General features: G+C 41.2%; 4 protein-coding genes and 1 long non-coding RNA gene across 8 annotated transcripts; 2 read left to right on the forward strand and 3 right to left on the reverse strand.

Annotated features, from left to right (window-relative positions):
• The first annotated feature begins 4,685 nt into the window (after positions 1-4,685).
• Positions 4,686-11,296, forward strand: LOC139209357 (uncharacterized). Its single transcript, XR_011585209.1, has 3 exons — positions 4,686-4,761; positions 6,304-6,349; positions 11,210-11,296. It is a non-coding gene; the product is annotated as an uncharacterized lncRNA (long non-coding RNA).
• Positions 11,297-13,917: 2,621 nt separating this feature from the next.
• On the reverse strand, positions 13,918-22,702 carry LOC139209371 (membrane cofactor protein-like). Of its 4 annotated transcripts, XM_070839040.1 has the most exons (13): positions 22,629-22,702; positions 21,718-21,816; positions 21,407-21,592; positions 21,161-21,260; positions 20,839-20,912; positions 20,571-20,753; positions 20,254-20,433; positions 19,727-19,795; positions 19,130-19,306; positions 18,482-18,523; positions 17,981-18,056; positions 15,388-15,448; positions 13,918-15,053 (listed from the first exon to the last, which is right to left on the reverse strand). In XM_070839040.1, the coding sequence occupies exons 2-13, from the start codon at positions 21,773-21,775 to the stop codon at positions 15,051-15,053; spliced, it is 1,209 nt and encodes a 402-aa protein (XP_070695141.1). In that variant the 5' UTR covers positions 21,776-21,816; positions 22,629-22,702; the 3' UTR covers positions 13,918-15,050. The 4 variants fall into 4 exon arrangements, with proteins under 4 accessions (XP_070695141.1, XP_070695142.1, XP_070695143.1 ...); XM_070839041.1 differs by lacking the exon at positions 15,388-15,448; XM_070839039.1 differs by lacking the exon at positions 13,918-15,053 and having other exon boundaries at positions 15,060-15,448.
• A 1,315-nt stretch (positions 22,703-24,017) lies between these two features.
• LOC139209208 (uncharacterized) lies at positions 24,018-27,243 on the reverse strand. The gene is made up of 6 exons (XM_070838841.1): positions 27,219-27,243; positions 26,220-26,577; positions 25,783-26,066; positions 24,852-25,002; positions 24,726-24,749; positions 24,018-24,030 (listed from the first exon to the last, which is right to left on the reverse strand). The coding sequence occupies exons 1-6, from the start codon at positions 27,241-27,243 to the stop codon at positions 24,018-24,020; spliced, it is 855 nt and encodes a 284-aa protein (XP_070694942.1).
• Positions 27,244-29,287: 2,044 nt separating this feature from the next.
• Positions 29,288-42,312, forward strand: ptpn22 (protein tyrosine phosphatase non-receptor type 22). Its single transcript, XM_070839935.1, has 26 exons — positions 29,288-29,575; positions 31,160-31,268; positions 31,780-31,856; positions 31,983-32,078; positions 32,299-32,337; positions 32,626-32,697; positions 32,904-32,963; positions 33,318-33,460; positions 35,742-35,808; positions 35,915-35,992; positions 36,177-36,263; positions 36,729-37,275; positions 37,369-37,455; positions 37,721-37,798; positions 37,876-37,971; positions 38,073-38,209; positions 38,532-38,559; positions 38,785-38,871; positions 39,025-39,093; positions 39,197-39,333; positions 39,465-39,492; positions 40,333-40,395; positions 40,643-40,746; positions 40,840-40,870; positions 40,960-41,043; positions 41,138-42,312. The coding sequence occupies exons 1-26, from the start codon at positions 29,474-29,476 to the stop codon at positions 41,197-41,199; spliced, it is 2,568 nt and encodes an 855-aa protein (XP_070696036.1). The 5' UTR covers positions 29,288-29,473; the 3' UTR covers positions 41,200-42,312.
• A 2,223-nt stretch (positions 42,313-44,535) lies between these two features.
• LOC139210023 (lysine-specific demethylase 9) lies at positions 44,536-50,911 on the reverse strand. The gene is made up of 7 exons (XM_070839974.1): positions 50,308-50,911; positions 49,202-49,848; positions 47,082-47,219; positions 45,843-45,985; positions 45,563-45,730; positions 45,336-45,444; positions 44,536-45,239 (listed from the first exon to the last, which is right to left on the reverse strand). Exons 1-7 carry the CDS (start codon positions 50,891-50,893, stop codon positions 44,700-44,702), a joined length of 2,331 nt encoding a protein of 776 aa, XP_070696075.1. The 5' UTR covers positions 50,894-50,911; the 3' UTR covers positions 44,536-44,699.
• Between the last annotated feature and the right edge of the window lie 622 nt (positions 50,912-51,533).

Below are 51,533 nucleotides of genomic sequence, written 5' to 3' on the forward strand. Positions count from 1 at the left end.
TAATCTAAACTTAAGGTGGAGCGAAGCCTACAGAGTAAGTGAAGTTTGAATGTGATATTGTTGGGTTAGGATGCCCCCTGCTGTGGCCTTAGGAGCAGTTAGGGTTAGGGGAGTCCACGTGCTGCTTTTTCTCAAGCGCCTTGTGTGAACTACACTAGCCTTAATAAAGCTGTTTGGTAAATGTGTTAAAATGATAGTCATCACTGCTAATTACACGCTTTTTGGATCTGTTAAAGTCTATTAAAGCTCTGCTGGTTCACGGAGACATTGTCTACATACAAATGACACCATGGTCCAGGTCCTTCGTTGGCAGACACAGCCTATTCCTTGCTGAATACCGAGGCCTTGGCACTGAATCCAAAGGAGCTGAATGGTCTACCCTCCGTGTATGTGGGCAACTGAAAAAAGCCATAAAGTCAGAAAACTGAACGTCAGTATGATAATATCAGATAAAGATGAGACAAACTAGACTTCATTGATCCCATGCCAGGAAAGTGCAAGAGTGCAAGAGTAGATCCACAATACATTTGACATTCTGAGCACGTATTATGTACAAAATTAAGCAGTGAAATTACTAAATAGCTGGCACACCATACATAAATAGTAATTACAAAGTGTATTAAGACGCAAGTAGTCAGAATTCAGTTTTGAACAACAATTGCAAGCGTATCTAAATAACTTTTACATACTTCCAGATTTACTAAATTTGGCTATTTTATTCACCAGAAGCTGAACATGAGGTAGCAAGAGCTTGAGATGACGCATTTCCAGTTACATCCACAACATCCAGTTCACATTAAATTGTTTTCCACAGAATAGCTAGTCATCCTGTTGGGGGGTGGGTGGGGAAGCATATCATTGCTGTTACACTGGAATCTTTCAAAGGCCCTAAAAAGATGTTCTCCATCAGCATCTTTATATCACTGATCAACACCCTCATGAATATGCAATTTCCTGTCAAACTGTTTTGGTCATTTCACATGACAGATGTCTGTAGGCTGTTTGTGTTTTTGTCTTTTCTTGCATTGCTGTTTCGATGTGGGCAGAGCTGGAAAAAAAAGTCACGTGTCCCTGTGCCAATTACAATTGATCAAAATTTGAATCAAAATGCGATGACATCTGTGAAGTTGTTTGCCAATGTTATGCCACAGTTAGTCTAATGTGATCAATCGACACTCAAAAGATTTCCAAGTGCTTTGTCTCATCACAGTGTGGGTAGTATGAACAGTGTTAATTTTACTCCGTGTTGCCTTCACTGAGAGCTTCTCACTCGCCATCCAGCTCGGCGTCCGCCAGATGACTCGTTTCCAACAATAGAGATGTTTTTTGGTTGAATAACTGACTTAATGATGTTATTAGTCATTTTACTGTAAAGTCAGTTATTCCTAATTTCATTGTACACACGCAATGGCAATAAAGGCTATTCTATTCAGTCGAACAGCATACAGCTCCTGTATGACGAGTAGGGGAGCTCTGCAGGAAACATGGAGGAAAGTTCAACATTTCATTAGCATTTTCTACCCTCATTGTTGTGATACAAAGTCTGCAGAAAAACAGCAAAGTATCCCTCTAATAAATTATGATTAAGGATGCCCCCACCCCCAAACTTTACCTTTGATTATCACTAATTTAGTAATAACATCAAACGTCACAAAGACATACTGCGAAGAGTAGATTTGAAACCAGGTTTAAACCGGTTTAAATTGTGGTGGCTATGCAAAAGTGCTATGAAATGAGTATAATTTATCTGATATAACTGTTATTTGTTAGTTTTGTGACTCATGTAGCCTTAGAGCAAGGGGTACACTCTATGTGGGACTGATCTTTTTTTAGTTCCTTTATTTTTCAGTTATTTATATGTTAATAATATATTAGCTATGAGATCATCGTGAACTATCTAACTAGATAATATTCTCAGGAAGCGGTAGCCAGGTGAGTTTTTAAAACATGCGAAAACCAAGTTTATTTAAGTTTGAGAAGTCCGACATCCGAGAGATTTTACTGCGGTGTACTTCCGCATCAAGATGGTAATCTGTCAGATTTTACTTTCACGTTGACGTGAACAACTCAGGAGCACTAACTCACCTGCAACAGTCTTCCTGGTGATCTGCCTGTCGATTGAAAGGTGAATGTAATTCAGCACGACAGTGAGCTGGTATAGGCTCGATCAATAACTGATCATATACTCAGATTTCATTAAATACAGGTGGGCTGTATTGCAAAATGAGTCAAATTCACCGTTAAAACACTTAAAATCGCCTATTAATTATCAGTTAAATACCTGTGTTGACTGAATGTGTTGTACTTAAGCATACAACATGGAAACCTGTGTCATAGCATTCCCGCTCCCCAAAAGAGGGGAAAAAAGGGGGGATTTCAGCGGAAACCGGAAGTCCACATGGGTGCATCCTCTCGTTTCGCCTGTCCTCTCTCTCATGCTGCGCCTGTTTGTAAACATGCGTCAAAAGCACGTGATCCCACTGACGCCTTTTGGGGCGACGTCCAATCAGAAAACGGGGGTGTGTGCGAGTGGGTGTGGCTTGGTTGTGTTGCTGTGAAAATGTCGATGCACAAGCGTTTTCTTGAATGCAGGGGACCTCTCTGGACCCGACAGGAACCAGGAGGCTGGAGGGGGGCAGTGGCAGCGGTGACGGAGTAGTAACAGTGAAAGGGACCGGACGTGTTGCGAAATAGTCGGTAAGTCACGATCTCTTCTTCCAACAGAAACAGTTTATTGACATCCAGCGCCTGCTCCAGTGGATCATACACCATCACCTACATGGATACAGGGCACAGTGCAGCGGGTTTTTAATAACGTGATTTATCTGTTTACATTATGTTCCAATTTTCATCCTCTGTTTGTTCCATTTGTAATTGTTTTTTTAATTAAAGACCCAAAGAATTACGCATGCCCGTGATTTGACTATTACGATTTAGTGCGCATCGTTTCCCAACGTTACCCGGAAATAAGCGAGGTATTTGCTCTCAGCTGTTTCCTTAAAAAACATGTCTCTGCGGATTTGCTGCTCGTTTTCTTCGGAGCCAGCGAGAGGGCAGAGGGGCAGGGTGGGATGGAGAGGTGTGCTGGATGCTTGCTGCAGGAGGATGTTGCGCACTTGAATTTACCTCAGGAGTAAGTGGTCTTGTGCATCCATGCGGTACTGCGTAATGATTTAATTTATGAGGTAGATGTTGTTATTGTCCGTGTCTACGTTGATGTTTGCTTGTTAGACTTAACTAGAATTGATTTAAAGTGTGATATCCCTTAATTATAAATGTACACGTAGCATGATACTAAGTTTAATTTAAAGTTATAGAGGAGGGGGAAACATTGGGAAAACTATATTACTGTTTCAAGATTTGCAGGAAATTTATATTATAGACCAGTAACTTTGAATTTATTCATGTATTGCACCTGTCTGAGTGTCATCCCGTGTGTCGTACCTGTTTCAGTTGAGCATACTGTATTTAAATTTTACCTTGTGTAAAGACATGTAAAATGAGTTACCACTTAATTCAATATACTTTAGCTGTGTATAGGCCTGAGGTTTAAATTATATCAGATTGTTTTGTTTTTTTTCCCCTTTGTTCATTTGCAGAAATAGATTTCCCTCAAAGAGTTCTTTTTTCTTTTTTTTTAAACATGTCATTTGTTCTTTCTAAAAATAAATTTTTGTTGTGTTGTAAACCTGGAGTGCGTGCCTCTGCTGTGCCACTACCTTGACTCTGCTCCATCCATCCAGAGGTTTCTATGTCATACGCACTTTTTATTCCTGATGTAAACAAACCCCCCAAGAGCAATACTCTGTGCTAACACAGGGTGGCGTATTTCTGCAGGCTTAGATCGTGTATTGAGCAGAAAGTTGTCAGAAAGTATTCTTGGAATGAATCGGATATTATATTGGGATGTATTGATGCAGCATTACAGTGTTTGCCCATATAAATGAGAGTTAGTGATTACAAGTATTTATTCTTTTTGTTGCCTCATTACTTTTTTTTGACAGAAGGACGAATCCATGCATTTGTTGCGATTTGGGAAAAAAATGCCCCAAGAACTCTTCAAAACCTCAAACTGGCAGTAGTCAGCTGACCAGTTGCTCTGCTGACTGCCCCAGACGCACAATAAGAGAAAATGTTCAGTTTAGTGGGGGGACAGAAAGGGCTCTAAAGAAATAAATATATTGGAGGATTGAACTAAACAACAAAGTTAAGCCTAGAAATTGAAATTGCTTGCCTTCCGGATAAATAATGTTATTCCTCTTTTCACAGAAGGAAATGAGGTATTACTTCAGTGCAAGGTAAGAGCTGATACACTTCACAGCCGGCAACATCTAGGATGAATGGCAGCAGCTCAGTGTTTGTATCAATTGTTGTCAAAAAGTCATAGCTGAATTGGCCAGTTGCATATTTGCAGGGTGTGGCTCCTGGTCAGCAGTCTTATACATACATACAAACAGTGCAGTTTTATACAAACTTACATTTGAACAGTATCAAAGTGTAATATTTGTACAAAGGTCACTTTTCTCTGACTTTCTCCAACACGGCGACGCCAGAAACTGCTGAGCTGCGTGGAAATGTTTTAATTCACTGTGTTGTATGTTTGACATGTTTCAAAATAATGCCCCGGATTTTCTCAGGACCTGCGGAGGGCAAAGCTCTCCGAGACGCCTTTTTCATCATACAGTTCGTGATGCTGGGACGCATGCTGGCATCCCCAGAGACGGCCTGCTTGCATTCTCCTGAGTGGTAACCGCAAAGCAGGTAATAACAGAAAAAAGATTACATTGTTTTACTTTCAATAAAACACTGTAAAAACACAACACTTTTTTTTTTTTTTGCCTAAATGTATGTGTGGGTGCATTTAGGAGCTATGCCCATTGTTCACAATACAGCCAAAAACAATATCAATGGAGCTCACTGGGCACCTTTCCAAGGGAGAGATTAAGGTTTAGGAAGTGGAACAGGCATGGCTGATAGATGACATGGCTAAAATTAACACACTGCCCGCTGGATGAGGAGCATAAATAGCAGACAGGAAGGACCGGGGCTTGGATGTATCTTTAAAGCTGTCGCGCGTCTCTGTCAGCATAAACACAAACCACTGTCACAGTAAAAACCTCCTATTCTCATTAGAGGCTATTGGCTGCAGTGTGTTGGGGAAAAGCAAGAATGTCAAGTTATCAGAAACCAGTGTCTTTCATGATTGAGCGTGGATTTAGTGGAACCGCCGCAGGCATATGGCGCATTATTCATCAGTTATTTGATAGAGCGTGAGTAATACATTTCAAAATGTAAATCTCATATCCCATCTTCTTAGCAGGGAATGTAAGCGCCAAACACAGCCAAGTGCTAAAGCTTGAATTCACATTTCTTGGTGTCATTGCAGTCGTCTTGAATAGGATGCACATATAGACTGAGGACGTCTTTATCCTAGATGAGCAGGTGGGCCTCCGTCCTCGGATCGATACCCTCAGCATCTACCAGCCTGCTCAGAGCAAACATGCTCTGATCCCTCAGATCCCTTACATTTCCCATATAGCTTCAGGGTGAAAGCTGATTCTTTTACCAATGCTCTCCTTTCTCGGCCCTGTAAGGTGAAGCTGTGGGCTCCATATCCTCCAGCTCCGCTGGGGAATTAGGACATTGCGAGCTACAAGTGCTTTAGGGAAGAAAAATTTACAGCCACATTTAATGTCAGAGGAAAATCTACACTTGTAACTGGAGGATAATGGAAAATTTAAGACATCAAAATAGATTGATGGTTTGTGCGGTAATAGCTCAGCCGAGCCTTTGAAATGTTGTAAAACTAGAAGGTAGCAGCATAGAACATGTAACCATTCAAAACATGACTGAATTATACATTAAGGCATTTGTTGAATGCTTACATTGTCATCTCTAAATAGGTGTGGTGTTGAGCGGACAAAGACAGCAACTTTGTTTACCATTTGTTGACTGAGACAAAGCTTTTATTTCAGTTTAGCATATAAAGGAGACTTTATGCCACAGACAGACCTACTAGCCACAGCCTTGTTGAGAACTGACGAGCTCATAAAAGAGACAAAACCAAGCCTGTTCCTCATCATCGCCCTGCTGGACACTGATTGCAGTCCCGCAGCCATAGCGGTACACAGCCAATACAGTAACACAAATTGGACATATTCAAGACCCACAACCATCATTGTTAATTGGACATTTGTATTGACTCATATCCATGTGATACATCCATTTCAATAATGATTTTCGCAGCGTCATTGTTCGACTTTGCTCTCTAAAAAGTGTTGTTCTTTTCTTTTCTTCCCACAGCTCCAATGTCCGACTTCCACTGCTAATGTAGAATCATCTGATCAAGGTATGTGAACAATCAAATAAAACTGCAAAGAGCCTAATTCTTAAAATAAACTCAGCCAGTGTTTGACTGAACCAAAACTATTTATAAGACAGGAACACAGTCCTTTTAAAGGAGCAGCTACACCCCTGGTTTACATTTACTACAGTCTGCTTGCATAATTATTATACTAGCATGGATGTAGAGTAAAGATTTCACATCATTTTCTAAGGTCCATGATTAGTTTAACTGGATGACTGTATCATTCTGAGTAGGACTAAAGGATAAATGGTGCTCTGCATTTCACTTAGCTGTGGTCGGAAGCACCTAGCACTGAATGAGGAAGTACGCATGTGTAAAAGGCCATCTCATGTTTAAAGTGTCAGAGTGTGGTTGTGACGGTCACCTCATACGTTTTTTTCAATGCCTGCTCCACTCACTGAGTAAGGAACAGCATGTATTCAAGCAAGTCAGAAATCACTACATTAACCAACATATGGCTATTATAGAAGGATCACAAAACAATTTTAAGCAGAGCACTATGAAAATATTTCCTTTGGTGCAGATTTAGAGCTAAGTGGAATCCCTCATTAGACTACTTAAAAAGCCAAAAGACCATCTGAGCGCTTATGCAACTGATACAAAAGCTGGTGATGTGCCTTTAAAACCAGTGGGTTGTCAGGTGATCGAGGAGACTCAGTCAGCTCAGCCTCACAGACATAGGAGCCAGAGTGCGTCTCTAGCCGAGAGCAGAGAGGAGAGCGCCAGAGAGGAGGGCAGCGGAGAGACCCAATTATAAGGGGACGTGGGGGGGGAATGGGGACACAGCAACGTCACAGAGAGGGGGACAGGGAGCCGTGGTGGTAGGGTTCCTTTAACTGCAGTCTGCTCTGCTCACTTGCCTTGTGTGGCAGCTAGCAAGTGTGTTTCTGGCTCAGCTTTAACAAGAAGTTGCGTTGTATAGCCACAACAGTGTTATAAAAGCACAGAGAATTAAGTGCTGCGTCACACTCGGGAAGAGGAATAGCGTGATCATGCGCGCATGTGCACGGCTATGCGTGCGTGTGCGTGCATGCGGGTCTGCTCTGTTCCTGTGTATATGTGTGAGTTCGAAGTAGCAGTCTAATAGCAGTTCTGCTGTTGCAACAAGATGAAAATAAAGAGTGCGTGTGTTTGAGAGGCAAGCAGAAAGGGAGAGAGAGGGAGATACAGAGAGGGAGGGAGAGCAAGTCAGAGAGTGAGAGAGAGAGAGAGAGAGAGAGAGATTTTGGATTAGTTGCTACGTCACTTTTTCATGTCAGGAGAAACAGAAGCTGAGATAACAGAAGCCCAGAGTCATCGAGTTTTCCACCTGAAGTGGACACAATGGTTTCGGACAACCTCGGCTTTCTCCTCTTCCTCTTCCTCCTTGGTAGTTGTGATCTGCTCTGCCTGTCGTTACTATATATATGTGTGTGTGTGTGTGTGTGTGTGTCCGTGTGTGCTGTGTAGTTCCTGCGAGCTGATATCGGGACTTTCAACATGGATGCTGAAGATGTGACACAGTTTCTCTAGGTCTTATTTTGATTGCATGGTAAGGTGTGTGTTTGGTGGGCAGAGGCGCGGCGAAGGGGTTAACAAAGGAATATTCTGGAGGCTTCTTAATATCACATCGAAGCTCAGTCAGGAATGTTTTGCAGAGAATTATCGAGGTATTCGAACATCGCTTTTTTTTTTGGTTGCCATCATCACCTTAAGGAATATGGACGGTTGTGTTTGTGCAAATGGGTGAATACAGTCGTGCATGGTGCCGTCTGACATATTGTGAAACAGTGTTATACATTTAATACACCATTATACGGGAGAGTGTACGGACGCAGCGGCTGGACGTTACAGCTTCATTCGAAAATCACAGTTCGTAGTTGAATTGAACCAAGAGGGTGATGTTTTATGCCACTACATATGAACATATATGTGTCTGCGTTCGAGCTGTTGACTGCTGGCCTACTTGTTGTGGTAACTCTAGATGGAGTTGAAGGAAAGCGTGAGCATGGAGAGAGAGAGGCAGGCATGTATGAAGGCAGAGCCTGGTTGGGATCCAGCTGTATGTTGCCATCTGACAACAGATCAGCTCAGTGTCTGTGGTTAGTGGCACTTTTGTCATATGATTTGTTTTCGCCCTCCGGGGGCCACTGGGATTTGGCAAAACCCTTCCCAAGACACATTTGTTTCTGCGTAGTTAGGAGAGACAGAGATGGTGACGCAGTCATTTCTGGGCTGGACTTCTCCTCAACCAGTACACAGCTTGTATCGCTCCCTCTTTCTCTCTCTCCCCTCTCTCTGTCTATCTGTTTATCTCTCTATCTGACTCTCTCTCTCTCTCAGAGAAAGGGAGCACCAGAAGGGGCTAAATGTCATGGCTCAGGATCAGAGAGAGAGAGAAAGGGAGCAAAGGAGGAGAGAGAAATTGAGATGGTGAAAGAGAGAGAAGTTGTTTACCTTGCTCTCTTGGTGACTCTGCTTTGGCTTCTCTCCAGTTCACATGCACTGGACTTCCTAAAGCTGCTGCATCACGGGCCATCGTGCCAAAAGCTGGGTTCTCATTGGATGGGAGGAGCTCCCCTGGCTCCACACGCTGCACAGCAATGCTTTATTGGCTCAGTACAAGCAAACAGCTGGAGTCTAACATCTGATTGGTTGAGAAGCACTGTTCTCTTACACAAAAGGTTTTGCAGTTGCAGAAAGACTTTTCCATGGATACATGAGTGCCATGTATGTTCACATAGGCTAATATGTTAATTGCTAATTGCTTGTTAGCCAGGAAGTTTTTTTCTTAAAATAGTGACTGTGTGGGGTTAGAAAGCTTGTAGGTGATGAATCCATATCGTTTAGTAATAGAACATCACAGCCTGTGAATCTTTTGTGAAGTGATTATCATATATTTATCGTCTAGCCATTGCTCACATATCTGCTGTACATTTCTATCTTCTATTGCAGCCTAAGGCCTTGGTGCCAGAGATTCCTCATAGTTTTCTGAAAAGAGCTATGAAACGTGTGCGGAAAGCAGAGACAGCGGTCTGTACTTAACTGAGCAGGTGCTGACGAATTCTACGGAAAAGAGCTGCTGAAGTCGGACAGAGTCGAATACATATTTGTTTATTTGATGGCCAATATGCCCCATGTGCTTACCTGTAGACAAATTTCACTTTTTTTCGCATATAACTTGCTGTGCACTGACCAAAAGAGTCTCTAGGTTGCACCAGCAGTGAATCATATTTGGACGTGAACCATTCAAACATTGTCTCCATTTGTCTTAAGTGTTCATACTGGATTACACAGTCCCTTACAGGAACCTCCCTAAACTATCGACAGTGGAAGGGTATAGCAAACAATGGGGCCCGTAAAATAAAGTGTTACCCAGCCCTTCCCGTTCACTCTGAACTGTCAATAAAGGCAAGCTGCATAGCGTGCATGCCCGACACACTCTATGATTAGAGTGCCAGCCGTAGGAGAGATTTAAATCCCTAAATAAGGGAGGTTCTCTCTTTCTCCTGGCTGGAAGTCCAATGTCCAAAAGATGCCACATTTCTGCGATGATGCAAGAGCGTGTGTGGCTGCCCGCGGTCTGCATTGCAGCTCCTGCTCCTACAGTCAGCGTCTTTCTCTCTCACTCTCCCTCTTCTAAATGTGCTGATGGTATAACATACTGTATACTATCGCTGCCTATTTGTTTTTCCTTTGTAAAGATGATTGTAAAGAGGAAGATGATTGTCAGCAAAAAAGCGCTGGAGCCCGAACTCTCGCAGACGCTTCACCACTATTGGGGGGGGGGTCATTCCTTATGAATGAGTTAACACAACAGTAAGTTAGTCTACCAGTTGTTGTAGGCTACACATCAAGGAGAAATAGTTTTTTTGGTTTCGACGATAAGCTGTATTGTAACTTGGGAGTATTTGTTTGATTTGTTGAAAAGTACAACTGCATGCCAACATATTGCTTGTCATGCATGTTTCAGTGCAGTTTACTCATTCAGCGATTTTGCTGTGAACATTATATTCCTATTTCTCTGAAGATCAGGACCGCTGTGAGGATATTCACCCCCCACGGTTTCCCCAGGGTGCTTCACAGTTCCTTCCTGATTCTGTCGGTGACCACTCTCCGTAAGGCCTCCTGTCCCTTTAAATCTTTTATAAGCATTACACAACAGGTCCAGTGGCACACAAGCAACAAACAACCCGAAAAAGAAAACTGACAGGGTTGGGTTGAGCCGGCCAGGCGAAGGAACCAGACACCTACAGACAGACAGGCCGCCTCATCAGATCCGTCACTGTGGCTACAGTGAAAACACACACACACACATACGTAGTGAAGCCTTATACACCGTCACACGCAAAAACAGCCCAAACAACAACAACAGAAAAATGGCTTAGCCTGGTCCATCTGAAGTCTGATAAAGACTTGAGGACGGTGGGGATTTTGTCCTTCCTCTTACTGCGAAAATCAAAGTAAATCGCATCTGATGTTTTGTGGCTATGCTTCCCTGATATGGCTTTAATCAGTTTCAAGACAAGTAGTATTTGTGGGAGTTGTCACTGTAAACACAGAGAAATGAAGGCAGACTGTGTGTGGGTGTGGGTTCTGGAGGGACAAGAGTGTTTGAGGCAAGACAATGAATCGCCAGTGGTCCCTCTCACCTGCACGCAAAGAGTAACAGACAGCAGGAAGACAAGAAGGCTTATTCACATTTGGGTAGTTTTGTACTTTGGAGCACTTGGCAACAAGTCAGTGGACTGGCCACTACCTGTCCTTCTGCCCCACCCTCTCAGTGTATTGTAGCTGCACGTCTGCGTCATGGCTCTCTCTGCCAGCGGCTGACTGCCACTTCCTTGCTTTTTCCCCTCGTAGCGGCTGGAGAGCAGCGCGCCATCACCCTCGCCATTCTACCGAGCACCAGAGGGGCGAGGACTCACCGAGGTCTGTCCACACACAGAGCTGCAGGTGAGCCTGTATGTGAAAGACATACAGTGGCAGTGCTTTGTGTCTGTTCTTGTTTGGCCCTTCACACATCCGCGAAAGCTTGGATCAAATATCAGATCAGCCGTGTGGGCGTGCTAGAGAGAAATAGATTGAGAGAGAGAGAGAGAGAGAGAGAGAGAGAGAGGTGTTCTGGTGTTTTCTCAGTGGTTTTCCATTACATCTCACTCTCTCCCTCTCCCTCTCCCTCTCCCTCTCCCTCTCCCTCTCCCTCTCCCTTCATCTGCTCCCCTCCTCTCTCCTTTCTGGCCTGAAACAGGGCAGTGAACCAAACTTCTTTGCGAGTGCGAGCATGAGGCGAAACCATCCCAGAGAGCTTTACATTTGAGGTGTCTGACAAGATGCTGCCAGGCTTCCCTGGAAGATGATCTTGGTCCAGTCAAAAAACAAGGTAGAGACAGACCCAATTTGAAGCTTACTTTGCATATTACTAATTCAATGAGATGCATCAGCAACCAATGAGCCATTGTTCAGTTAAGTAATTGTTCTATTTGCACATAGTAAGGCATCTGAAGACTTAATACAATAATGGCTGTAACAGCTGTTATCCCTATAGTGTCCTCTCTCAGATTTTATTGAAGTCCACTTTCCCAACTGAAAGCAGGAACCAGTGTAGCATCCTATTGTGATTAAATGTCATGCATATAGTATCTCTGTCTCGTGGTCGTGGCTTAAATGCAAAAAAATCACACCTGCGAACAGCATGCAGTGGATATTGTCTGCATATACATACAATTAGTTGCTATCAATAGTTCCATTAGAGACGTTTTTCTCTTTGTGGACAAAACGCAGACGTAGCTAAAGAGAACACGCTGCATGGGATTAGATTACGGGGATCTCTCATCGTTCCGATCTCTACTCCCACAACATGTTTCTGCCCCTTTAAAATTCCAATAACGGAAATAAACATTCCCATGTGCTGCCGTCTCCTAAGTCTGGGCTTCCTCACATCTACAGTACGTATCGCGGGCATTATCCGCATTAATTACAGCACACGCAGATATCGAGCTACGCGTTCGTCTTCCACTGCATCTGTTCCCTTTTGTTCTCCGAAATATCTTCTCCGTTTCATTCTGTGTAACTGAAGTGTTTCTGAAGTCTCTGAAAAGGATCCATAACCACGTCCATCACAATGGAGAATCACTTGGTCTCGCTTCTTGTCTCAACAGCTAATTGTTTTCCGCTATTCTCTGCGATTATTACATGTGTTATTTTCCATTGTCTTTCTAGATTCAGTGCGCCGCACATCACAGGAGGATGTCAGAAGTGCCCCCCTTGGAAGCTGGTTTCAGATGGTGGCTTAGAGTATTGTCATCTATCTAGCACCATTTGAAATCAGTGTTCTTGGGGTGGGAAGTGTTTGGCACTGGCCAGCAACAGGCAGCTGTGACGCGTCACCACAGGCGTCCAGAGATAAACTCCAGAGACAACTTCACAGGGGAAGTATCCCTTCCTGAAGCACTTCTCAGTGGGCCGCAAACCACCGGGTCTACAGTGATGTTTTGACAGCTCAAGCTCTTTGTCCTCTCTCCAAGGTTGACCGATTTCTTTTGGTGTTCAGAGTCTGCTTTTGTTTCTAGCACCATTTGAAATCGGTTACAGTGAAGGACAGATCTCATCCTACCTTGAGGAGGATTTTACAACTAAGCTGCGCTCCTTATTTTGCTGACGATGTATTGATCGTAGTGAAATTTTTGTCACATTTCTCTTACGAGCCTCTTCTCCATCAAACCTGGATCTTTCATTGATATCTTGACCCATGTTTGCAGTGCAGTGTTCACATCCTGTACTGAGGTAAAAGTAACAATACCACAGTATATAAATATATCAATATTAAGTGAAAGTATTATTAGCAAATATATTGTTTTGTATGCGAAACTCGAGTGGCTGAATGTGCGACATCCCAGCACGGGATGTTTGTCTGCCAACTTGATGAAGGGATCAGTTGGAACAGTTTTCTAGACCGCGTCTAACCCACAAGGTGGCGCTGTAACATCAAATATTGGAGGGATTCTTTTCTTATTGTTCTCTACCCACAGATAGCATTTCAAATGTATTTAGAGTAGCTACAGACAGCCATTTTAATTAGCGGTTTTAAAGGATGTTTTATCTCTTATAACTGAAAACATTAAGAACATCTAGGCCTCAGTTGGAAAAGTACAGTATGTCCATAAGTGAATTATTTTCAGCATTTATTGGCCTTGAAGATATTTTTTTCTATTGCTCCACATCATATCGATAGTAAAGACACTACAGATTACTGTTGTATATTAAGTTTAGATCCATACTAGCCATACCTGTACAATGGCTGATCGATTATGTGGGTAAAATTAGTCTGGGATCTAACTTCTGTAGAAACTGGATATAAAATCATGTGCTGCAAGTTTTATATTCAGTATTTGATTATTAAAAACACAAGTCATTGTCTATGTTGTTTCTCCCTCTCTGTAAGCCAACTTCTCGCTCACTGCATTTGAACATATACACAATATATGCAATAACTGAATATATAGCTGCAAGCTAAATATATATTTCTATATGCATTTTCACATGAAGTACACCGAACACACTGGTGGGTCTTCATTGTCTGGTAATGGTTTTATTTCTTTAATTGATTACAAAAAGGTAGTGCCAATATAAAAGCAGTTTTACCGCTTCCTCAAAACAACACAACTTCCAGAGATGTTCTGACACAAATTATAAATCAATAAATAAAAGATAAAAAGCCAAGCAAGTGCAAATCTTTCAGAGATCACATTCTAACAATCTTTTGTAACCACACGCACAATGTCTTTGTCCTAATACTTTTTTTTTTTTTTTTTTTAAACATTCCTCATCTTCTTTTGGTGTCAAACTGACAAATAATGTGGAGAGAAAAAAAGACTTGATACATTTTTCAGGACAAACTTAAACTTTGTGCAGCTACGGGGCACAAAAAACAATGCCAACATTAAACACTGCCAATATTTTAGCATATACATTTAAGCTACAGCCCACAATTAAGCCTCCATTAATAACCTCCCAAAAGGGTTTACGATTTATGCATTTCACACGCAAACCTACAAGTGACACACAAGACAAAACGCTTGGCTTTTTGCATTAAGGCATATGGAATATGCCTAACTGTCAGGCACTATGTTAGGGACTGTTTCACAGATCCCACTGTATAATGATGGACGTTGGATCTAAAAGACTGGAGGATTGGTTTAATGGCCAGGAGCCAGCTGTATTTAAGGAGAGCCAAGCAAATATTCTTTACTGATTTTGCTTATTTAAAGCAATCAGCGCAAATGAGCTATAATGGCTGAGCTGAGCAATAGTGCAAGTGTCAACGTTGAGTTTAAACCTCTGATAAGTGAAATCTTGTTAGCCCATCATTGTAGCGTAGAAAAATTGTTGTAACGTAAAGACAGACGGCATTACTGGAATAAATTATGCAGAGTATGAAGAAAGTAGTTTAAGTGAGTGAGTGACCTAATCAAAAATTATTGTCAAGGCTTCAGAAGAACCACTTGAGGCATAAGCTAATAGTTGAACTCAGTTCGCCGATTCTGAACCACAGACGGGCACTCAGATTCATATTCCACAATCCTATGCCATCCACAGGCACGCGGACAGCATAGATACAATCAAAAGAATAATCCAGTGGCGTTCCTCTTCTCAACCAGTAATTTTCAGATCCAGTAATGTTGGACTAACAGGACTACGGCACTTACTACAAAAAAAAAAAAGGAAGCAAAGACACAAAATCGAAATTAGACAAATTTAGACAAACTGTAACAACCTCTGCAGCCCTGTGAAAGAGGAAAAAATGAACTGTGGAGGGTTTAAAATGAAGAGGCAGAAAGTTATCCGACATGTTAGTTAGCCCAGGATACTATGTTAGAGGGAAGAAGAATATTGTGAATGTTAATAACACATCATAGGCACACAGTATAAAATCTAGAAGCCTCTGCCTACATTGTCACATATTATTCTTGATCATCACATTGGTATCTGCTGATTTGGCACTATGGAGTTAAAGTGTGCTTAGTGGGCCATCTCCTTACCGAGAGTGCTACTCCCTCTTCGTCTTTTGTAGCCTCACTGTCAGGGTAGCTTTTCCCAGCTCTGTAATCCAATATCGACTGGTCAACATTACTGCTAATGTGTGTGACCAGGCACACAAGAAGCAAGGAGAGCTTGAGGAAGTCTAGAGAAAGACGACTCTTCAGCCACAAGACTAGAGGCCAATCATACACAAAGAGTACCTCACACACACACACACACACACACACCAGGCCGGTCTGTTGCTATCCATCTGTCTTTCACAGACAAAATATCCAAATTTGAATGGGCGTTGCTTTGAAATGCAAAATTTTACCTGCTCATTTCTAAGAGCAGAAATCAACAGGTGACCACAGCAACATCAAAGACTGACGCTGGTTATTGAATGTGGAGTTTAAACGGTTATTATATTTGTCGTGGCCTGGTGTTCGACGACTTGAAATCAGGTTATTGTAAAAACACACACACAAAAAAAATAATAAAACTCACGAATCAATGTTCACACAATGCGTGTGTTCTTCACATTATTTACAATAATAAAGTGGAGAACACACACCTCATCTGAAAGAAGAAAAACTATAATACCACCAAATGCTCTGTTGTCACATTTTTATCATATTGCTTTGACTAACGTCGATAACCAAAAGTTTAAGACGGTCATATGGGCGCTAAAGGCAAACTCAGTTGCTTTGGATTGGCTGTCCAAAACGTGGAGTTATACAATAAAGCATGTAAAATAAATGTGACTATTAAATGACTAATAAATGACATTGGGTAAATTATGAGCCCGTTTCCCTTTAAAGGGAAATAGGTTTTCTTTCTATGGTACATGGCTGATACATGTGGGGAAAGATCTCCTTAGAGATTACCCATTTATATCATTTGGAGAGCTTAAAGTTCTCTATGTGATATCTCAGCATCTCAGACTAACACAAATGTGCGCTGATGACCAAAACAAAGGACGGAGGTGCTCAGATTACAACACACACACAAACTCAGTGAGTGTAACCTTATCCTCTGCTCAGGCCGCCATTACTTTTCTGTATCTTTGCATGGAACACAGTCCAGTGCTCTTGATATTATCAATGTCGTGTACAAAACCTTTACAGGACAATTTAATCTCAGTGATAAAGGGGATTTTCCAAGATCTGTCTTTGGGCCGGAGAGGGAAGAGGAAAAGGTGAAGTAGAAGAAAGAGTTTCTAAATTCTCCTCGTACTCTACACTCTGAATAGGAGAATTCAGCAATTTCCTCACAGGGGAGACTCGTGACACATAATCTCAAATGCAGGCCGGCCTGCAAAGGATGTGAGAAGTTTATCCATTCTAACAATCATACACTGTATAGATTTTAGCAACTTTTCTGGCTTACATTGCTGGTGCAGCATGTCAGAAAGGTCTAGTGGAAAGAATGTGTTATTATTCTGTCTGCCTTTGAAGTGGAGTGTTCGACTGTGACTCCTGTTATATCGCACCTGAATCATTTGTATTTTTGTACTAAAGCAAATATTTTGAAATTAATAAAACTTAATGACAAAAAGAAGAAAACTATTCAGTTGCCTTTAGGGCCCAAGTTGTCTAACCGTGACAAACATTGAAGTTTTAGAGCTGGGTGGCTGGGTTTATTAAGTCTTCAATTTTGAGGCACTCTCCTATACAGTAGGTTAGGTATTGCACATGAGCAGGAAACAAAAGGGCGTTTCCTGAAACACAGTTTAAAAATGTGACTCATCAGTGCTTCCTATTTTGCTGAGATAAAATTAGCTGATTAAAAAAAAAAATATATATATATATATATATATAAATATCAAATTAACTGGAAAGGCAGTTTGAAGGAGAAACTGCAGATTGTTCTTCAACTGAAAAGTGCTTGGCTCGACTTGAAAATCTTTTCAAAAGACATCATGTGCCTTCCGTTTACGCAAGATCAAGACTGCAAAGTTACGCTAATGATTTCTAATTATTAATGATAATCAGTTAGTAACAGCAGCAACCTCCACCACCGCCTGTTGCCAGTTGTTCCTCTCATCCTTTCGTCTCTCCCTTGGGTGTAGCACATGAGATGATCTAAATCAAACATGTAATGTATGACATTATGGCGAACAGAAAAGGAGACAATAAACACAACTGCATACCTGGTCGTTAATGCTTAAAACATGCTGCAGCGCCTATGTTGCATTTGGCTGTGCTCAATATTTGAATCAGCACTTGATTAAAACCTCCACAAGGCACCTGGGGCAGAGCTCTTTCTACTGAGCGACCTAAAGTCCTGCGTAGGAGAGTGCTGCGAGGGCTTGCCGCGGTGCCCCCCTATGACAACGCTGACACTGTGTGGTAGAGGAAAACCTTAACTGAAAGGCCATACAAGTGCACACAATTTCTTCATGCAACACTTAATAACACAGACAGACATGAAAGCGTGGACAGTCTGAAAATGCTGGCTGAACAGAAAGCACCGAGACATGACAAGCAATGACAGGGATCGAGCGCTGTTAATGGCTGGTCTGAGAAGCAAACAAAACCATGTAGAGGCCGTCACAGGTCACAAAGCCGTTTGAAGGGTTAGTGTGCGTAGTTGAATAAAGTGATGTTTTACCCTCGTTTTTTCTTGTTGAATGGTGGGAGTCCATAATAATAGCATCCACACATAGCGCAGGCAGCTATTGCAACGGCTATTTTAATGAGAAAACAAAAATGGAATGGTTGAAGATGATCACCTGAAAAAATGATGAGTGGCCATGAGGCCGACAACCGTAGTGCTGTGTAAATGACACATCCTGTCATGAAAAGGTAATCCCACAAGGCAAAACAGTGACTCAGAAAGGATTGGCTGAGCCTTCCACAGCAAAATGGACATTGGGTGCAAAACACAAACCTTAATAAAGCGACAGAGCGGCACATGCGGCCATTACCATGAGTGTGCTCTGATGGCCGATTGTGTCACTTTGGTCTTATTTGTTATAAGAGCATGATGCCCTCTTAAGAACTCCACAGTCTACTGTAAAATAACCGCGCCGTTCTTCTGAGGCCATCATGATCTTACTTGGGTCAACATAACATTTTTGATCTACAGTTTAAGGATGGAGTTAAAACTTACCAGCCACAGTAAGACCCACTGGCAGAGCAATGTTTGCTTTACCTGGAAAGAAAAAAAAAAAAAAAAACACCAATAAATTAGACAGAATTAGAAAGATCTGCAGTTCAAAATCAACTTCATCTACTTTATCTTACATAAACGTATCAACTAGGGCTGAGCAATGTTTTGAGGAACATTAAGGGGTGGAATATTTATGATGACATAAAGTGCTTACAGTGATATTTAATGTTAGGGCATTTAAAACAGTCAAAGTTTTGTGCAAGGTCAAAGTCAGCAGCACGGCCTCATCTCAAAATATGGAAGCAGTATTATGCAAATATTCCTAGACAGCATTAACATGATCTTTGTAAAATGTATTTGCCAATACCACATTTGTGTGGTAGAAAACTGGTAATTAATCTCATGAATTTATCCTGAAATACTAAATGTGCCTTTTTTTTATTATTATTATTTATTAATTTCATAACATAAATAAAAAAATGGGACATTGGAGTGAGAACAATTGAAGAAAATAAAACAATGGCACTATATTTTTTAAAACTTCATCTAGAAAGCACAGACAGCTACACAATAACTCAGAAGGCTCATTTCATCTAAGGGACTAAATCAATCAGTTATTATTAATCGTTATTGTCATTCATGACTTACCTTTACAATGTGGTAAATCAGATGACCAATTACCATCTATGCCACACGTCAGTGTCTCCTTCCCTTTCATTTCATACCCAGAGCTGCACTCGTATGTCACCGTAGACTTGTATGTATAAGGGGGTGAACCCCCAACCTTGATCGCATGTTTAATAACAGGCTCTTTACACTGAACGTCTGCAGGGGGGAAAAAAAAAAAAAAGAAAATGGAAATGAATACAATTAGTAAAAGCATAAACATATCAACATTAGAGATATAGCTCTTGGTAAAGCAAAATGATGTCACTATTTCAACGTACAGTGTCACGTGTTACTTCAAAACTGTTCCATTCCTTAAAGGTAGGTTACCTTGTAAAAAGTAATATATTGAAATATCAAAACTATAAAGGCTTCAATTTAGCATCACTAAGATATAATTCCACAGCACAAACACAATGACAGCGGTTTGATCACATTCAGTAGCTTTGATGCTGTCAGATAATTCAGGCTTTTAGAATCAATCACCCTAAAAAGGCTTTTATGGCCCAAACAAATTGCACAATTTCATTAACACGCTGTGGGCTTTAGGTGGTTCTTAAGCATCAATATGGACTCTACCTTTTGGTCTCTTGGTGGTGGTGGTGGTGGTGGTGGTGGGGGTGGGAGGTTTAGTTGGGACAACCACTTCTGTAAAAGCATAAAGGGGTAAGACGTAAGAGGAATTGCTCACTTGACATAAATACACTTATTCTCCGTTTGTGAACAAAACAGCAAAAAAATTCAAATGCTAACATATTACACAGCAGCACGGTCGCATCTGAAAGGCATCTCAAGTACAGAGGCAATATTTCTGATCCATTTCTGATATTCGTGTTAGAAAATGCGAAGAAAATGACAGGTCATAAAAATTGTGCAAAAGGTGTTTCAAACAGTGCTATAGTAACTTCCTGGGTTGTGAAACTTCATTTAGCGAACACTTAGCAAAAGAAGAAAAAAAAAAAAAATACCACAACCACAGACATCTCTTAAGATTAAGCTAATCACATGAGTGGATTAGAATAACATTTTGTTTTTGATCATTTCCAAACACAACTGGTCAACTTTCATTTCCAGACATAAAACAGTTACTGTCATTTATGACTTACTTTGACATGTTGGATATTTAGATGACCACTGACTGTTTATTCCACATATCAGGGTGGACGGTCCCTCCATAACATATCCAGATATGCACTGGTATTTCACCATAGCTTTGAATCTATGCGGGGGTCGAGAACCTTCAATCCACACAGCATTTTCAATAACGGGATCCTCACACTGAACCACTGCAGACAAAGAGAATTTAAAACGAAAATGAATGAAATCATCCAAAATAACCTTTTCCAGTGTGATAGTGTCAGTCACTGCTGAGGTAACATTGAGAAAATGCCGAGAAGGTTTTTAAAAAAATATATATACTTACTGGTACATTTTGGAGGATCAGGCTCAAACATTCCATTTTCTGAACATATCAATGATTTTGGCCCATCCAGTGTGTAATCATTCATCAAACAACTGTACCGTACAACTTCTCTATAGTCATAGCTTTCTTGCCGTGGAGTGAAAGAGCCGCCATCAATGCTAGCAGGTGGATCACAAGTCACCACTGCACAATAAAAAAAAAAAATCATCTGTTAGACATTGTTTGGATTTTGCCATGTGGGTTATAGCAACACGAAGAGATTACTCACCTTCACATACAGGCAGCCTTCCTTTCCACCCCTTGTCTCCACAAAAGAGTTGATTATTACCAACCAATCCGTAGCTAATTATGGAATTAAAAGAAGACGAAAAGAAGAAGAAAAAAAAGACGTTTGACTTTGGATAACACATTTAAACAAGGATATGTGTTAACCCTTGCATTTCACATGACAACACCTTTTTTTGATTGGGAAATATAACAATATAACATAATGGGTGCTGACATTTTAGAGTTAAAATACGCTACTCTCAATTGCAAAATGAATTCCTCAAACATAAGCTGTCCATCACAGTTGTCAGTTCATTACTAACCCAGGGTCGCAACTGATCACAACTTTATCACCAAATTCAGTCCCTTCGGAATAATCAAAATGTCCATTTGGCACTTGTCCAGCAGGGCCACAGTTCTTCTCTGGAAAAAAAAAGGAAACTGATTAGGGTAAAAACTCCTTTAAAATTCATCAAGCATCTATATGTTGGATACTGGCAGTTTAAACTGGTGATGAAATACTGCAGCTATTAGGAATTTGAATGTAAAAATAAAGTGCCAATATTCACTCCTGCATGTCAGCCTCAGAGGACTCCAAGTGCCAGCAGTACAAGTAATGACTGCTGGCCCTGCAGCCAGGTAACCAACAACACATTCAAAAGTAGCCGTGCTGCCATCTGGGAATGTTTCCTGTTGATTGTGTTCATCCTTCAAAAACATGTTGGGCCCTACGGTGGGTTTCGGACAGTCTTGAGCTGTTAGGAAAAGTAAAGAAGGAGGGAGGGATGAACACTAGTGGCGAGGACAAGTTAACCCAACACCAAACACCAGCTTGTATAGAAACACACATACTGTGAAGATTATCCACACAGACACTCACCTTGAGCAGTGATGACAAAGCCCAGACAGCTCAGAAGTAGGAAGTAAGTGTCGCCCATGTCGGGATCTGACAAGTCTGGCTGAAATCAATGAGCTCTTTCTAGCAAAAAAAAACAAAAAACAAACGCAAACATGAGTGAGACTATCAGAGTGATACCTTGGTTAAGATGGTCGATAATAATTGTTCTGATTACGCCAGAATAACGAGTATCCGAGAGAGCGATACACATCTAATCTCAAATGTATGTATTTTGGTGACTGGCTAATCTTTAAGGTAAATGCGCTCAATCTTGTCCTTCGTCACTCAAGTAAGAAAACCTCACGCCAGACTCCATTCAAAATCCGTCAATTTGAGCCAACTACCGTGACAGCGCTTATCTAGCTAACTATGCCGAGCGACTTCACAACTTGTCTGAAGCGATAGTTTCGACTGTCAAATTCGGCACACATTTTTAAATAAAAGAGTAACGCAAATGTGCCGGTATATCACTAAACTATTAGCTTTCAAAACCCGATAAGTTACGGGTGCTGCACCCTCCCTTCCTCTTCCAACCGAACACACCGTGGGCGGTAACGCTTCACGGAAAAACTAACGGCGTCAGCCTAAAACACTACCTTTAATGTAAATACTATTTATGCCGAATATTTCGGTAGATCCTTGGGGTGAGAACTGTCTTTAACCGAGCGTCTGAAGTTGCGCACATCGCATGCATTATAAAATTCCTGACATCGCTACGGAAGCTCTGAACTCAGGCTGGTTAGCTAGATATCAGCTGTCAGCTAGCTAACTTAACATCAACAAACGTCGTTAGTGAGACGTTATTTCAGGCGCGGTAGTGTGTTCCCACCGTCCTGTCTTCGGCTAGGCCTGGCGGTGCAGTTTCTAAAGCGTCGGGTACATTAGTAACCTACCAAAACGTGTTGGATCACGGTGGAGGTTGGAGGCTCCCTGACAAAGAATTTTGGTTCCTTCTTTACGGCTGTGGTTCTTCGCCGGAAATGGGCGTGGTGTAATCAGCAGTGACGCATAGCGTGTCCTTAAACCAAAGTCACAGAGCCAACAACAGAGTGTGCTCCCTGACCGTGAACTTTGACTTTAGTTGAAATAGAGATTAAACTAAACATGAATCACGATTTAGGGCGGGCTCAAGAAAACTCCACAAACACATATTAATCAATACTGTTTCTGCAATCATCAGGACTGCACATTGTGCAGCAACCTGTCCTAAATAACAGTTAATACATGCTGCATCAAGATCAAGCCTTTTAAGCATTATTTGCTTTTTGCATTATTTAGCTGTATTTGGCCATGTTACTGCACCCATTTTATTAAGCCATGGGCAACTGCCAGCAAGCCACCCTCCTCAGCACCTCCTTCACCCCCCACATGCTGCCAGCACAGATCACTAGACTAGAAAGAGGGCCTCACTGTTGTGATGTCCCTACGGTGAACGTGATTGTGTTCCGTACATTTTACTTTGTAAACCATACATGGGCGTGCCTGGCATGTTTTCTGATGGCCGGTTACAATTTGCCGTACTTTCAAGTATAACAATGTGGCCCATCAGACGAGGCATTCATACAGTGTGATGTAATAAGCCTAAACCGGGTGGAGTCAATGCGAGGAAGTGACGTACTTCCCACTGAACAGAAAGTTCTTAGTCTATTTCAGAAATGTTCCTTGTTGTCTCCTTCCCCTGAATCACATGAAAGGACCACCAAAATTGTTGAACTGTAAAGGCAGGAATTTTACAGAATCTCCTTTTCCCTCTTTTATTTCACCACTAAGTTCTTAAAAAGGCTACAGGACTTTGGTAATGTGGTTTTGGATTTTTATTTGTATTTTTTACTGAGGGGTTTTATTTTTGATCGTTTTGATGTTTAAATTCCTGATTTAACTTATTTCAGAATAGTCTGAGAGTGACAGACAATTTCTACAATACAATGTTAGCGATACTGACTCAGGGATCAGGGAGCACTTAAGATATTCATCTGTCAACACTTGGAATTTCAAATGAACTTATTTCCATGCCATAAAAACCTCTCACTGCTGATTCATTGTTTGTAGTAGAGACTAGTGTCCAGATATGGGGGTGAGGTATTTGCACTTGATTCAAATTCTAAAGAAACCCTCCTTCTTCAGCACACAGGCCTGCATCACTCATCCCAACATTTCCAGTCCCTACAACAGCAAGCTTTACATATTTTTCACATTTTTATTTACACGCGCTCCTTCATCGGCTTGTCTTTCAAACTTACACTCATGTACGAATTAAAAAACAGCCAACGTCCTCAAAGTCATTACTTCTGCAAGCTGGTGTGAACACGAAGGATATAAGGGGCACGCTTTCTTGTGGTCAGGATCTGTGGGTTTGGCCTTCCTCTGTGAAATACGTCTTCATTTCGAAATGTTCTGTGGTATGACTTGTTCACATGCAAGGATGGGCCGAAAATAAACATTACTGCATTTGCTTGATAAGAAAAAGGTAAATGGAATGTTCACATATCACAGACCAACGCCCAGTTTCCCTTTTATCATCAGTCACGGTCACTCCCTGCTGGTGTGAAAGCTCTGCACGCTTCATGAAATTAGTTTCATTTCTCTATGTGAAATTACAAATGCAGTATTATTATAGTATCATTTGATAAACACATAGTGGCAGATCATTCCTTTTTAACCCCTTTAAAGCTTATATTGAATGGAAGGCCTGGCGAGGCAAGCAAGGGCCTCAGATGACCTTTGTGTGTATGTGTTGATAATAGCATTCAACAGACTGATAAACGTATTGACGTATACCATGACCCAGACTCTCCTCAGACTATCACATGTTGTCAGAGAGCCTCTGTAAACTAAGAGATCACCGAAAATCTCTAGGTCACTGAGCCATTTGCCTGTAACAAAGTTACCTCGTTCTTCTGGCATGTTTGTGTCTTTCTTTTGTACATTTGAGGAATGAGCACAGAAAGCTCAGTAAGAACGCAAAAGAACCCCAACGGAGCAATGTGTACCAAAATGGCACCCCTGTCCATGCCCTGAAAAAAAAAAGTACTTGATTACTGACAAACACTTTTTTTTAGGTATGTTAATGAATGTATTTCATTTCAGGCCCCTTTAAATGCGCAGTTCGGTCTAACCTGCTGAAAAACACATCTTCAGTTTGATTGATTTGTAAAGAGTGGTTTCTTGTGTCAGAGGAGGTTTTCATGGTAGCTTGGCAGGTAGTCAGAGGTGGAGTTTTGGCCGTGGTGGTGCTCATTCTGTCTGCACAGTCATAAATGGGTTGGCCTGGTGAGTTAAAAGACAAACATTTCTTTTATGAACGTGCACTTTGTACAATAGTGATTTCACAACAGCCTCGAAACAATTGCGCTCCACCAGTACATTCCATAGTTGTAATGTATTATATATTCCTGTTTAAAGCCCCTTTGTGTAGCATTTTGAGTGTGATATTTTTTTTGTTCATAGAGAAATGACTCGTGTTTGTGTCCTTGGTCAGATCCGTGGGGTTGATGAGTGACAGAGACGGTATGCACAGCTGGACCACTAGAAGTCGCCAAAGTCAAATTCTACACACAAGGGCTTTGAATCTTTGTAAACAATACCCCAGCAATAAGCTTTACTTTAATCAAAGCCACAGCGAAATGCCATAAAAACATCCCTGCATGCCATAACCACACTCACCTCCCATCACGGTTTCAGAAAGCACATTAATGTTAATTAAACTTTCCTACATAATAGATGGAGCAAAGCAATTCAAAGAGATTCTGGGACTTTTTCTTGTGAACTATTATGATCGTACTTGTAATGTCTTAAAATCTTTACCTGTAGTGTCTTTTTTGTTGTATTCTTACTTGCTGTGTAATGATAATAAATTTGAATCCAAATATATTCTGTTATAAAATGTCGATGTTCTATGATGCATTATGGCAATTCATAGAATCAGTTGTGTTGTGGAACATTTTGACGGTACTGATAAAATATCATAAACAAAGGCTTTATGGAAAGTGTTAGCAATTCTTGCATTGATATTTATAGGAGAGAATACAACATCACATCTGTACTTACCCTGCATATCAATGACATAGATACAGCTGCTGTCTGCATGCTTCAGAACCTGCACAGAGAGGACGTCACTCCTCTGACTGCTTATGCGGTTACTGCCAACACAGTGATAACTGCTGTCCTTATCCGCTGTGCTACATTGTAGGTATAAGTCTGATGAGTGGTAAAGCAGGACGTCCTTGTGGTCAGTGTTTTGATACCAGGCGTAATGAACGCCCGTGCCCTTTGTACAACCACAGCGCACTGTCACTGGCTGCCCCCAGCATGTCGGCCTGTCCGCCAGAGAGCTCAGGGGCCACAGTCTGGGTTTAGATACTGGAACTGGCACAAAAAAAAGCAAATGATACATTTGAATTCATTCAGCTTGACACTATACATGTCCAAATGCAGTCCAAAAATGTTGGTAATATTGTGACAGTCATGTACATTCAATTCCAAACTAATCAATAAAAGCTTCTGTTTTATTCTTACCTTCAGTGATAACTACATTAACTGCTGTCATGATGTCAGCATATATTTTATCAATCCCAACCCAGTACACTCCAGTGTCGTCCAACTGGAGATTCGTGACTTTCACGTACAGGCCTCGTTTTCTTATATCTACTATGTGAGACCTGTGTGAGTTTTTAGCACCACCTTCTGAATGCACCAGGATCTCACATGTGCTTTTGGAGTCCCCTCTGCACCAGTACTTTTTATTGTACAGGAAGTGGGTTGTGTCATACTTGCAGGTGAGAATGAATTCTCCTCCGATATGTGCCGTGATCTGCTTTTTATCACACTGGAGCTGAAGACTTGCTGAAAGACAAGAGTCCAATCAGTGTTAAACTTTCAATTTCATTTTCAGCTGATTTGATTTTTGACCTTGGAAACGTTGCAAAGATGTGTAAAACCAACACTGGGTCAGATGCAAAAAAAGCACACAGTGGTTTTCAGGTGTTAACTTGTGAAATATTTAAATATGTCATCATATAACATGTAAAAATGGTTCACATAAACATATCCAAAAATCATACACTTATATCAAAGCAAATACACATTTGCAAAAATGTATTTGCTAAAGTATGCTTGTGTTCAAATATAGTACAATATTTACTATAGTGTATTTACAAGAATATTAAAGATTCTCACATCTGTTTTTAGCTTTTCACTTTCCGGTTACTTATTATTATGATACAATTATTATTACTCTTTATTTTATTGAGACAGTTATATGCAAAAAAAATGTCCGAAATGGACATTTGAATTTCATTTTCATTTTCCGAAAGGAAAAGAAAATGCGTCATCATTTACAATAGGGTACAAAAGGTTGTGGTGGTTACTCAGCAACAAGTGAAGAGCAAATCAAGCGCAGCACCGATAATTAAAGAATAGTTACTGAGTAGTTCCTCCCAAAGTCCCAACTGAACTGGATAAGAAAGCTTTGAGGTTTCCGGCACCTAAAATCTCCAGTCTGACCTTCATCTTCAGAACATTGTAATCCTGACCAATTTTAAAGCTATGTTGAAATCTATTAAATCCTGATTGTCTGAGTGCAAATGTTTTACTTTGAACACTTAAATATCATTCAAATCTGTGTCTTTTTACGTGTTTTTGTGTTCATTTTTATAAAAAACGACGTGTTGCTGCTGTTCCTGGCCAGATCTCTATTGTAAAAAGATCCCTGATCTCAGTTGGACAAACTTGGTGGAATAGAGGCTAAAAAAACACCTGAATCAAGGACTATAGAGTTAGTAACTTTTAAGTTACTAGAGAGCAGACTGGGAAATACTATATTAATGATTTATTATATTATGATTAGCTCATAAATATCTGTAAATGAAAACACTGAACATTCTCTTCATGAGCACTTGAAAACTAGTAATGAAACGCTCAGCAGTTAGTCATTAGTTACTCTTTTGTGCATCCCCAAGTAAAGTGGTACATCACACTGAGTAGTTACTAATTAATCTCATTTCATGCATTCTTCTACTTTCTTACTTCATTCCACATTATTTACTTATTCAATATGATTTTTCATCACTGGTTCTTCAGTAACATCTCAATTTTGTGTATTTTGTGTATTGTAAGATGTTACCAAAACCAAATATTATAATAAAGAGGATTAACACAATTAATGCAGATATATAAATCATAGCCTACTCACCATGAAAAAGCATAATCAGACACAGTGTCTTCATTTTGATGTGAACACTGACACTCAGGATGCTGCAGAGACGGACTGTGGTGAACGCAGTTTCCTGTACCTGTCATGTGGGTTACTGATATGCTTTTGCGTGTTGTTGTGCCCAGAGCACATACATTGCACAGTTAAACCACATTTATTTCAGATTGTACCACTTTAAAAGCCCTTGTAGTGCCTCGGTTTTATAACCATGGCAACTGATTTTTCAATATTGCAAAGCATCTTGGTTTGACTTGTTCTTCCACCTTTGAGATGATAGTGTAACCATTTCATTTGGCCACTTAACTTGTCAGACATTGTTTCTATACGCAGTAACAGACTTGATGCTATCTGATGGTAACAAAAGCACACAGGCCATTAAAGTGAACTGAGCCACACACAGACATGTCAGAGAGGCGATTTATCAAAAAGCCACTAGAGGTCACCATGCTACTGGTTTAGAGCTTAACACTTGCTGAATGTGAGGTACGATACATTGTCGTCATGGCATATCTGATAAGAGGCATTCTTTCCTCTCCTGTAACTGAGGCAGAGCCGGCTGCCTCCTCTCACATTAACTGCTTGTCAGCTTCTTAAGCCTCTTCTCAGCACGTTTTTCTTACCTCTTGAATCTTTATATCATCATAGTTGCTGTATAGGATGTGCTTATACATATATGTTATATTATTCTTCTTCATGCTCTTATTATTAACACATATAATGAAGGGAAATCTTGTACCATGTGCCATGAAGCTGAGATTCTCCCATTGCTCTTTAAAACCTACTGAAGTAAAATTCCAAACTGAACAGCACTACCAAAATTACAGTCGAGTTTTACTAGAAATGTCAGAGTTTAGTTGCTGGTATTTCTGTGAGGTTGTCAACCAAAACAAATGGCTGCTGTGGACATACAGCAAGCACAAATGAAGACCCAGAGAGTTAAGTGGGTTGCTGCTAATTGCTCAGAACATCAGGATTTTCAGGATTCTCAGACACGGTCTCTTATCACCACTCCTTCTGCTTCTGCCTCCATCCCTACCCTCATCCCTCCTCCACTCCTCCTTTGTGTCCTGAATGTTGTCCAACGGGCTAGACTGCCTGCACTACACTGCACTGCACTCTCACTTCAGGTAGGAACAGCTGCTTGTGCCTGTTTATATGCATAAATGTCTGTCCCATTTTGTTTGTGGGTGTTCCCTTTCCATTCCCTGTGCAACACTGTCATGCAATCAAACACCCGAGTGACTTTAGGACCCAGTGAGAGACACCCAGGGGGCGCGGCAATATTTTTATTCTGACCACAGAACCTGTTAGCTCACTCTGGCTTCCTCTAAGATAGTTTACACGTTCCCTCACAATAGTTCCTTGATGTGACAGTTGCAATAGAGAAGTGCTCTGTGCAGCAACAACAGAAGTGTCACCGCCCTGAACCCAAGCCTTGGCGACCCTAATCCATGACCTGTGGACTAGGACCTTGTGTCCTGACATGCCTGTGAAAGGTGCCCTATCCCAGGCAGCGTACAGCCAGCCATGGAGCATCAGGCCGGGATACTGAAGAGCCTCCTGGCCCAGCTGGAGAAACAGGGTGCTGGGGACAAGGAAGCACCGAACGGTATTGCCGGGGAGTTTGCGGTGAGTCAACTGTTCTGTTCCTTTTATTGGAGTACTGTTATGAGATGAAGCCTTCACATAGTACACTTATTTCTACCGTGGAATCGTGCCATAATCACTAGTTTTGTTTTCACAAAGGCCACCATATTCAGGGAAGTAACATGCGATTATTATAATAACAACTCCAACGCCACTTCTTTGCTTCCTCTTCGCACTGTTGGTTGTCAGTGAAGGCGCATGAACAAGGAAGACCCATAGGCAAATGTATTATAGCACCTAACAACTAACAGAGATGGGTCCATCACGTGTTCATTTATCATAAATCAGTCTCATATACATATAACGTTGCGTCTACAGTGTTATAGCACATGTACATGCACCCAGAAAGTCTCCCTCAGGAGACAAGTCTTGAGCCTCAGGATGACATCATCTGTGGGCTGCTGCCATGGTGATGAGTGACATGTCAGTGCCTGAGGACAGCACGGTGTGCTCCACATGCTGCCCTTCTGCTGACATGCCCCCCCCACCCCGACCACTGCAGAGGAAGGGGTCTATTACATCACTTCCTTTGTGAACAAAAAGCACTCTGTGGTGTTCACATGGCAGATGGTCAGCAAGGCCTTCAGCAGACTGTTTGGAACCGCGAGATCTGGTCTCTGAACAAAAAGACCAGTGTCTTAACAAATCCTGAAAGCATGGAAGTGCCATGACTTTAATTCCACTGTCAAACCCTTCGTACAGTAAATTCTGAATGGAAATCATCTTAGTCTTGAAGCCCTCGTGTCAGTTCCTAGTAAACTGACTCATAGATTCTGCTCTGCTGGAGCTCAAACACATGAAAACAAACCAGTGTGTGTGATCAGTGTGCAACTGGTCACATGCAATTCACCTGTCATTTTCTCCCTTTTCCCTGACTCTTCTGTAAAACTGGGCTATGAAATACTGCAAAAATTGTTTAATTATTGCAAATGTGCCACATCTATCATGGATTTGCATCACAGTAGTAAGGTGGCACTGAGTTACGTATGGCCTACATAAAGCATCGTAAAGCATACAACCCTTAATATAATTTTTTTAACATGAATTTATTAATTATTCCATAAAGAAACTTTACTCATATATATCCATGCATACATCTCCTCAACATAAGCCAAGGCACGCCACATATTCCATTGGAGAGAGAGTCTTCTCCCATTTGCAGCTGTCACGTTTTGTCAATGAGCAGCATATCAGCTTTTCAGCAGCAGTTTCTGTGGAATACAACACCATTAATGTATGAAATTCCTCCAGACTCCAGTACAACCTACAAAGAAAACATGTTATCAAATACATGGGTACACTTAACAATGGGGTCATTTTATAAAGTAAGGCAGTCTAACACAGCAGCCGCACAATCATCAACAAGATATTACAATTAAGTTTTACAAAGGTAGTATCTCACCCACCAAAGGTGCACTCTAAAAGCAGTTTTATTCATCAGCAGTGTAGAATTGAGCTGGAACATTGTGCTCTTTTGTGAGATAAATGACATTCACGTACCTTCAAGGAATTCCGACTGTCGTTGAATGCATTGTTGTAGCACTGAATTTCTTTCATGTTTTTCAGAGGCTGAAAAGCCAGTCAACTAAGTATCGCACTGACAAGACCTTCCCCACCAAGACAGCTGAAAAACAGGATAACATTAAGAAGAACCGATACAAGGACATTCTTCCCTGTAAGCTTTGCTCAAGGCAGATTTGTGAAAATTGCGGTATACAATTTATTACTTCTGCAAAAGGCAATAATTTGACATCAGGACAGTTAAGATAGTTAAGATATGACAAAGAAACTATGAACTTTTGACTTCCATGTGCTCATACATCCGTCACGACTGAAAATAAACACAGACGGATCAAGGGATCATGGGCTTACAGTAATATGGGTGGCATGGCATTTAGGTGTAAATAATGTCCGTGAATTAATTTCTATGTGAATAATGAATAGAAATTTAGCAAAGTGACATTGACAAACAAAAAATGTCATAAAGATCATATTTGATTTAAATCTGATTTATTAAAAAAAAAACATATGTTTTAAAAATTTTATTTCATATGTATTTTATTTTTAATGCTATAATTCTCTGTATTTTTTGCCTTAAGGATGAGAAAAGCTACAGCGCAGTCAATGACTCCTGAGATGTTCATATTCTAACTATATATTCCTTCCTCACTACATACTCTTTTTAGTTGACCACGCTAGAGTAAAGCTCACTCTCACCACATCTAAAAATGACACAGACTACATCAACGCCAGTTTCATCAAGGTAAACTAACAATGTCCTCGGAAGGAGAATCTTTTTATTTTATATAAATTACATTGGCCGTATATGTACATTTATGTGACTAATGTGGCGTATGCAAATGTTGCTGTCATCCTGTTTTGTCCACAGGGAATGTCAGGTTCTAGGGCCTACATTGCCACTCAGGGTCCTCTGCCTCACACGGTACTGGACTTCTTTAGGATGCTCTGGGAGTACAACATACAGGTAAGAGCTGACAGTCAACTGTGGACAGACACACCAAGGTGTCTTAACACATAATGCTGCTGTCAAAACAACTATTAGCATGCTTCATTTGTAAATATGATCAAGTGAGCTATGATCAAACTCACCTTCTGAACTCAGTTAAGGATGTCTTCATGTTATTTTGGTATATTTTAATTCTTATTTTCTTTCTTTTCTTTTCGTATTTATTTTTTTGGCTCAGGTGGTGGTGATGGCATGCCGAGAATTTGAGATGGGAAGGGTAACAGCATTTTCTACATTTCCACAGTCCACTTTTTTTTTCTCTACAGATACACTGTGTTACTTAGTTTGTATACCACCAACATGTCTTTCATTTTGTGTCTCAGTTTAACTTCACCATCGTTTCCTTTTATAACCCGCCACTTTCTGTCATTGCATGTGTTGGTTTGATATGTAGACTGAAGGCATTTATGCTGTGTTTGTAGGGTGGTCTAGAACTGTCTGGAATGTAAAATGTGAAAAACACTGTGCTTCCTTTGCTTTATTTTATTCTATTTTATTTTTTCAGAAAAAATGTGAGCGCTACTGGCCACAGAAACAAGAGCAGTCATTTGTCTGTGAGCCTTTTACGGTTTATTGTGTGAGTGTTTCTATTCTTACAGCCACACTTCCTACATTCGACTGGTTCCTACAAGTGTTCCATAACATATGCTGAGATCATCATTTTACACTGTCTTAATACAACACCTGTGTCAAACAACACTTGGCTATATAACACAGAGCAAGCAAGAACAGCAGGAATTTGTTCTCATTTTTAAACTGGCTGTTGGCTTTTTGTTTTTATAGGATTCTGAGGAAAATAAAGGAGATTATGTGACAAGGACGTTACGGGTGACTTATCACAGCGTAAGTAGAGTTTATACCCTGACTATGAGAATTACTGTAACGGTAATTCTCCTGAGACTAGCAAGAGATTATCGGCTCACATGTTGTTGGCTGCTACAAAGATTAGAGGCCGTTGACATCTCAAAACTAATGTGGCCATATTTGACAACTTTGAGACAATGTTTGCTAATTCTAATAATCAGTGACAAAAATAATTAGATTTATGCAGATCTTCAGCTTTCACAGTGACACATACAGTAGCAAAAAGCATGCTAAATGTATTTGTATTTGAACTGATATACAACCTTGTTACTAAATGGGCTCTGAAAAGAGGTTTGCGTTGTAATTATCTACAATACTTTTATCTTTTTCCAGTTTAGCCGAACTTTAAAGCAGCTGCACTATGTCAACTGGCCAGATCATGGTGTACCAGACTCCATCCCTCCCATTCTGGACATGTTGCATGAGATGCGTTCCAATCAAACCCATGATGATGTACCCATTTGCATCCACTGCAGGTTAGAGCTCCTTCTGGAATTTAATTCTACTTAATTAAGAAAAACAGCCTGATATTATGATGCTAGTATTCTGTTCTGTTGTGTAATTTCAGGCCTGTTTGTAGTGTGTAAACAATCAAATAGCTTTATTCATGTTGACTTCCACAGCAAATATCTACTGGTCACAGCACAGAAACCACCTCAGTAAAAGTCCAATGTTTTAAAAGCATTTAGTTGGATTTTCCCTACTCGTTCCACACTGATTTTACTGAGAGACAGTTTTTTTTGTCAATGTTATAAAGACTCATCTCAAATAGTCTTCACAGTCTAAATGGCATTCCACCGGGCTCCATACTTGGTCCACTATTCTTACTTATACAACAGCATGGTTTGAAATTTCCTAGCTATGAAGATGACTCACAGTTCTCTCGCAATCTATGAATTAAATGAAGATTAAAGAGACACTAATAGTTACTGGGTCTGAATCAAAGAACTTTAAGAATACTTAAAACTGTTGCTAAACAGATCCAGAGGCAGGAAGCTTGTGCATTATCATAGAGTATATCATAGAGTAAATTAAAGGAAGCACATTGTGCAGATAAGACAACATTTTTCAACCTAGCAATATAGCAACAGCAGAGCATAACTTGCACTTTCTGATGCAAAGAAGTTGATTAATGCTTTGGTCTTTTCTCAACTGGGCTATTGCAGCAACTATTCACTGGTTTCACCATTTAAAAACTTTATTAATAGTTTACAAGGCTCTGTATGGTTTACCTCCTCCATACATTATTAATTGCCTCTGCCTCTATACTCAAAAGAAGTATGGAGAAGCAGCCCTTTTTTTTTTTATCATGGACCAAAACTGTGGATCAGCTTACACATGAATATTTTATCAACTTCTCAAAACTTCTCTTGTCAGACTCATTTTTTTTAAATCTTACTTAAAGGTAGTTTGTAATTTAAATTTTAGATCATGTTTTTGTAGCTGAATATTGTTTATTATATGAAAGATGCAATACAAATAAGTTTTATTATGATTATCATTATAATTACTGAATAGGCAGGGCTTGTTTTGTTGCACTGTTTTGTTGCAAGAGATGAACTGTGCCAATGAAATGTGTAAAGGCAAGTGGTGATCACACTGAAGAATCACACTTTTGGTTTTGATTGAGTTGTTACCACAGGAATGTATTGCCTGTGGGCAGTACAGTACATGTCCCTTACTTTGGGTCTTAGACGTTGGGCCCCTCCTCCCTTTTCTTTGAGACAGGAAGTGTGTGTAGGCCCCACTAGGTTTTAAGTGTATGTGTGGGCATTTCCCCTCTGTATTTCCATCACTTGAACTTTGGCTCATCTACCATGTTACTGAAACTCACACCTTTCATTTTGTTTTCTATTGTTGTTTTAATTGAGAACGAACCAATAGTTTGGTGAATAAGTTAAAACTATGGAATTTTTCACAGAAATATACAAAAAGTATATTTAAAGCATATATAATGTTGTAGCAGATTTTTTTTTTGGTTTTGTATATGTGCAAACATGTTTTTTTTATGACTAACTAATCAGTATTCATTAAATAATTATTCCACTGTGGAATAAATATGATATGAAGGCATGCCACGCCATGACATGCCCACACCTTTTTTGAGAATGATGTGTCAGAAGTGGAATGTTGAGTCAGTGGCAGATTTAATCTACACAGCAGGTGAGTCAGCCCATCTCTGACTGATATCACGACCAGAACGCTGTTAAAAACAATGCATTCAAAGGCTATTCTCTGTGATCTTGTCCCTCAACACTCACAGGAAAGTGGCATAATATTACAAACACCTCATATTCTACTATACTACAATCCAGACCTACCACTAACTGTGGCCAAAACAATTACCACAGAGTTGAATCAACTCCTGACTGACACAGTGGCCATAAAAACTGAACATTAACATTTACCTTCAACATATTTTATTTATTTATTTTTAATTTGATCTCAGAATCTCACAGATGTCCACTGAGATAAGCTTTTTTTTTTAAGATGGTTAAATTAGGAACTGAAAATTACTATCTGCATTTGTTTAAACCTGCTTAGACTACTGGGTGGGGGACAATTTGGCTAGTGCAACACAATGAGCACTAGAAATATCAAGACAAACGAGTGTTTGAAAAGCTGTTGTTTGAGAATACTATCATGGTTGACAGCATTGTTCAAGTCATCTATAACTAATAACTATTTGACTGATTATATCAGAATGTCCTTCTTGCTGAGGGGTTAAAATGAGACTTTTTGCTCCTGTGATTGTAGTGCCGGTTGTGGTAGAACAGGAGCTCTGTGTGTCATTGATCATACTTGGAACCTCCTGAAGAAACAGGTGAGATACTCCTGCTCCAGTGCTTTCTGCACATTATCTATCTAAAGTCTGACATTTAACAGTAAAGATCCAATCTGCTTTGTGGTGTTTGTATTCTTGTTTTTAGATGATCACTCCAGATTTCAATATCTACGACTTGGTTCAAAACATGAGGACCCAGAGGCCCTCGTTGGTGCAAACCAAGGTAGTTGCTGTTTTCATTTTTTAACATAGCCTCACCAATCTCCCAACAAGCAGAACCACATTTCAGGCAATTCTTCATGTCACTTACTTCCTCCTATCAAAAGTCTATTAATGACTTGTGTTTCATGCGTCATACCTCAGGGCTATGTCACCTAACAGAGCAGGTTTTTGTTGTTTAACTACAGGAACAATACGAGCTGGTCTACAGAACCATCAAGTTACTGTTTGAGACATATCTGCAGACCATGGATGCACAGACCTGCAGAAATGAGGTGAGCAACTAGGAATTCTGGCCTGTGGATGAGACAGAGTACATAGAAACAGAGGGAATGTACAGTAAAATACATTCTCCACCAACACCACCTAACGAGCTCAACCATCACAATAAGCAAAGCAGAGACAACAGCTGCGGTAGGCTTTCTTGTGGTTTCAGTAATGTTGAAAGCAGATATGTGATCTGAGTGGAAAATAGCCAAATTTCAGATTGAAAAAAGGAACCTGCACATTGGGTGATTCCAAAATGAAGTGCAAAGGTTGTGTCATCGAAGCTGCTGCATTATCAAGAAGTTAGTTATTTGTTCAACTCTAAGAGACTTTTTATTTATATCCTGTATAGTATCACACACATCATGATACTAAACATGTGCCAAAATTCCTATTTGCTAAGCATTCACATGCAACTTTTCTTCATTTATCAAAAACTATCGTGACTCACACTCCCCTATTTAACTGTCCAGGTGACGACGGTTCCATCGGCTATCGAAAGTAAGCTCTCTGACCTGAGCGAGGAGTTGGATTTGCTGCGACAATTCCAGCACCTGCTTGATGAGGAAAGGGCTGATTTACCACAGTACCACACTCCCTTGGTTCCTGTCCCCGACAATCTTACTGACTTGGGAGCCAAAGGCATGCAGAGGGACCAGCAACAATGGCACCTACTCCAGACCTTTCCTGAGGCTGTAGCCACCACCCAGGACCTGCTGGAGGGACCCAGGACTTCACCTAAACTGGTGCAGACCAGCCAGAGGACCCCTGCAGTAGAGGAGAGGATAGAGGAGAGCGATGACATGCCATCACTGAACCCATCTTTACCAGGAGGGGCGGCGGCCATTTGTTTGATGGTGGAAGACCCCTACTTTGATGCTCCAATGAACTCCCCTACCTCAGAGATGGCAGCGGCGAAGTCTACTTTAGACACCAAACATTGGACATTTACCCCTGTTATCACCACGCCCTCGGTGTGTCTGAATGACCAAACTCTTGAGCTTAACCCTCCTGCCTCAGGTAAATGGAATATTTGTCCGTGTGTGTTGTAGTAGTAGTAGTAGAAGAATTTAATGTTGTAGATATTTGTATTAACTTGTGTGCATTTTGTAGGTACTGTTGAAGTTAATACAGATAGGGAGGAACCTCCCCCTCTACCTCAGCGAACCCCTGAATCCTATGAACTGGCTGTGGATGAAGGTTAGTGTTCTCAGCATAGATAAGAGAGTGAAATATAGACCATTAGATTGTGTGAGGCTTTTTCTGACCATATTCCTTATTTTCCTTCGTTTTATTGAATGAATTCCTACTTTGCAGTTTCTAATCATCTGATCATACTGTAGACAGTGAAGCAAGCACATATGGGATCTCTGTAATTCTAATCTTGCTATGTGCTAATATATCCTGGACTTCAGAGGAGATACCTCAGGCATGTTACACAGGTTGATGTGATGTTCCCTTTCAGAGCGCTCGGCTCCCTGTGAAAGGTTATTCCTTACCATTCCGCCCAATGCTGCTGCTGAGGCTGTCAGGGAGTTGGGAGGTGAGAAAACATATGTGGAAATTTTTAGAAATTGTTAAAAACCTGTCATATCATGCTCAGTAATGCTTTTCTTTTAGTGCCACACGCTTCCATATTTCAAGGCAGCCCCCCCTCCCCTGTCCCACTACTTCCAGAGAGAACCCCAGAATCATTTGAGCTGGCTACTGATCAAGGTGATATGGTAACATCATAAATAACAGAAAAGCCAAAAAAAAATCATAGTTGGTTTACTTGAACTTACTGATGACCAAACTGATTATTGTTTGCGTTTCAGCTCCTGTGGAGGAGAAGTTAGATGGGCGGTTGGCAGTGAACCTGAGCAGAATAGGAATGTCTTCAGAATGGTCTGGTCACTCAAAGCCTGCTGCCACTGCATCCCAGAGCAAGGTGAACCCTTGGGTGAGGAGTAAGGTAAGAATAAAGTCTCTGATGTATGACCTCCTGCAAGTTTAAAGCATAAGTTGGAAGATGAATCACACATTTTCACATTATTTATGAACATAATGAAGTCAGCAGCGGTCTGTTTGACAAACGTCTCCGGTCTGTTGAGAACTAGGGTGATCTATGTCTCGCCCAAACCATAGATTGTGAAGTGGTAGCTCAAATAATAGATTTACACCTCTTTAACTAACCTGAAATTTGTACTCCAGCGGAAGTCATTCTGTGTGAACACGCAGTAATATCAGACAGTGATAGCAGTTATCTAACAGTAGCATATTTCTCTTTCTTGTAGAGTATGAAAGAAAAAATGACCTTCACAGGTAAGATATTACTCGTAACATAATGTTAGGAGCTGCTAGTGCTAATAATAAAGTGGCTAATAATGAAACCATCTGATGATAAATTATGATGTGTAATTATATGATGATGAATTTACTGCTTTAACATTTCCGTGTCTAATCTAACCAATTTAAGCCGGTTATTATGAAATCACTAAATGTATGTGATCATTTCAACCGCGATGTATTTTCTTGTGAAATCTCTAGCACCAGTAGCACATCCTGATCTTGCATCAAATGCAACATCAAACCTCCATGTTTACTGTCCAACGACTCCTCCGCTGCCTCCTCAAAGTAAGCCCACCACACTACATGATGAAATTACAATCTGATTTTGATCTTTGCTTTGGGGCCAGCTTTAGCCAACGTTGTTAGGAAACATTTCCGTCTGTGTCAATTCAAGAGAGGTTATACAAACGTGTAAAATCTGAACATTTCATTGTGCAGTTGAGGATATCCTGACTCCTCCGCTCCCTGACAGAACCCCAGAGTCCTTCATCCTCACCACAGAAGAGAGTGAGCACATCATTGCCTCGTTACAACAGATACATCAAGTTTAGCTCATGCAGTAGAACTTGTTGTTCACTTATCTTTGCTTGTATTTTTTTTTTTTCTTCAGCAGTTGATGAGAAAACCGCCCTCTGCCCACAGCCCCTCAGAGCGGAGAAGCCCTCACCGAGGGTGGGCCTGTCATCTGAGTGGGATGGCACCTCTCAGTCCAAGACATTCCTTGACGTCGTTCTGAGCAGGAGCAAGGTAAAGACAGTCATATCAAAAGGCTAGTGGATACAGGCAGCACAACCAAAGAGTGACTCATTTTCTCATACTCCCCTCAGCTCTGCCCTTGATAGAACACTAACGTTTTTGCTTTCAATTGTTCACCCCAGAGTGTTCGAGCTAAAAGTTCAAGACAAGGTAGGCTACAATATCTCAAGAATAAAGACTCTTCTTCTTTTGCTTTCATTTCTCTTGGCCTGTCGGTAAAAAGACAAGGCTTGCAACATTTCTCTCATATTTATATCCAATGAAAACACAAAACCCGACAACATGCTAGTGCATCTGTTAAAACCTTCTGAACTTCCCAGCCTGTGTGTGGCACTGAGCACGAGCCCATTTGTCCCTGCTGAAGATTTAAGTCTCGGTGGATCGGTGGAGTCATGAATGTAAAAGCTTTCGTTATGAAAAGGGGTAAATCATTTCTCAAAACGGCTGGGCACTGTTGGTTTTACCAAATGTTACTCAAAGATGAGTAAATAGCGTCTTAGTTGGGGACTAAGGGGACAGACGCAGAGGTTGCATGTTAGTGAGTGTTAACAGCAGCAGGATGTTGTGTGTGGGTTTGAAAAACTACAGGCTTCGTGTTCATTGTAATGACGGACAACATGGCCGCAGTCATGTGGTTGGTGAGGTCTGTAGGGCAAAGGAATTAGTGCCGGCTTCAGTGACACAGATACTTGGTTGCATCAACTCGTTGTAGGTTTTGGTCTTTTCCTGGAAACAGTAAGTTTCTGTAGACCACTGGTAATCCACCAGTTTTTATTATTGCAAGGCTGCAATGTGTTGCTTGTTTAGAACATCCAACAGCATGCTGGTTAAAATTAGTATTAATCTTCACCACTGGGAGGCACCTTTTCCCAGCACAAGAGATGAAAGCTTAATTTTTTTTAAATGCCTTTTTTTTTTTGTCTTGTTCGTGATTAATCTAAAAGACTGTGACTATATAGGTGGTGGTTTATCTTTCTGTTTCCACTGCAGAGCCCCTGACAGCAGTTCAGCAGCTCACTCCACCTCCTGTGGTCGTGGCTGGAGGAGGAAGTGGTGGGTTGCTTTAGACATTAAAGGGGCTGCAAACTACACAGTAGCCTCTATTGTACACACAGTTATAAATAGATACATGCATTCTTGATCTCAAATAATTGTATACAAGACCCTGCATGGAAACATTTAAAATTATATTCATCATGCATCTAAAGCTGCGGTTACTCCTTATAAGATTCGATAATACTGGTATTATTTCTTACAAAGCCGTGACGGAAAATTCACCGTCTGTTTCTCTGTTCATCAGCACAAGTGGGACGGCATGATGTGAACCGCAGGGCCTCTCTGAACGCAGAGACACCAGGAAGCAAGTCAGACAAAAGCAACGAGAAGGGCATGTCTAGAACAAGGGTAACACGAGAGCAACTCACAACTAGTTAATAGTATTAGAAAATTGTGAAAGTGTTGCCAACTAAAATTTGTGTTTTCATTTCCTCTTTCAAGAGTCTGAAGTTTTTCAGACACAAACAAAAACGTAAGTGATGCTGATTTAAATGTAAGCAAAACAAATGCACTGATGTCTATGAGGAAAGTAGGACTAACATCTGAAAACTGTTTTCTCAGCTAAAAGTGTCCCTCCACCACCTCCTACTCAACCTGCAGCACCACCTCCATCATATAGTGCCTCATCTTCAGTGTTCAAATTCGGTAGGCCTGCTTCTACTTCAATACACCATTAACATTGCATTACAAATCTGCAATACAAATCCTTATGACACCAGCTTTTTTATGACCCCACTAGGATTTGGGAACCGATTTGGAAAGCCAAAAGGCCCAAGGAGTTATCCAGAGACCTGGGTTTGAGCGGTCGCCCCTCTCTGGACCTGCTCATCTGATGACAGTCATCATGACAAACTGTGTTGCTAAAGGAGTTTGTTAGCTGGAAGTTAAACATGAGTATGCATTGAAAATCCTGTGGACGGGATAGCACTGAAGGCCACTTCTCTTTGTCTCGCACAGCGCAGCAGCACCCAGGCAGAGAACAGGAAGTGCTTTATTACAAACTCTGATGTGTTTTGCACTGTGTATTAACTAGGGTTGGTTTTAATTACTGGTCAGTGCCTCTTTGAACAACACGGACAGCCACTTGGATCAACGACTTGAATGTTAATCAAAAACTCTGCCTCGAAATAATTTAGGCGGCCTGCAGTGAGAAGTTTTACGCTTCTTTTTAACGCTCATGCAGATGCTGTTATATCTTGTGTATAAGGATAATATTTAGTTATGTTCAGTATGTGTGCGCTTTTATGCTTTTGGCACGAAATGACGAAACGGGTACAACATTGCATCTAGTTCATAAGCACATTACGTTTTCTGTTATATAGACAATAGACTTTACATGTGTGTCATTGTTCCTACGCTATAATTCGCACATCCATTTGTAGTGGTAAATGATTTAGTATTATATTTTAAAAGGATCATCAACATCTTGAAAATCTTAAGGTATGGTGAATGTGACTATGCCTCACAGCAAGAAGGTCCCGGGTTCGAATCCCGGTTTGAACCCGGGGTCTTTCTGTGTGGAGTTTGCATGTTCTCCCCATGCTAGCGAGGGTTCTCTCCGGGTACTCCGGCTTCCTCCCGCAATCCAAAGACATGCACATTAGGTTAATTGGTAACTCTAAATTGCCCGTAGGTGTGAGTGTGAGAGTGAGTGGATGTCTGTCTGTCTGTCTGTATGTGGCCCTGCGATTGGCTGGCGACCAGTCCAAGGTGTACCCCGCCTCTCGCCCGAAGTCAGCTGGGATAGGCTCCAGCTCCCCCCGCAACCCTGACGGATAAGCAGTATAGAAAATGGATGGATGGATGGATGGATGAATGTGACTATATTGAATATGCATATGATGCAACTGCAAAGTTAAATGTGTTTCATACACTGGTTACACACAAATTATTTATTAAAAAATATAGAAAGTTTATGCATTCTCAGGGTTTTTTTTCTACTTAACAGGACTGAATCATTATGGTACGAGGTTTCTACTGCCTGCAACTTGGCACCCAGGACACAAAAGTTAATAAAAAAAGTGCCTCAGTAGAAACATTAACGACAGCTATCATTGATTCTTGAAGAACACAGAGCATAACAACAAATATGACCAAAGACTGATGTGACAATATTGCGACTGTCAATTTATCTATTGAGCTACTAAGTGAAGACCCTATGACAGCCATATTTCTGATCAACAAAAGAAATACCTGCCTCCTGAATAGGAGCTAGAAAAGGCGTTTTTACTTACTATGATGTGGCAATTGTTTGCTTTCAGGTGACATGCTGATGTAGAAATGAAAAAGCATCATGAGAGCAACATTTCATTCTTTATAAATGATAGAAACAAAAGGTAGACGCTATTTGTAACCAGGTGTTGGTGACCAACAAGGCTATTTGCACCCAGGGTGGAATAGCCAATGTGGCTATTTACACCCAGGTGTATGCTTGAGTTTGATTTAATGCCTTTTCTATTTGTGTACGACTTATTATTTTGACCTAAACCATGAGGTTTTCCTAAACCTAATCAAGTAGTTTTAGTGCCTTAACATATCAATAGCTGCAAACTGCAAGTGAGCTGATAATAACTTTTAGAAGTCAACTTAAAAAAAAACCAAACTATTTTGACAGCTGGTCTCACACGTGACTCCCCTGGGTGAACATCCTATACCTAAACCATTCAGCCACAGTGTTTGCCTCCATTAGTGAGTTTAAACAACATGACGACTGGGTGCTATTTGCACCCAGGTGTAATTAGACACTCCAAAAAAAGCACCACAGCTGATACACTACAGCTGCTGGACCAATCCCCATTTTACCATCCATCTCGTCAACAAATACACCTCACGGTTTTAAATGTACCTAACTGTACGCAGAACAAGGCACTAAGGAGGTAGTCAGTGGTAGATTGAGGCAGCATCAAATCACCACTTCCTTCACTGATGGCCGCTTGTGGACGACTACAGAATGAAGGCCTCTATGAGGATCAGATGAGCTGTAATTCTCATACGAACCTTGAAACCACGTTCAGCATGAAGCACAAAGATATTTTAAGACAGACCACAGTTCAGTCTTGTGTAATTCTGCAGGAGTCCTCACTATTTCGGACTTGACTGGAACTATGAGACAAAGCAAAAACATTGCTAATATAAATCCACGCATTTACACTCCACGGACACGACCACAGCAACCCTCTACAATGGTGCCTTCATCAACCTCGTGACATTACCAGCTAAAAAAACCTAAAGGTGAGAGTGAATTTCAATCAAATGAGAAATGACTTGAGTGCACTGACAGCATCCACGTGTCCCCAGCTAAGCTACAACAACATCAACATAATATTTACATTGAAAAAGGACATACTCGGAGGACATACTCCACACCTGAAGAAAGGACAATTATTGCTAAGAGCAAAAGCTGCAACTCATTTGTCATTTAGAGGTGCTCCTATAATTAGATAATAATCTGAAAGAATTATCACTGGGTATAAACCTGGGTTCATATGTTCAGAAAATAAATATCAATAAAAGTCTCAAAAGTAAGAAAAGGGCATTTAAATAAAGAACTGTGCAAACTGCAACTTATAAAGCTGACAAAAAACGTTTTGAGTGCTCGTAGTTTAATTAGATAGCTACTGTACATGCTCCTAAGTCTCAAACCACATGAAAATGTAAGAAACACTTTAAAACCTTATCAAAACAAAAGATTACTAATTTTGATAATCCTGTGTTAACTGGCTGTGACCAATCAAGGAAATCCAACATCTTTTGATTTTGATTCAAATGACAGGCCCAATGGAGATTCAAATGGAGGCCCAACTATAAAATGTGTCCTCTTGGTAAGATTAGTCAATAGAACAGCCAGACGTCAGTATCAGGAATCATATATCCAGTATGGAAATCATCATACACAATCATTCCATCTGCACATGTGGAACTGCTGCAGACGTCCATCTTCCGTGAAATAATTCTGGCAAAAAAGAAACAGCTGAGCCTTAATGTGTCTCTTTACGTAAGCATGGCAACTTCTATTGTCAGTCGCAAAATAATGTTTCTATACATGATGTATGTCGTTTTTCAATGAGACAGTAGAGAGTTCCACTCGAAGTGATATTAAATTAAAAAAATAACAAAATGGGTGACATAGTCACAGTAAACACTATACTTTGGCTGAAAAAAAATATTTCAGAACATTTTAACCAACCTTTTAAAGATTTTGAAAAAGTGTGACGAATAATTTAAGTTGAAATGTTTCCTGATTGACACAGATACATACGCTCCCCCTTACAGGAGGAGAGATTGTGGGACGGGGGGGGGGGTCATTTGGGGAACTCTGCAGTGTAGCTGAGAGTTTTTGGAAGAGTGGGGTCTTTAGAAGGTGTACATCCAGAGTGGACAGAGTGGACCATGGAACGGTGGAGATCCTGGTATGTTGGGGGCACGTGGGCAGATTTGGTGGGCTGTGGAGTGGCAGGCTGAGGCTCCTGGGGAGGTGTTGCTGGCCTCTGGAACTCTGGTTCATCAGTCTTGGCCACCCCACCTTGGATGTTGTCTCCCTGCGGCCGTGCACAAGGGGTTACGGTGGCGTCAGGCCTGGCAGGAGAGGAAAAAGAGACCCGGCCTGAGGTGGGGCTGAGATCAGTGGGCCGCTGCTCCTCCTCCTTGTCCTTCTCCTCTGGATGGTACTGTTTGAGGCGGATGTGCCAGGCCAGGCTGCAGACTGCAGACACCGTCTTGAACTGGTGGATGACGTTCCTCGGGATGAAGTAAATGTCGTCGTCGCAGAGCTGGAGGCGGACATAACGGATGCCTTCCCTCCTCAGCTGGTTGAGCTTGGCATCGTCAACCCACTGGACACACTGCATTAAGACACGGTGGTTCATGTTCAAATTTACAATAACCAAAAGAGAGGTCTGTGAATAAAAACACATCAAAAGGAATTATGTAGGTCTCACCTGAGACACCGGAGGCTCATACAGATCCAGCTGCAGCCTCTGGACAACTTCGTTGAAATCCCCAGCATGGAAACACACTACATCTTTGGTTATCCGAGGATGGTTATTCCTGTAATATTACAGGAAAGCATGAAGCACACAGACAGGTTACTGCACCGTCCTCATCACATACAGTTTGCCCTTATGAACATTAATGACATTATTGCAGCGTATCAAAAGGCTCTCACCATTCTCCAAAGTGCACTGCCTTTAGTACCCCCACAGCAGCAGTGCTCTGCCAGTCAAAACTCTGACCTACATGGTCAGCATGGGCTTTAGTCCGGTCCTCAAACAGAACCTCTCTGGGTTCACTGGCCCTCGGCAGGTAGTGTAGATTTTTTATCTCATTCATGGACCTAGACACAAGAAGACAGTTTTCAGTTATCAATCAAGCCTAAACTCACAGCTATTTTCGCATATATTTCTAGATATTATAGTCATATATTTCTTTTGCAGCCAGCGTTGTACCTGCGTCTTTTGAAAGGCGACTTGGGCATGTCAGCAGTGGGAACCATTTGCTCTCCTGGTCGCACCCACATGATGGGCCCATCGTCACTCTGAGAGCGACAGTCCAGCTTCAGGCTGGAGAGGCTTCCCCACGGTAGGGTCATCTGCGGTGGCACACACACAAACGCATCCACACACACACACACACACACACACATGGCTGTAAGTTTCAGCTTTATGGTATTCAAGCTCATATCCAGTCGGATGCCATTGAACCTAATATGCATCGTTTTGTTTTAACCTGTAAATCATGGTGCTGACGCCTTTGGGCTTATGCTGCAATCACAGAGATAGCATGTTTGCGATGCAGCTGATGAAAACATTAATTTGCAAGCCCCAAAACACTGTATGTGATTTAGTTTGTGTTTACATAGCTTTTTATGAAAAGTGCAGCAGATTGAACAGATGTTACAGCAGAAACAACACATCAGCAATGGAGTTAATAGGAAGTGTTGCACTTGTACTTCTAAATGAGCCTCCTGGGAGAAACATACTGTATTCAGCATATTAGGTGATTCTGGCCTGAAGTCTAGAGGAGGATGCAAATGTTGTGGGTGCACAATCAAGTTCAAGTTCAAGTTCAAGTTTCTTTATTGTCGTTATGCAAGCATAATGAAATTTTGCATACTCCCGGCAAGGCTTATACATAAATAAGGCAGAATAGATAAATAAAAAAAAATATTTACAGGCAAACAAAATGTATGTACAGAGGAGAATATATGTACAGGGGTAAAGTGCAACTTGGTGCAAGTCCTGTTTGATTGTCAGCAGGGATGTATGTTTGTGTGTGTGTGTGTGTGTGTGTGAGTGTGAGTGTGAGTGTGAGCGTGTGAGTGTGAGTGTGAGTGTGAGTGTGAGTGTGAGTGTGAGCGTGTGTGTGTTCGAGGAGGTGTGAATGTGTGTGTGGTAGGGGTAGTGTGTGCATTTGAGAGGTGAATGTGTGTGACTGTAGATATGCAATGTTCCACTACTGGGGGGCTATTGCTTTCACAGCTCTGGGGAAGAAGCTGTCCCTGAGTGTCTTAGTGCTGGTTTTCAATCAGGTGGCAGTCAGAGCACACACACATTGTCCCAGCTGTGACTGCCATGATGTGGTTCACGCTAAAAGGCTTTATAGGGCCTTATTGTTATGTGACCCAACTCCCCAATATGGGGCTTAGAATATTGATAAAAAATGATAAAACTGGATCTTCGTCTGACCTTGAGAAAGGGCGACTCCTCCAGCATGTCAAGGAACTCTGGGAAATAGTCTCCTACTTCCTCATCCACAGCCCCCACCAAGCTGATCTGCCTCATGGGTCCGGACCGGTACGTTCCCGAACTATACGTCCGGCTCACCTACGACAGGAAAAACAAGCTTGTGTCATTCAGTGAGCGCCATTCCACACTACTCACTAATCATATACAATGTATGCATAAGGGAGAATGTACTGTGATACATATTAACTGTTAGCATACAATTTTTTCAGTTTATATACAAAAAGAATCATAATCAGGGTTTTTAACATGCATTAACGCTGACAGTTTTGAGTACTTTTATCACTGTTCCTGTGTGAACACTCTACATACTCAATACTGCATAGACTTAGTAAGTAGTATGATGTTCTGTGCATCGACTGTGCATTAGCCTGCATTTTAAATACACTTACAAAATATAATTACTAATGCTATACCGACACTTCCTTCCTTCATTTAGTAGTCATGGCTGTTATTCTTTGAGCGAAGCAAAATTACTGCTCCATGCAGGCAGTACGCACCTGACAACATCATCTATTATGTCTGACCTAATTGTTTGAGCTAGAGGCAGCATTTGCACCCTCAAACCACAGGTTAAAAGGTGCAGCAGTACATCGCACCAAACAGACCATCTTTACACCGCGTGGAAAACCCCTTTCACCTGCCTCCAAGCTGCAAGCTTGGCCTCGCTTCAATATCTAAATTAAATTACTACTAATATCATAGTTTTATTTTGTCTCTTTTATTTCCCCTTTTTGACCTTTTTCTTCTTCTTTGTTTTCTTTTTTTGTCATACCACCATATTGTTTTGTGTTTTGTGTATTACGTATTTTTTCTTATTTATATAAAAATAAATAAAATAAATGAATAGGAAAATCCATACACAGTGACAGTGATGGATTCCTTATATGTTTTTTAGTATGTCCAGCCTGTGAGTTTTATCCTATTATACATACAGTATATACATGCACATCTCGGCTCACTCTTTAATATCATCCTGCACGGGACAGAAGTGACTCCGCCGGCACAGCTTTTTTTGACTGAGGAACGGTGTACTTTGGACTGAGTCAACTACTGGGTGGCAAACATGTAGCTGAGCTCATTACTGACCGGCAGTTGGCCCGGGCCTTTAACCTAGTGTACCTTTCTACAATGCTATCTGAGCATTTACTGCACATCTAGGTACCAGGGTTATTCTAGCTGACTAAAACTAAAAAACAAAAACTAGGTATGAACAAAACATTTTAGTTAACAAAAAAAAATAGATCATAAAAAAAAAGAAGTAAACCAAAAGCATAAAACTAACTAAAATAAAAGAAAAATATTGAGAAAATGTCTTTGGTCTTTTTTCAATTTTGTCAACACAACCAGCATGAGGGAGCACTGTGCTTAATAAGACTGGGATGACTTTATGACTGGCCTTCACAAAGTGTCTGTGTTGTAATACCAATTATTACCTTTAGAAATCTGACCCTGACAAACATCACCCACATGATAATTAAAAAAAAAAACTAAAACTAGCACTGCAACTAATACAACAAACGAAACATTTTTAAACAATAAAAGCTAAACTGAAATGAGTAAACACACTGTGAAAACTAACTGTAACTAAACTGAACTGATCAGTTTTTTCTCCACGTCATCTCAGCCATTTAAGAAGAGTTAAATTAATAGATTTACAGTTTGATTCCTTGACCTATTTTTTAACCATGAACTCCAAAGGTTCTCTAGCTCCAAATCCCCAGATGTGAAGACTGTTAGTCTTTTTTTTAGACTTCTATGTTGTTGAATCAAACTTTTTAATTTCTTTTTAATTGCTGGTTGGACAAAACACAACTTGGACATCTGCCACTATTTTCTGACATTTTATAGACTAAACAATCTATTAATCGATGATATAATTGACAGGTCAGTTGATTTGAAAATAATTATTAGTTGCAGCCCTAGTTTAAAACCAAATTCAAAAAAAGACTCTTGGCTGATTAAGATGATTAAGACCGACACCAAAATTAGAGATTTATGCAGCTGTTGGAGTGCAATGCCAAACCCTGCCATCAGGAGAACCACTTTCTCTTTCCACATACCTGAGAGTGAAAGTTGGCGATAGTGGTGGTCTCAATGTCTTTCTTGCCCAGTATCTCCATTTTGACGGGGGTGTTAGGAAAGTTGAAGGCAAAGTAGTCCAGGAAGTCAGGTAGGTAGGCGGCTGCTCTGTGCACCACTGCCAAGGCATAGGACGCTGCACCTTTGGGCTTCTCAGCGAAGGCCAACTCCAGAAACTCCTGGGCAAAACACTCCATCTCAGCTGGGCTGAGACAGGCCAGCTCATCAGCATAGGCATGCAGAACTGATCCCCCACCGTTGGCTTGCCGTTCCTCGTGCATGAAGCGTCCGTACCAGGTGCCCGTCTGCAGGCAGGAGCTGCGGATGTAGTGATCTTGGTGGGAGAGGAAGGGGACGTGTCCCAGTTTGAGGGCATGGAGGTAGGGTTGGTGGCTGTCGACAGTGTCAGGCTGGCGACTGCTTTCGCACTTCATGGTGCCAGGCAGAGCAAGATCTGCTCCGGGCCCTGAACATACAGTCTGAACCGCTTTGTTGTGCACGCATCGGACCTTCTTGGCACTGTGCTCATCCTCGCGGTGCTTCCTCTTCTTCTTCTTCTTCTTTCTCTTCTTCAGGAGATATTCCTCCAGTGTCAGAGACTTGACATTCTCGCTGTGGGGCCTCGGCTCTGCAGGCACAGAACAGGAATGAGTAAAAGTCAGAGGTGTGGGGGTACACAAGGCAGACTGTGGGTGAAGCTGTATTTTAACTTCATAATTTGTTAAATTGACAGTGGTGATTCATAATGGCATGCTCCCCACACTCACAGCATTATTGTACAGGAGCTGCTGAATGGATCTATAGTCTTGCACCCTCAAATGATTTGCACAGACCATCAATTAATAAGATTTTGGATGCATATGTATCCATTTAGTTGTTTTTGATGGCACTATTGCACAGGAGGCCCCTCCTATGAGGCACTAACCAAAACACTGATTTTAGAAGACTTATGCTGGTCACCTGGACACCAATTTGGGAACCTCTGTGAATGCATCCCACTCCATTTTTAAATAGGTTACCACCCACCCCTCCCTCCCTTCTGGTAAATGCACAAAATAATGATAATAATAATAATAATAAAACTCACCCTTGATTTTCTTCACTTCAGCGTGTTTCACGTTTGCCTCGGTGTTTTCCTTCTTGAGCTTCAGTTTCAGGTCTTTATCCCGGTGCTTGTCTTTGAAATCCTGGGGCTTGGCCTTGACCATTTTGAGAGGCGTGAAAGTGAAGAGCGCAGGTGGCTCAGGGAGCACCGCTCGCTTCTTCTGCAGCTGCCCTGGTACCTTCCTCGGAGGAGGAGGAGGAGGAGGAGGAGGCGGAGAAGGAGGAGACAAAGCCGGCTGCAGGTTCTTCTTCGCACCGTTGGTGAGGCTGTGGTGGTGGTGGTGGTGGTGGCCGTGCTTGTGGCTGTGCGGGACATGCTTGCCTGCGCTGAAGTTGAGCGGCTTGGGGTTGTGCTGCAGCTGATGCGGCTGCTGGCTCCGCTGCTGAGCGTGCTGGTGGTGATGGAGCTTCACTTTCTTCGCTTCCTTCTCTGACCTCTCCCGCTTGTCTGCGGCCGGAGACAGCTCCCTCTTCTTCTTCTTCTTCCTCTCTTTGATGAACCTATCAAGACTATCCCTCAGCCTTTCTTCTTCTACTTTCGCACGGAGCAAGTCGACTTGAGCTGCCATCTTTGCACGTACAGTACATTTAAAGGACCTCGGATTCCCACTGCGCAGGTCCACGAAAATTTGTAGTCCTTTTGCCGTTGATTTGTAGTTTTATTTCTGCGTTTGGAGTCTGATGCGCACGCGCAACGTAAGGAGCTGTGGGTTATGTAGTTTGTTGACATTGCAAAGCTGCACGGGAGTTGGAGTTTGCACTGTACTGAATGCGTGCGGCTCCGCACGCATTCACTGCTGCTCAGCTGACGTCATGGTTAAAGTGATCACAGCCACGAGAGGCGCTGCTGCCCGGTTATAGGAGGGGGGGGGGGGTATCAGGAGCAGGGCATCATTTCACATAAATATATTGACTATATTTAGAATATTGTATTATCATAATATTCCAATAAAGAATAATGGATATTTTCCAGTAGATCCCATGTGATGTGACCCACTGACTCCAAATCAGTTTCAGAAATTACTACACAGGCCACATGGGACACACCTCTTTTACAGATATTTCTATGGTATTTCTTCCAATGACTTCCATGTACTCTGAGGCAGTGACTCCAAATCAGCACCAAGGTGTATCACTACACACACAGGCTACTGGATGCATCTCTTTATTTTAGAGATTTTATTTATTTATTTTTTCAATAGTTTCCAT

Source organism: Pempheris klunzingeri, chromosome 11 (assembly GCF_042242105.1).
Source record: "Pempheris klunzingeri isolate RE-2024b chromosome 11, fPemKlu1.hap1, whole genome shotgun sequence".
Classification (NCBI taxonomy): Eukaryota; Metazoa; Chordata; class Actinopteri; order Acropomatiformes; family Pempheridae; genus Pempheris; species Pempheris klunzingeri.

Coding starts and splice junctions, on each gene's coding strand:
- LOC139209371 (XM_070839039.1), bottom strand. CDS start 21,775: ATGGGCGACACTTACTTCCTACTTCTGAGCTGTCTGGGCTTTGTCATC. Junction 21,261..21,406: donor TCTGAGGCTGACATGCAGGA/GTGAATATTGGC, acceptor TTTTTTTTCCAG/AGAAGAACTGTGGCCCTGCT. Junction 20,913..21,160: donor GTGATCAGTTGCGACCCTGG/GTTAGTAATGAA, acceptor TTCCATAATTAG/CTACGGATTGGTTGGTAATA.
- LOC139209208 (XM_070838841.1), bottom strand. CDS start 27,243: ATGAAGGTCAGACTGGAGATTTTAG. Junction 26,578..27,218: donor GGTCAGACTGGAGATTTTAG/GTGCCGGAAACC, acceptor CTTGTCTTTCAG/CAAGTCTTCAGCTCCAGTGT. Junction 24,750..24,851: donor GAAGATGTGTTTTTCAGCAG/GTTAGACCGAAC, acceptor TTTTTTTTTCAG/GGCATGGACAGGGGTGCCAT.
- ptpn22 (XM_070839935.1), top strand. CDS start 29,474: ATGGAGCATCAGGCCGGGATACTGAAGAGCCTCCTGGCCCAGCTGGAG. Junction 29,576..31,159: donor GTATTGCCGGGGAGTTTGCG/GTGAGTCAACTG, acceptor CATGTTTTTCAG/AGGCTGAAAAGCCAGTCAAC. Junction 40,747..40,839: donor AGGGCATGTCTAGAACAAGG/GTAACACGAGAG, acceptor TCCTCTTTCAAG/AGTCTGAAGTTTTTCAGACA.
- LOC139210023 (XM_070839974.1), bottom strand. CDS start 50,893: ATGGCAGCTCAAGTCGACTTGCTCCGTGCGAAAGTAGAAGAAGAAAGG. Junction 45,445..45,562: donor GCAGTGCACTTTGGAGAATG/GTGAGAGCCTTT, acceptor GTAATATTACAG/GAATAACCATCCTCGGATAA. Junction 45,240..45,335: donor ATGAGCCTCCGGTGTCTCAG/GTGAGACCTACA, acceptor GTCTTAATGCAG/TGTGTCCAGTGGGTTGACGA.